Here is a 72,089-nt window from a genome sequence, read left to right as displayed (position 1 = left end):
AAACAGAGGACTGAGGCTCTCCATTGCAGTTGTATTTGATGAAGCATTATCCAAAGTTACTGCAAATATCTTGTCGGTCAGACCAAATTCTGACACAACATTAAGTACAGCTTGAGCTATGTTTTCACCAGTATGTGCTTCGTCAATTAATTCGAATCCTATAATTCTTTTCTGTAGTTCCCATTTTTTGTTAACATAATGAGCGACCACATTAATGTAGTCTTGCTTTGCCCGACCACTCCAGATATCAGATGTTAAAGAGACTGAAAAAGTGCATGTAGTAAAATCATCTTTTATTGTCTGAAGACTAGTTTTGCATAATTTTTTCATATCCCTAGATGTAGTTTGTCTAGAAACTGATTTGAAACTAGGAGTATGCACAGTTTGAATGTATTCGACAAAACCTTCAGACTCACCGAAACCTAATGGTAAATCATTAGAAGCAATTAAACGACAAATTCCTTCTCTATGAAGAGCAGGATCATAGGTGAAATTGCGTACCGTACCGTCGGGGTTGAACTTGAGCGTGGCCTGTGTCCCCGCAGACTGCTTGTCCGCGTTCTGGTGCATGAGGTTGTGCCTGAGGAGGTGGCCAGTTCCTCCTTCCCCCCCCCCCCCCCCCCCCCGAGGAAAGCAAGTGGCCGCACCTCTTGCACCGAGCTTTCAGCACGTTGACACTGTCCTCCACGACTATTTCTTCAACGAAATACTCCCAGCACGACGAGGTTTTGCGTCGAACCCTCTTTGTGCCGATGGAGGTGGAGGTACTGGACTGGGAAGTGGAATGGCTGCCGGTATACTCATCGGAAGAAGGATATGTGTGGGTTGTGGCTGTGGGATCGATCCACTCGGGGATGTCAACATCTAAGTCACTAGTATTGAAGTTGAACCGGTTGGGATCACTACCCATGGGATCATCCATGTGTTGAGTGTGAGAAATAAGAGGAAGAGGAGGTTTGAGTGTGAGGAATGAGAGGGGTGGGCAGCCCTTTTTATAGCAAAAAGCTGACATTTTTTAGACCAAATTTGCCCTTCAATGTTCAAATATTCAAATTTGCAACAAAATATACCTAAACAGCCCCAAATATGGCCAAACCCCACCCAAACCCCCCCCTAAATCCCACTAAACCTCCTAAACCCCCGCTCCCCCCAGCCCCCCCCCCCCCCCCCCCCCCGCTCCCTCGATCGAAGCGTCCAACGGACATATGCCAACGGATCCCTCGCTCGCTCACGTACTCCCATGCCGTGCCATGCGCATCGTGCTCCCGTGCCGTGCCGGGCTGGGTCGTGCCCGTGCCGGGCTGGCACGCGTGCCAGGCATAGCAGCCCAGGCACGGCCCAAGCAGGGCCGCGTGCCAGGCACGGCCCACATAGCCTCGTGCCATGCCGGCCCGTGACGGGCCAGGCACACGGGCTATCGTGCCGGCCCGCTAGAACCGGCCCGTTTGGCCAGGTATGCTCGCAGCCAAGTGGTCTACGCAGATTGGGCCGAGATTGACGTGGCCTGCGCAGATCCGACTGCCTCGATTTATCGGGCCTTGAAAAGCCTCTGTGGAAGGATCTGCTGCTGCGAGCCTGGCCGTTGTGGGCCTGGTCGGGCCGAGATCTGACCTTATTAGTACCCCAAAAAAAAATTAAAATCCCAACAAGGGGCATACATATGTGACGGGTACTGCTAAAAGTAAATGTATGCTTACCCGCAGAAATCCCTCCGTGGTTGCCTGGTCTCCATGGATTGCTGGGCATGCATACATAGAGATGAATAAGCACCATGGATCCGAAGTGCAGAACCATGAATGAATTCACAAATTTACCAGCCAGATTCTTCTATCTTCTATTAAAAAAAAGGAACTTTGCTTACCACTTGTAAGTCTGTAGAGGATTCTACTCAAATTCTCCAATGTGCTTATTTCGCTGCATGTTGTGCCTCCATTAGTCCATTTACTTCTTTCATGCATGAATATCATGAGAGTACTCATTTTTTCTTGTCTCTTGTATATTTGTTTAAGAATCTCGCGCAAGCCCGAAAATCTGCTTCTGTGCTCGGGCTCAGCTGATCCCGCAATCCACACCGATCGGTTTGCATTAGGATTCGTGCGTCTCTCTGTATTTTCTGTCGTATGTCTCTTTCTCTGGAGTGGAGCACAGTAAGCATTTATTGCGACGGAGCGTTTCGCTGCCTTTGCGGGACAGAGAGAGGCTGGATGGCTCGTTTCTTATCTGTGCTAACGTCGTCCTGGGACAGCTATACCATTGATGGCTCGCCACTTTATCTGAGCCACCCTGAGCCGTATGGGCTAACTCCTCCCATGGACGGCGTCAACACGACTGCAAACATAAAATGCATCCCCATGCTCACAGACCATCTGCCCATCGCTCTCATTAACTTCCCCATCTCCCTCCAACATCTCTTTTGCTCTCCCATATCCTCCTCCGTCCTCGTCTCCGGCGACATGTCCGCTTCATCTTCATCATCTCTTCCCGTCCCGGCGGACTAGCTGCTATCCCTGATGGCATGTCCACTCTGCGGCCACGAGTTAGTGACAGCCGTCGCAAGGAGTGGGAACAACGTTGGGCATCGATTCTACAAGTGCATCCGCTACGATGTAAGTACTTTTTGATCCGATCTTGCCAGATTTTCCTTATTGAATCAACTCTTCGCACACATTTCGACCCTTTCACGTTCTCATGCGAACTTGTCGTCCCTTCCATGTTCTTTCAGTCAAGGCAGTGTCGTTTCTTCGAGTTCCAGCGTGCGTACAGCATGAGGATGACTCATGAGCAGATCCTGGCTGTGCAGCACCAAGCCGGATGGCACCCACCCGGGTTTGGATTCGCGCCCCAGCAGGGCAATGGTCCTTCTCAGATGGTTCCTGCTGCCATCCAGCCCCAGATGCAGGCGCAGTTGCAGCCGCAGATGCAGCCGCAGACGCAGCCTCAGATCCAGGCTCCGATGCAGCAGCTTCCCCCGGCGGGCAACAACATGATAGCTGACGCTGGAAGGCCTGCTGCCGGAGTCGGAGCAGCTTATGGAGCACAAGGCCTAGCTGCAGTCGCCGTTCTTATGGCTGCAGTGAACATCATGCTAACTGTTCTGTTGTTGATGGTTGTGTTAGCTAAGTAATTTCCGTAGGTATTCTAGGGCACTCCTTTGTTAATAGCGCTATGCAAGTTCTAACTATTTTAGTGTAACCAATGGTGGCTCCCTTTACCGCTAAGCCTATTTGAGACGACGACCCAGGTTTAGAGCTGTTGTGCTATTCGACAACCAACTATGTAATGCTTTATCAGACCTTAATTAAGCTCCCGTTTTTTTTTTGCTGGGTTCAGATTGTATGAATTTTTACATCTCCCCCTATGCAACGGGGTTAGTTGAGCTAGCACTCTCAGAAACACATCATGTGTGCGAATCAACAGCTCAACGAAGCTGCCATGTTTTCTCATCACAAACCATTAATCTCTAGCGTGCACGCCCATCCACCCCAGTATAAATCCTGAACCATGTTTGACATATCAACGTCTAGGAGAGGTTCACCGTTTCGTTATGCCACACGTCCCAGTACACGCGTCTCCCCTCGCCGCACCGTTTCCTTTATTTTTTTGGATTCGCGAGGGCAGAACCGTCATCACGCATTATATCCCTATCCCACGGTTCCACCCACACCACCACTCATATCCTGCCCATTTCTTCCCCACACGCCGCCGGAGAGCAGTACCAGCTATTCTACCGGTCGATCCCGGCGCAAATTCAGCTCTTGCATGATTCAGGCCCCTCATCGGTCATACCACCATGGTAAGCTGCAGATTTTACCTTTTTTTTTCTACAGCTCTTTTGTATCTAGTTTGATAGATTGTATGCCTGGATCTGAATCCTGTCCGGGTCTTCCTTTTTTTCTTCCTCGCAGGATGATAGTAGTTCGCAGTCCGGCAGATGCGGAGCAGCGGACGCTCGTTATGTTAAGGACGTCGCTCACGCAGCTGCGCCTTGCCCTCTTCTTCACCCAGAGGGCTCATCTTCAAGTGCTAAGTCGGCAGATCCACCTGCACCAACATCACGCATCTCCATCAAGCATGCAGCTTGTGTCATTCAGAAGTTTGACGACTACAAGAAAATGTTAGTAGAGCAGATTGGTTTTGGTGGTATGCTGAAGCTCCCAGCCGTGCAGAAGCTGAGTTTGAAGTGCAGCGCTTGGATAATGAGTAGAGTCAGCGTTAGCCGTAGGGAGATTAAACTTAGGGATAACAAGGTACTCAGGTTTTTCACCGAGGATGTGCACAAGGTTTTTGGGATCCCATGCGGTCACCGCAGTCTGAAAGGCAGGGATGCAATCATCAATCCTGAAGCTGTTCATTTCATAAAGACAACACTTTAAATGGATAAAACCGGCGTGCACAGCTTGCGGGCTGCCGAAAATTTTCTGTTGCGCGATATCAATGAGAATTCAAGCAAGTTGGAGAAGGATTGTTTCCAGATTGCATTTGTCATCTTTGTTATGGGCCATGTACTAGCACCAACTACTAAGCACAACTATGCCACCATCGACTACTGGGGGGCGATTGCAAATACGGAGGCCATAGTTCAGTTCAATTGGTGTGAGTATGTTCTGTTACAACTTCTGGATGCAGTCAAGAAGTTGGCACTAAATAAACGAGATCGAGATACAATGTTCATGCTCAAAGCTGGCACTAAATAACAATTATTGAGGTTCAAAACTAATCCCGTGGGTAGATGCAGAGGTAACGTGCCGACGGCGATCACATCGACCTTGAAAACCATTCCCGACGCGCATCGTCACCTCGTCCTTCGCCAGTCTCCGTTTATTCCGTAGTTCCTGTTTTGAGTTACAAATATGAGCAACCGCACCGGTATCAAATACCCAGGAGCTACTACGAGTACTGGTAAGGTACACATCAATTACATGTATATCACATATACCTTTGGTGTTACCGGCCTTCTTGTCCGCTAAGTATTTGGGGCAGTTCCGCTTCTAGTGACCACTTCCCTTGCAATAAAAGCACTCAGTTTCAGGCTTGGGTCCATTCTTCGAATTCTTCCAAGTAACTGGCTTACCGGGCGCGGCAACTCCCTTGCCGTCCTTCTTGAAGTTCTTCTTACCCTTGCCCTTCTTGAACTTAGTGGTTTTATTCACCATCAACACTTGATGTTCTTTTCTGATCTCCACCTCCGCTGATTTCAGCATTGAATATACCTCAGGAATGGTCTTTTCCATCCCCTGCATATTGTAGTTCATCACAAAGCTCTTGAAGCTTGGTGGAAGCGACTGAAGGATTCTGTCAATGACCGCGTCATCCGGGAGATTAACTCCCAGCTGAGTCAAGCGGTTGTGCAACCCAGACATTCTGAGTATGTGCTCACTTACAGAACTATTTTCCTCCATTTTACAGCTGAAGAACTTGTCGGAGACTTCATATCTCTCGACCCGGGCATGAGCTTGGAAAACCAATTTCAGCTCCTCGAACATCTCATATGCTCCATGTTTCTCAAAACGCTTTTGGAGACCCGGTTCTAAGCTGTAAAGCATGCCGCACTGAACGAGGGAGTAATCATCAGCACGCTGCTGCAAAGCGTTCATAACGTCTTGGTTCTCAGGGATTGGTGCTTCACCTAGCGGTGCTTCTAAGACATAATCTTTCTTGGCTACTATGAGGATGATCCTCAGGTTCCGGACCCAGTCCGTATAGTTGCTGCCATCATCTTTCAGCTTGGTTTTCTCTAGGAACGCGTTGAAATTGAGGATAACGTTGGCCATTTGATCTACAAGACATAGTGCAAAGATTTTAGACTAAGTTCATGATAATTAAGTTCATCTAATCAAATTATTTAATGAACTCCCACTCAGATAGACATCCCTCTAGTCATCTAAGTGATACATGATCCGAATTTAACTAGGTCGTGTCCGATCATCACGTGAGACGGACTAGTCAAGATCGGTGAACATCTCCATGTTGATCGTATCTTCTATACGACTCATGCTCGACCTTTCGGTCCTCCGTGTTCCGAGGCCATGTCTGTACATGCTAGGCTCGTCAAGTCAACCTAAGTGTATTGCGTGTGTTCCGAGGCCATGTCTGTACATGCTAGGCTCGTCAACACCCGTTGTATTCGAACGTTAGAATCTATCACACCCGATCATCACGTGGTGCTTCGAAACAACGAACCTTCGCAACGGTGCACAGTTAGGGTGAACACTTTCTTGAAATTATTATAAGGGATCATCTTACTTACTACTGTCGTTCTAAGCAAATAAGATGCAAAAACATGATAAACATCACATGCAATCAAATAGTGACATGATATGGCCAATATCATTATGCTCCTTTGATCTCCATCTTCGGGGCACCATGATCATCTTCGTCACCGGCATGACACCATGATCTCCATCATTGTGTCTTCATGAAGTCGTCACGCCAACGATTACTTCTACTTCTATGGCTAACGCGTTTAGCAACAAAGTAAAGTAATTTACATGGCGTTATTCAATGACACGCAGGTCATGCGAACTAATAAAGACAACTCCCATGGCTCCTGCCGGTTGTCATACTCATCGACATGCAAGTCGTGATTCCTATTACAAGAATATGATCAATCTCATACATCACATATATCATTCATCACATCTTCTGGCCATATCACATCACATAGCACTTGCTGCAAAAACAAGTTAGACGTCCTCTAATTGTTGTTGCAAGTTTTTTACGTGGTTTGTAGGTTTCTAGCAAGAACGTTTCTTCATAAGGACCCTTTTCATCGAATCCGTTCCGACTAAAGTAGGAGAGACAGACACCCGCTAGCACCTTATGCAACCAGTGCATGTCAGTCGGTGGAACCTGTCTCACGTAAGCGTACGTGTAAGGTCGGTCCAGGCCGCTTCATCCTACAATGCCGCCGAAACAAGAAACGACTAGTAGCGGCAAGAAGAATTGGCAACATCAACGCCCACAACTGCTTTGTGTTCTACTCGTGCATAGTAACTACGCATAGGCCTGGCTCATGATGCCACTGTTGGGAATCGTAGCATAATTTTAAAATTTTCCTACGCTCACCAAGATGCATCTATGGAGTATACTAGCAACGAGGGGAAAGGAGTGCATCTACATACCCTTGTAGATCACGAGCGGAAGCGTTCCAATGAACGTGGATGACGGAGTCGTACTCGCCGTGATCCAAATCACCGATGACCGAGTGCCGAACGGACGACACCTCCGCGTTCAACACACGTATGGTGCAGCGACGTCTCCTCCTTCTTGATCCAGCAAGGGGGAAGGAGAGGTTGATGGAGATCCAGCAGCACGACGGTGTGGTGGTGGATGTAACGGGATGCCGGCAGGGCTTCGCCGAGCTTCTATGAGAGAGAGAGGTGTAGCAAGGGAGGAGGGAGGCGCCCAAGGCTGTAGTATTGCTGCCCTCCCTCCCCCCTTTTATATAGGCCCCCCTAGGAGGGGGGGCCGCCGGCCAAGATCCATCTGGAGGGGGGGGGGCGGCAGCCAAGGGGGGTGCCTTGCCCCCCAAGGCAAGTGGGGCGCCCCCCCACCCTAGGGTTTCCAACCCTAGGCGCAGGGGGGAGGCCCATGGGGGGCGCCCAGCCCACTAGGGGTTGGTTCCCTTCCCACTTCAGCCCACGGGGCCCTCCGGGATAGGTGGCCTGTGACGCCCCCGATTTGACCGTACACTAATTATGCACGCAAATGTGTACGATCAAGATCAGGGACTCACGGGAAGATATCACAACACAACTCTAAAACATAAATAAGTCATACAAGCATCATAATACAAGCCAGGGGCCTCGAGGGCTCGAATACAAGTGCTCGATCATAGACGAGTCAGCGGAAGCAACAATATCTGAGTACAGACATAAGTTAAACAAGTTTGCCTTAAGAAGGCTAGCACAAACTGGGATACAGATCGAACGAGGCGCAGGCCTCCTGCCTGGGATCCTCCTAACTACTCCTGGTTGTCGTTAGCGGGCTGCACGTAGTAGTAGGCACCTCCAGTGTCGTAGGAGTCGTCGTCGACGGTGGCGTCTGGCTCCTGGACTCCAACATCTGGTTGCGACAACCAGAAAGAAAGGAAAGGGGGGAAAAGAGGGAGAGAAGCAACCGTGAGTATGTTGGGAATCGTAGCATAATTTTAAAATTTTCCTACGCTCACCAAGATGCATCTATGGAGTATACTAGCAACGAGGGGAAAGGAGTGCATCTACATACCCTTGTAGATCACGAGCGGAAGCGTTCCAATGAACGTGGATGACGGAGTCGTACTCGCCGTGATCCAAATCACCGATGACCGAGTGCCGAACGGACGGCACCTCCGCGTTCAACACACGTACGGTGCAGCGACGTCTCCTCCTTCTTGATCCAGCAAGGGGAAGGAGAGGTTGATGGAGATCCAGCAGCACGACGGCGTGGTGGTGGATGTAGCGGGTCTCGGCAGGGCTTCGCCGAGCTTCTGCGAGACGGAGAGGTGTAGCAGGGGAGGAGGGAGGCGCCCAAGGCTGTGTGTTGCTGCCCTCCCTCCCCCCTTTATATAGGCCCCCTGGGAGGGGGGGCGCCAAAGGGGGGGAAGGGGTGCCTTGCCCCCCAAGGCAAGTGGGAAGCCCCCGCACCCTAGGGTTCCCAACCCTAGGCGCATGGGGAAGGCCCATGGGGGGGCGCCCAGCCCACCAGGGGCTGGTTCCCTTCCCACTTCAGCCCACGGGGCCCTCCGGGATAGGTGGCCCCACCCGGTGGACCCCCGGGACCCTTCCGGTGGTCCCGGTACAATACCGGTAACCCCCGAATCTTTCCCGGTGGCCGAAACTTGACTTCCTATATATAATTCTTCACCTCCGGACCATTCCGAAACCTCTCTTGACGTTCGGGATCTCATCCGGGACTCCGAACAACTTTCGGGTTTCCGCATACACATATCTCTACAACCCTAGCGTTACCGAACCTTAAGTGTGTAGACCCTACGGGTTCGGGAGACATGCAGACATGACCGAGACGCCTCTCCGGTCAATAACCAACAGCGGGATCTGGATACCCATGTTGGCTCCCACATGTTCCACGATGATCTCATCGGATGAACCACGGTGTCGAGGATTCAATCAATCCCGTATACAATTCCCTTTGTCAATCGGTATGTTACTTGCCCGAGATTCGATCGTCGGTATCCCTATACCTTGTTCAATCTCGTTACCGGCAAGTCTCTTTACTCGTACCGCAATGCATGATCCCGTGACTAACGCCTTAGTCACATAGAGCTCATTATGATGATGCATTACCGAGTGGGCCCAGAGATACCTCTCCGTCACACGGAGTGACAAATCCCAGTCTTGATCCGTGCCAACCCAACAGACACTTTTGGAGATACCCGTAGTGCACCTTTATAGTCACCCAGTTACGTTGTGACGTTTGGCACACCCAAAGCACTCCTACGATATCCGGGAGTTGCACGATCTCATGGTCTAAGGAAAAGATACTTGACATTGGAAAAGCTCTAGCAAACGAAACTACACGATCTTTTATGCTATGCTTAGGATTGGGTCCTGTCCATCACATCATTCTCCTAATGATGTGATCCCGTTATCAATGACATCCAATGTCCATAGTCAGGGAACCATGACTATCTGTTGATCAACGAGCTAGTCAACTAGAGGCTTACTAGGGACACGTTGTGGTCTATGTATTCACACATGTATTACGATTTCCGGACAATACAATTATAGCATGAACAATAGACGATTATCATGAACAAAGAAATATAATAATAACCATTTATTATTGCCTCTAGGGCATATTTCCAACAGTCTCCCACTTGCACTAGAGTCAATAATCTAGTTACATTGTGATGAATCGAACACCCATTGCGTCCTGGTGTTGATCATGTTTTGCCCTAGGGAGAGGTTTAGTCAACGGATCTGCTACATTCAGGTCCGTATGTACTTTACAAATATCTATGTCTCCATTTTGAACACTTTCACGAATGGAGTTGAAGCAACGCTTGATATGCCTGGTCTTCCTGTGAAACCTGGGCTCCTTCGCAAGGGCAATAGCTCCAGTGTTGTCACAGAAAAGAGTCATCGGGCCCGACGCATTGGGAATCACCCCTAGGTCGGTAATGAACTCCTTCATCCAGACTGCTTCCTGTGCTGCCTCCGAGGCTGCCATGTACTCCGCTTCACATGTAGATCCCGCCACGATGCTTTGCTTGCAACTGCACCAGCTTACTGCTCCTCCATTCAAAATATACACGTATCCGGTTTGTGACTTCGAGTCATCCAGATCTGTGTCGAAGCTAGCGTCGACGTAACCCTTTACGACGAGCTCTTCGTCACCTCCATAAACGAGAAACATATCCTTAGTCCTCTTCAGGTACTTTAGGATATTCTTGACCGCTGTCCAGTGTTCCATGCCGGGATTACTTTGGTACCTTCCTACCAAACTTACGGCAAGGTTTACATCAGGTCTGGTACACAGCATGGCATACATAATAGACCCTATGGCCGAGGCATAGGGGATGACACTCATCTTTTCTCTATCTTCTGCCGTGGTCGGGCATTGAGCCGTGCTCAACTGCACACCTTGCAATACAGGCAAGAACCCCTTCTTGGACTGATCCATATTGAACTTCTTCAATATCTTGTCAAGGTATGTACTTTGCGAAAGACCAATGAGGCGTCTCGATCTATCTCTATAGATCTTGATGCCTATTATATAAGCAGCTTCTCCAAGGTCCTTCATTGAAAAACACTTATTCAAATAGGCCTTTATACTTTCCAAGAATTCTATATCATTTCCCATCAATAGTATGTCATCCACATATAATATGAGAAATGCTACAGAGCTCCCACTCACTTTCTTGTAAACGCAGGCTTCTCCATAAGTCTGTGTAAACCCAAACGCTTTGATCATCTCATCAAAGCGAATGTTCCAACTCCGAGATGCTTGCACTAGCCCATAGATTGAGCGCTGGAGCTTGCATACTTTGTTAGCATTCTTAGGATCGACAAAACCTTCCGGCTGCATCATATACAACTCTTCCTTAAGGAAGCCGTTAAGGAATGCCGTTTTGACGTCCATCTGCCATATCTCATAATCATAGTATGCGGCAATTGCTAACATGATTCAGACGGACTTCAGCTTCGCTACGGGTGAGAAAGTCTCATCGTAGTCAACCCCTTGAACTTGTCGATAACCCTTAGCGACAAGTCGAGCTTTGTAGATGGTCATATTACCATCCGCGTCCGTCTTCTTCTTAAAGATCCATTTGTTTTCTATGGCTCGCCGCTCATCGGGCAAGTCAGTCAAAGTCCATACTTTGTTTTCATACATGGATTCTATCTCGGATTTCATGGCTTCTAGCCATTTGTCGGAATCCGGGCCCGCCATCGCTTCTTCATAGTTCGAAGGTTCACCGTTGTCTAACAACATGATTTCCAGGACAGGGTTGCCGTACCACTCTGGTGCGGAACGTGTCCTTGTGGACCTACGAAGTTCAGTAACTTGATCTGAAGCTTCATGATCATCATCATTAACTTCCTCCCCAGTCGGTGTAGGCACCACAGGAACATTTTCCCGCGCTGCGCTACTTTCCGGTTCGGAAGGGGTGACTATCACCTCATCAAGTTCCACTTTCCTCCCACTCAATTCTTTCGAGAGAAACTCCCTCTCCAGAAAGGACCCGTTCTTAGCAACGAAGATCTTGCCTTCGGATCTGAGGTAGAAGGTATACCCAATAGTTTCCTTAGGGTATCCTATGAAGATGCATTTTTCCGACTTGGGTTCGAGCTTTTCAGGTTGAAGTTTCTTGACATAAGCATCGCATCCCCAAACTTTTAGAAACGACAGCTTAGGTTTCTTCCCAAACCACAATTCATACGGTGTCGTCTCAACGGATTTCGACGGAGCCCTATTTAAAGTGAATGCGGCAGTCTCTAAAGCATAACCCCAAAATGAGAGCGGTAAATCGGTAAGAGACATCATAGATCGCACCATATCCAATAGAGTGCGATTACGACGTTCGGACACACCATTTCTTTGAGGTGTTCCAGGCGGCGTGAGTTGTGAAACTATTCCACATTTCCTTAAGTGTGCACCAAACTCGTGACTTAAATATTCTCCACCACGATCTGATCGTAAGAATTTTATTCTCCTGTCACGTTGATTTTCAACCTCACTCTGAAATTCCTTGAACTTTTCAAAGGTTTCAGACTTGTGTTTCATTAGGTAGACATACCCATATCTACTTAAATCATAAGTGAGAGTGAGAACATAACGATATCCTCCGTGAGCCTCAACACTCATTGGACCGCACACATCGGTATGTATGATTTCCAATAAGTTGGTTGCTCGCTCCATTGTTCTGGAGAACGGAGTCTTGGTCATCTTACCCATGAGGCATGGTTCGCATGTGTCAAATGATTCGTAATCAAGAGACTCCAAAAGTCCATCTGCATGGAGCTTCTTCATGCGCTTGACACCAATGTGACCAAGGCGGCAGTGCCACAGATATGTGGGACTATCGTTATCAACTTTACATCTTTTGGTATTCACATTATGAACATGTGTAACATCACGTTCGAGATTCATCAAGAATAAACCATTGACCAGCGGGGCATGACCATAAAACACATCTCTCAAATAAATAGAACAACCATTATTCTCGGATTTAAATGAGTAGCCATCTCGAATTAAACGAGATCCAGATACAATGTTCATGCTCAAAGCTGGCACTAAATAACAATTATTGAGGTTTAAAACTAATCCCGTGGGTAGATGCAGAGGTAGCGTGCCGACAGCGATCACATCGACCTTGGGACCATTCCCGACGCGCATCGTCACCTCGTCCTTCGCCAGTCTCCGTTTATTCCGTAGTTCCTGTTTTGAGTTACAAATATGAGCAACCGCACCGGTATCAAATACCCAGGAGCTAGTATGAGTACTGGTAAGGTACACATCAATTATATGTATATCACATATACCTTTGGTGTTGCCGGCCTTCTTCTTGTCCGCTAAGTATTTGGGGCAGTTCCGCTTCCAGTGACCACTTCCCTTGCAATAAAAGCACTCAGTTTCAGGCTTGGGTCCATTCTTCGACTTCTTCCCGGCAACTGGCTTACCGGGCGCGGCAACTCCCTTGCCGTCCTTCTTGAAGTTCTTCTTACCCTTGCCCTTCTTGAACTTAGTGGTTTTATTCACCATCAACACTTGATGTTCTTTTCTGATCTCTACCTCAGCTGATTTCAGCATTGAATATACCTCAGGAATGGTCTTTTCCATCCCCTGCATATTGAAGTTCATCACAAAGCTCTTGTAGCTTGGTGGAATCGACTGGAGGATTCTGTCAATGACCGCGTCATCCGGGAGATTGACTCCCAGCTGAGACAAGCGGTTATGCAACCCAGACATTCTGAGTATGTGCTCACTAACAGAACTGTTCTCCTCCATTTTACAGCTGAAGAACTTGTCGGAGACATCATATCTCTCGACCCGGGCATGAGCTTGGAAAACCAATTTCAGCTCCTCGAACATCTCATATGCTCCATGTTTCTCAAAACGCTTTTGGAGACCCGGTTCTAAGCTGTAAAGCATGCCGCACTGAACGAGGGAGTAATCATCAGCACGCTGCTGCCAAGCGTTCATAACGTCTTGGTTCTCAGGGATTGGTGCATCACCTAGCGGTGCTTCTAAGACATAATCTTTCTTGGCTACTATGAGGATGATCCTCAGGTTTCGGACCCAGTCCGTATAGTTGCTGCCATCATCTTTCAGCTTGGTTTTCTCTAGGAACGCGTTGAAATTGAGGACAACGTTGGCCATTTGATCTACAAGACATAGTGCAAAGATTTTAGACTAAGTTCATGATAATTAAGTTCATCTAATCAAATTATTTAATGAACTCCCACTCAGATAGACATCCCTCTAGTCATCTAAGTGATACATGATCCGAATTTAACCAGGCCGTGTCCGATCATCACGTGAGACGGACTAGTCAAGATCGGTGAACATCTCCATGTTGATCGTATCTTCTATACGACTCATGCTCGACCTTTCGGTCCTCCGTGTTCCGAGGCCATGTCTGTACATGCTAGGCTCGTCAAGTCAACCTAAGTGTATTGCGTGTGTTTCGAGTCCATGTCTGTACATGCTAGGCTCGTCAACACCCGTTGTATTCGAACGTTAGAATCTATCACACCCGATCATCACGTGGTGCTTCGAAACAACGAACCTTCGCAACGGTGCACAGTTAGGGTGAACACTTTCTTGAAATTATTATAAGGGATCATCTTACTTACTACCGTCGTTCTAAGCAAATAAGATGCAAAAACATGATAAACATCACATGCAATCAAATAGTGACATGATATGGCCAATATCATTATGCTCCTTTGATCTCCATCTTCGGAGCACCATGATCATCTTCGTCACCGGCATGACACCATGATCTCCATCATCATGATCTCCATCATTGTGTCTTCATGAAGTCGTCACGCCAACGATTACTTCTACTTCTATGGCTAACGCGTTTAGCAACAAAGTAAAGTAATTTACATGGCGTTATTCAATGACACGCAGGTCATGCAAAATAATAAAGACAACTCCTATGGCTCCTGCCGGTTGTCATACTCATCGACATGCAAGTCGTGATTCCTATTACAAGAATATGATCAATCTCATACATCACATATATCATTCATCACATCTTCTAGCCATATCATATCACATATATCACTTGCTGCAAAAACAAGTTAGACGTCCTCTAATTGTTGTTGCAAGTTTTTACGTGGTTTGTAGGTTTCTAGCAAGAACGTTTCTTACCTACGTATGACCACAACGTGATTTGCCAATTTCTATTTACCCTTCATAAGGACCCTTTTCATCAAATCCGTTCCGACTAAAGTAGGAGAGACAGACACCCGCTAGCCACCTTATGCAACTAGTGCATGTCAGTCGGTGGAACCTGTCTCACGTAAGCGTACGTGTAAGGTCGGTCCGGGCCGCTTCATCCTACAATGCCGCCGAAACAAGAAACGACTAGTAGCGGCAAGAGGAATTGGCAACATCAACGCCCACAACTTCTTTGTGTTCTACTCGTGCATAGTAACTACGCATAGGCCTGGCTCATGATGCCACTGTTGGGAATCGTAGCATAATTTTAAAATTTTCCTACGCTCACCAAGATGCATCTATGGAAACGACTAGTAGCGGCAAGAGGAATTGGCAACATCAACGCCCACAACTTCTTTGTGTTCTACTCGTGCATAGTAACTACGCATAGGCCTGGCTCATGATGCCACTGTTGGGAATCGTAGCATAATTTTAAAATTTTCCTACGCTCACCAAGATGCATCTATGGAGTATACTAGCAACAAGGGGAAAGGAGTGCATCTACATACCCTTGTAGATCGCGAGCGGAAGCGTTCCAATGAACGTGGATGACGGAGTCGTACTCGCCGTGATCCAAATCACCGATGACCGAGTGCCGAACGGACGGCACCTCCGCGTTCAACACACGTACGGTGCAGCGACGTCTCCTCCTTCTTGATCCAGCAAGTGGAAGGAGAGGTTGATGGAGATCCAGCAGCACGACGGCGTGGTGGTGGATGTAGCGGGTCTCGGCAGGGCTTCGCCGAGCTTCTGCGAGACAGAGAGGTGTAGCAGGGGAGGAGGGAGGCGCCGAAGGCTGTGTGTTGCTGCCCTCCCTCCCCCCTTTATATAGGCCCCCTGGGAGGGGGGGGGGGGGCGCCGGCCAGATCCCATCCAGGGTGGGGGGCGGCGGCCAAAGGGGGGGAAGGGGGTGCCTTGCCCCCCAAGGCAAGTGGGAAGCCCCCCCACCCTAGGGTTCCCAACCCTAGGCGCATGGGGAAGGCCCATGGGGGGGCGCCCAGCCCACCAGGGGCTGGTTCCCTTCCCACTTCAGCCCACGAGGCCCTCCGGGATAGGTGGCTCCACCCAATGGACCCCCGGGACCCTTCCGGTGGTCCTGGTACAATACCGGTAACCCTCAAAACTTTCCCGGTGGCCGAAACTTGACTTCCTATATATAATTCTTCACCTCCGGACCATTCCGGAACCTCTCGTGATGTCTGGGATCTCATCCGGGACTCCGAACAACTTTCGGGTTTCCGCATACACATATCTCTACAACCCTAGCGTTACCGAACCTTAAGTGTGTAGACCCTACGGGTTCGGGAGACATGCAGACATGACCGAGACGCCTCTCCGGTCAATAACCAACAGCGGGATCTGGATACCCATGTTGGCTCCCACATGTTCCACGATGATCTCATCGGATGAACCACGGTGTCGAGGATTCAATCAATCCCGTATACAATTCCCTTTGTCAATCGGTATGTTACTTGCCCGAGATTCGATCGTCGGTATCCCTATACCTTGTTCAATCTCGTTACCGGCAAGTCTCTTTACTCGTACCGCAATGCATGATCCCGTGACTAACGCCTTAGTCACATAGAGCTCATTATGATGATGCATTACCGAGTGGGCCCAGAGATACCTCTCCGTCACACGGAGTGACAAATCCCAGTCTTGATCCGTGCCAACCCAACAGACACTTTCGGAGATACCCGTAGTGCACCTTTATAGTCACCCAGTTACGTTGTGACGTTTGGCACACCCAAAGCACTCCTACGGTATCCGGGAGTTGCACGATCTCATGGTCTAAGGAAAAGATACTTGACATTGGAAAAGCTCTAGCAAACGAAACTACACGATCTTTTATGCTATGCTTAGGATTGGGTCCTGTCCATCACATCATTCTCCTAATGATGTGATCCCGTTATCAATGACATCCAATGTCCATAGTCAGGAAACCATGACTATCTGTTGATCAACGAGCTAGTCAACTAGAGGCTTACTAGGCACACGTTGTGGTCTATGTATTCACACATGTATTACGATTTCCGGACAATACAATTATAGCATGAACAATAGACGATTATCATGAACAAAGAAATATAATAATAACCATTTATTATTGCCTCTAGGGCATATTTCCAACAGAGTACTCATCCAAAGTACTCGCAAGCAAGGAGCTACACTACATATGCATGGGTATATGTGTAAAGGGGTATATCAGTGGACTGAACTGCAGAATGCCAGAATAAGAGGGGGATAGCTAGTCCTGTCTAAGACTACGCTTCTGGTCATCTCCATCTTGCAGCATGTAGAAGAGAGTAGATTGAAGTCCTCCAAGTAGCATCTCATAGCATAATCCTACCCGGCGATCCCCTCCTCGTCGCCCTGTTAGAGAGCGATCACCGGGTTGTATCTGGCACTTGGAAGGGTGTATTTTATTCAGTATCCGGTTCTAGTTGTCATAAGGTCAAGGTACAACTCCGGGTCGTCCATTTACCGAGGGACACGGCTATTCGAATAGATAAACTTCCCTGCAGAGGTGCACCACATAACCCAACGCGCTCGATCCCATTTGGCCGGACACACTTTCCTGGGTCATGCCCGGCCTCGTAAGATCAACACGTCACAGCCCCACCTAAGCACAACAGAGAGGTCAGCACGTCGGTCTAACCCTATGCGCGCAGGGGTCTGGGCCCATCGCCCTATGCACACCTGCACGTTGCGTACGCTGCCGGAAGAAGACCTAGCCTAGTGGCGTTCCAGTCCAATCCGGCGCGCGCCACTCAGTCGCTGACGTCACGAAGGCTTCGGCTGATACCACGACGCCGGGATACCCATAACTACTCCCGCGTAGATGGTTAGTGCGTATAGACCAAATGGCCAGACTCAGATCAAATACCAAGAACTCGTTATACGTGTTATGTCAAAGTAACCGCGGACGCCGCCCAGGGCCTGGCCCACCTCTCGCCTAGGTGGTCTCAACCTGCCCTGTCGCTCCGCCACAAAGATCCACTTGCGGGTACTCCTACGAGCCGACCCGACTTTATTTACCACATGTGTCATGTATAGAGTATATAAGTATATACCCGTGATCACCGCCCAGGTGATCACGGCCCGATAGTATAGCACAACAGACGGACAAGAATGTAGGGCCACTGATGGAAAACTAGCATCCTATACTAAGCATGTAGGATTGTAGGTAAAGGTAGCAACAGTAGTAGCAAGGGCAGGCTATGCATCAGTATAGGATTAACGGAAAGCAGTAACATGCTACACTACTCTAATGCAAGCAGTATAGAGAAGAATAGGTGATATCTGGTGATCAAGGGGGGGCTTGCCTGGTTGCTCTGGCAAGTAGGAGGGGTCGTCAACTCCGTAGTCGAACTGGGCAGCAGCAGTGTCGGTCTCGTAATCTACCGGAGAGAAGAGGGGGAAGAAACAGTAAATACAATGCAAACATAAACATGACGATGCGTGACATGACAATGAGCAGTGCTAGGTGTGTCCTAACGCGACAGTAGGTGGTACCGGCGAAGGGGGGGAACATCCGGGAAAGTATTCCCGCTGTTTCGCATTTCGGACGGACGGACCGGAGGGGGAAAGTTGCGAGTTCGATAGGTTAGGGAGGTGTGGTGGACGAACGGACTGCGTATCCGGATTCGTCTCGTCGTTCTGAGCAACTTTCATGTTGAAAATATTTTAATCCGAGTTACGGATTAAAAGATATGATTTTCTAAAGATTTTATTAATTTCTGGAATTTAATTAATTATTTAACTTAATTCGAAAATGGATTTATGACATCAGCATGATGTCATGCTGACGTCAGCAGTCAACAGGGGTTGACTGGGTCAAACTGACGCGTGGGTCCAGTGGGACCCACGTGTCATACTCTGTTAGGTTAATTAGGGTTTAGTTAAACTAATTCTGTTTAATTAAACTAACAGGTTAATTAGATTAATTAATTAGGATTAATTAACTTAATTAATTTAGTTAATTAATTAATTCTATTATTATTTATTTATTTATTATATATATTTATTCATTTATTATTATTATTATTATTATCATTATTATCCCCTTTTTTTTGTAAACGTTCTGTGTGGGGGGGGGGGGGGCGGGCCCCGTTTGGCAGTGGCCCAGGGCCATAGCGGGTCGGGCGTCGGGCATAACCCGAATGGGCGCTGCGGGCGTGGCCGGCAGGGGCGCACCCGACTGGGCGCCGGCGGCCACAGCAGGGCGCCGGAGCAAGGGGAGGGGGGGTGCCAGTGGCGGCCGGAGTCAGGCGCGGCGAAGGCCAGCGGGCGCGGGACGCGGCCGGTGCGGCGCATCCGCGGCGGCGCGGGCGGCACCGGAGCGGCGCACGGGGAGCGGCGGCCGGTTGCGGCCAACAGCGGGCGGGCCCGGCGCAGGGAGCTCGCACGGGAGCGGCCTGGGGGCGAGGGTGGCCACAGGCAGGCGCGACAGTGCGCGCGCGTGCGGGCGGGAGAGACGGGGCGCGGGGGCGTGGCCATGGGCGCGTTCAGGGGCGCCGGGGCGCGGGTGAGGACGGCGTCGTGGCGTCCGCGAGCGGCGGGCGGTCGCCACGGCGGGCGGCAAGTGCGTGCGACTACGGCACGGCGCGGGAGCAGAGAGGGAGGAGGGGAGGCGGCGGCTCACAGGGGCCGTAGGGGATGGGCAGCGGGGGTTGAGGGGGTCGACAGGGACGACGCACGCAGGGGAGGAGGGGGAAGCAGGCCGGGCGGGGAGTGCTCCGGCGACGGCGAGCTCCGGGCGGCGGCGGAGAGGTCCAGGGGCGGCGGGGTCGAACGCCTCCTCCTCGATCCAGATCGGGGGAGGCAGAGGAGGGGAGGATATTTCGGGGGGAGTGGGGGGGCTGTCGGTGGGGAGTGGGGGGGGGAGGAGTGGATAAGGGAGAGGAGTGGGGGCCGGCCTGGGCCGGCCTGGTTGGCCCGATGGCCAGCTGGGCCGCGGTCCAGCAGGGGGGGGGCTTCTTCCTCCTTTTGTTTTTTTGTTCTGTTTTCTCTTTTGTATTTTCTTTTCTTTTCTTTTTATTTATTTTCTTTTCTGTTTTACATCATTTTTAAATAGTTAGGCATTTTCTAAAAAAATGTTTTCTCCACAATAATTATCAGTGCAATATCTAGCACCCACCGAACATTTTTGTTTAAATTTTTGAATTTTTTTTATTATTGACATTAATTTGAATTTAAATTTTGAAACGGTTTCGAATCATCGCGAGGTTAACAACAGTAACCGTGGTGACGTGGCATCATTAGCGTGGGATTACTGTAGCTTAATTATCCGGGCGTTACAAATCTCCTCCACTACAAGAAATCTCGTCCCGAGATTTAGGAGGTAGAAGGAAACAGTGCGGGGTATTCTTCGCGCAGACGATCCTCTCGTTCCCAAGTGGCCTCATCTTCAGAATGGTGCGACCACTGGACTTTGAGAAACTTGATCGCCTTCTGACGTGTGCGGCGTTCAGCTTGGTCGAGAATGCGGACCGGATGCTCCTTATAGGAGAGGTCTTGCTGCAATTCGAGCACTTCATGATCCACTGCTCGGATTGGGTCCTTGAAGCAACGGCGGAGCTGTGACACATGGAACACATCGTGAACCTGAGAAAGGTTCGGCGGAAGCTCCAGTTGGTATGCCACTTTTCCACGCCTTTCGAGAATAGTGAATGGGCCAATATATCGAGGAGCTAGTTTGCCCTTGATCGCGAAGCGGTGAGCACCCTTCATAGGTGTGACTCGAAGATAAGCCTTTTCGCCAGGTTGATAGACCATGTCTTTATGATGACGGTCATATTGACTCTTCTGACGTGACTGAGCAGTCTTGAGATTCTCACGGATAATGCGGACTTGTTCTTCGGCATCTTGGATAATATCCGGACCGAAGAGTGGACGTTCCCCAGTTTCTGACCAGTTCAGAGGGGTTCGGCACTTTCGTCCATATAACACTTCGAAGGGGGCCATCTTCAGACTAGCTTGATAGCTATTATTATAAGAGAACTCAGCATACAGGAGAGATTCCTCCCATTTCTTGCCGAAGGAAATAACACAAGCTCGAAGCATGTCTTCGAGAACTTGGTTGACGCGTTCAACTTGCCCTTGCGATTGAGGATGAAACGCAGTACTGAATGACAGATGAGTTCCCATGGCTTCTTGGAAACTTTCCCAGAATCTTGAAGTGAATAAGCTACCACAGTCTGAGCTGATAACCAATGGAATACCGTGGAGTGAAACAATCCTGGACATATAGAGCGTTGCCAACTGACTAGCAGTGATCGTTTCTTTGACCGCCAGAAAATGTGCAACTTTGGAAAGCCGGTCAATGACGACAAGAATAGCATCATTACCTTTCTGTGATTTGGGAAATCCAGTGACGAAGTCCATCTCAACATGGTCCCATTTCCATTCAGGAATAGAGATAGGTTGCAGAGTTCCAGCAGGTCTTTGATGTACTGCTTTGATACGACGGCAAACGTCACACTCAGCAACATAACGAGCAATGTCTTGTTTCATATTAGACCACCAGAATCTCTGACGGATGTCTTGGTACATCTTTGTACTACCAGGATGGATACACAGGGGGGGTATCATGAGCTTCTTTCATAACTTCCTGTGTCATATCCAGGTTTTTCTCTGCACATGGCACCACTAGGCGGCCCTTGAAGTATAAGGTGCCATCTTCAGCAATAGTGAAGAATGAGGGCTTTCCTTCTGCGAGGTAGCGCTTAATCTTGTGGGATTCAGAGTCATACTTCTGTAGGCTTTTGATGCTATCCACGAGATCTGGTTTAGCGACTAGGGTATTGAGGGAACCCTGGGTAACAACGTGGAGGTTCACCTTGCCAAACTCCTTAGGAGGGGGAGCGAGTGCACCCGGAGGAACAATATGGAGGTTCAGCTTCCTGAATTCTTCAACAAGCGAGGGCTGAACTTTGTGAACCTGGAGGTGGTTGCAGTAAGACTTGCGGCTCAAGGCATCAGCCATTACATTAGCCTTGCCCGGCGTATAGGAAATACCCAAGTCAAAGTCTGCAACAAGCTCCATCCATCTCTGCTGACGGAGGTTCAGATCTGGCTGAGTAAACAGATACTTCAGACTTTGGTGGTCAGTGAAGATCTTGCAACGATTACCAAGAAGGTAATGTCGCCACTGCTTCAGCGCATGAATGACAGCAGCAAGTTCGAGGTCGTGAACTGGGTAGTTCTCTTCATGAGGGCGCAATTGCCGAGAGGCATAAGCAATCACTTTGTGGTCTTGCATTAGGACACAGCCTAATCCTTGACGGGAAGCATCGCAGTAAATGACGAAGTCCTTCTTAGTATCAGGTGGAGCTAGAACTGGAGCAGAAGTCAACTTGTCTTTTAGTGCCTGGAAACTTTCCTGACATTTGTCTGTCCATTGGAACTTGACGCCCTTATGCAACAGATTAGTCAGAGGCCTGGTGATCTTGGAGAAGTTCTCGACGAATCGACGGCAATAGCTGGCGAGACCGAGAAAACTTCTGACTTGCTTAACGTTCTTGGGAGGGGTCCAATCAAGGATAGCCTGGACTCGTTCAGGGTTGACGGCAATACCATCCTTAGAGATGACATGCCCAAGATAGGTTACTTCGGGTAGCCAGAATTCACATTTGGAGAACTTGGCATATAGTTGATGCTCTCGTAGCTTTTCCAGCACAAGTCGAAGATGTTCAGCATGTTCTCCTTCATTCTTGGAAAATACCAGGATATCATCCAGATAAACCACGACGAACTTGTCGAGGTAATCCATGAATATATAGTTCATCAGACGAGAGAAGGTGGCTGGAGCATTGGTTAAACCGAAAGACATGACGGTGTACTCGTATGAACCATAGCGAGTCACGAAGGCGGTCTTTGGGATATCCTCTTCGCGAACACGGATCTGGTGGTAACCCAACCTCAAGTCGAGCTTAGAGAACACTGGCGAACCCGCCAATTGATCATACAGATCATTGATCCGAGGAAGAGGGTATTTATTCTGAATGGTAGCTTGGTTTATAGGACGGTAGTCTTGAACTAACCGGTTTGTCCCATCCTTCTTCTTGACAAAGAGAGAAGGTGCTCCCCAAGGAGAGCAACTTGGGCGAATGAATCCTTTGCGAAGAGATTTGTCGATTTCCTCCTTAAGCTCAAGGATTTCATGCGGCGGCATTTTGTAGGGTCGCTTGGCTATAGGAGTGGTGCCTGGTTTCAAGTCGATGATGAATTCGACAGCTCTAGCAGGGGGAATCCCTGGAAGTTCTTCAGGGAAGACGTCGAGGAATTCACGCACGACGGGAATGTTTTCAATGCCCTCGAGTGGTGCAGCGTTCAATGCATTCAATGCATAGAGCCTGGCCTCGGCATTTTGCACCAGATGAGCTTGGTAAGCAACTATTTCATCTGAAGGGTGTAGCAGATGGACGGTCTTAGTGGCGCAAACTATAGAAGCAGTATGCGCTTTCAACCAATCCATACCCAAAATGAGGTCGATGTTAGACGTCTTTAGGATAATGGGAGAGGCATAGAATTCCAGCCCTTTGATTTCCACGGGGACATCGATGCCAACCAAGGAGGTTTGACACTGTCCCACGGGGGTTTTGACCAGTACCGAGGTGTTCATCTCCTCACATTTAACGTCGTGCTTGTATGCAAAATCTTCTGACATGAATGAATGCGATGCACCTGTATCAAATAAAACGGATGCTGGTACTGAATTTATGAGGAGTGTACCCATCACAGTAGCAGGCTGGTCTTGAGCTTCGTTGAGATCAACGTGGTTGGCATGAGCACGACCATAAGACTTAGCATTGTTGTTGCGGGGCTGGTTGTTACCATGGCCAGTTGCTGGAAGGGCCAGTTGATTCTGGTTCTGGTTGCATTCTCTAGCACGGTGTCCTGGTTGACCGCACCTGAAGCACAAGCCATTATTGGGAGTGGGAACAGGGGCTTGGGACAATGGAGCTGGAAGTCTTGACTGCCTAGATGGTGGTGGAGGCAGACGAGGTGCAGCATAGGTCTGCCTTGGGGCAGATGCATTTGGACGGTACATGCTGTTCGGGATCCATATCTTACGCTTCTGTGAGGGCGAGCCCGAAGATGAGCCCGTGTCACGGTTGCGCCTGTGAGAGCTCTGGTATTCCTGCAGACGAGTTTCGACATTGATGGCCTTGTTCACCAAGGTGGCGAAATCAGCAAAGTCATGCACTAGAAGTGCGAGCTTGATGTCAGCTTGGAGGCCATCACGGAATTTCTCCTGTCTGCGTGCATCAGTTGCAATGTCCTCCTCAGCATAGTGAGACAAGTCCAGAAACTCCTGCTGATAAGCTTCAACAGTTTTGTTGCCTTGGGTAAGGTTGCGGAACTCACGCTTCTTCCGGTCCATGACTCCTTGAGGAATGAAGCGGGCACGGAAAGCAGCTTGGAAGTCTGGCCAGGTGATGATTGTTCCAGCTAGCAGAGTACGCCTGTGGCTGTCCCACCATTGAGCTGCGGGTCCCTTCAGAAAGAAGGAAGCAAAGTTGACATAGCTGGCAGGGGCTACATCGGCAGACTCCATCTCATAGGTGATGTCACGGAGCCAGTCATCAGCATCCAGAGGCTGAGTTGAGCTGCGGTACACAGTTGGATTGAGGCGCATGAAATCCTGCAGAGTTACTGGGGTTGGTTGCTGGTCCATATTGGGGCGAGGAAACTGAGCCATCATATTTTCCATGAATTGGCGGTTCAGTTCGAACTGTTGGATCATACCAGCCATGTACTCAGGTGGTGGTGGGGCATTGCCACCACTACCACGACCACCTGGTCTAACCATCCTGCTAATATATAACAGGGGTTCAACATTGAGGAATTTGCAAAGACAAGGATCATTCATGATGAAACAAGCATAATGAAAGGAGCACGATAGCTACTACATAGTAGTCGGCATAACTTACAAAAGGGGTCATGCATAGAGTTCAGTACACAGAGTTCAGTACATAGACTAAAACATCATAGGCGGCACACAGGCTCGCGGCGAATGCATCTAACACTACAAGCAAGCCTACATCAGTCCCAAGAGGTACTGTGGAGGTAATCGTAGCCCGACAGCTGGTAGTGAGGCAACGGATAGCCCTCCACGTCAGCAGACTGGGGGCCACGGATACTCAGGTGTAGAGCCCGACGCTCAGGTGGCAGAAGAGGACCAAGTGCGGGAGAGTAGCCTCCCACCTCTGGCCAACCGACATCGTGGGGCATCACGGTCCTGGCTGGGTAGATCGCAGTACGCGGTAGCTGTCCAGATCGGACAAAGGAGTGCAGCAGCGTCAGAGCACGGTAAAGGTGCTGACGGGTGGTGTACATCTCGTGGCGAAGAGCTCGGTTAGCTCGATCCAGCCCATCAGCATGCAGAACCAGGTTCTGATGGTAGAAGGGCTCTCGGGTGACAGTGGAGTAGGCAGCAGTATAGTATCCCTCCGCACCAACATCAGATGCGATAGCAATGTGCCTGAAAGGGGAGGTGTCCAACTCCCGATACTCTCCACGAAGACGTGTCAGAGCAGCATAGGCAGCATCGTGGACAGCCATATCGATGGTCACACCAACACCATGTGCGGTGTGCAGCACAGTAGTGGAGTCATACTCCCGCGAGTAGAGGTGGACGATGGCACGGTACTGCTCCTGGTTAAAGTCCTGGTACTCCTCGTAGACGGTGTACTCAGGGTGCCAGCGATAACCCAGATAGGTCATCATCTCAGCTAGCACCGCAGGTGATCCCGAGGCACCAATGGCCGTCGTGTGGCGCACGACCCGCCTCGTGGGTTCCATCTGAAAGCAAAGACGTTTCAAAGGAGTCAAATGACAGTGTGTGAATTGTTCAAAATACTATTCTAAGAAACAACTATGGCTTATCCAACTTTGGGGTGAATGCGGTCACGGGATCCTAGTGTTAGAGTTAGTAAATTCGTTTAACCCGAGTAGAAGAGAGTTCAGAGTCCCAGAGTAAAGGTCGAGTAGTAAAAGATCCTAGTACCACCCAATGGCGACGTGGGCCCGTAAGACACACAGCCATGTTAGTAAAAGTTTTGTAATGTCTAGACTCGACTTCGGCCAAGGAGTGTGGAAAGGGGGATCCCTACAAGCAGTCGGCTCTGATACCAACTTGTGACGCCCCTGATTTGACCGTACACTAATCATGCACGCAAATATGTACGATCAAGATCAGGGACTCACGGGAAGATATCACAACACAACTCTAAAACATAAATAAGTCATACAAGCATCATAATACAAGCCAGGGGCCTCGAGGGCTCGAATACAAGTGCTCGATCATAGACGAGTCAGCGGAAGCAACAATATCTGAGTACAGACATAAGTTAAACAAGTTTGCCTTAAGAAGGCTAGCACAAACTGGGATACAGATCGAACGAGGCGTAGGCCTCCTGCCTGGGATCCTCCTAACTACTCCTGGTCGTCGTCAGCGGGCTGCACGTAGTAGTAGGCACCTCCAGTGTCGTAGGAGTCATCGTCGACGGTGGCGTCTGGCTCCTGGACTCCAACATCTGGTTGCGACAACCAGAAAGAAAGGAAAGGGGGAAAAAGAGGGAGAGAAGCAACCGTGAGTACTCATCCAAAGTACTCGCAAGCAAGGAGCTACACTACATATGCATGGGTATATGTGTAATGGGGTATATCAGTGGACTGAACTGCAGAATGCCAGAATAAGAGGGGGATAGCTAGTCCTGTCGAAGACTACGCTTCTGGTCATCTCCATCTTGCAGCATGTAGAAGAGAGTAGATTGAAGTCCTCCAAGTAGCATCGCATAGCATAATCCTACCCGGCGATCCCCTCCTCGTCGCCCTGTTAGAGAGCGATCACCGGGTTGTATCTGGCACTTGGAAGGGTGTATTTTATTCAGTATCCGGTTCTAGTTGTCATAAGGTCAAGGTACAACTCCGGGTCGTCCTTTTACCGAGGGACACGACTATTCGAATAGATAAACTTCCCTGTAGGGGTGCACCACATAACCCAACACGCTCGATCCCATTTGGCCGGACACACTTTCCTGGGTCATGCCCAGCCTCGTAAGATCAACACGTCACAGCCCCACCTAAGCACAACAGAGAGGTCATCACGCTGGTCTAACCCTATGCGCGCAGGGGTCTGGGCCCATCGCCCTATGCACACCTGCACGTTGCGTACGCGGCCGGAAGCAGACCTAGCCTAGTGGCGTTCCAGTCCAATCCGGCGCGCGCCACTCAGTCGCTGACGTCACGAAGGCTTCGGCTGATACCACGACGCCGGGATACCCATAACTACTCCCGCGTAGATGGTTAGTGTGTATAGACCAAATGGCCAGACTCAGATCAAATACCAAGAACTCGTTATGCGTGTTATGTCGAAGTAACCGCGGACGCCGCCCAGGGCCAGGCCCACCTCTCGCCTAGGTGGTCTCAACCTGCCCTGTCGCTCCGCCACAAAGATCCACTTGCGGGTACTCCTACGAGCCGACCCGACTTTATTTACCACATGTGTCATGTATAGAGTATATAAATATATACCTGTGATCACCGCCCAGGTGATCACGGCCCGATAGTATAGCACAGCAGACGGACAAGAATGTAGGGCCACTGATGGAAAACTAGCATCCTATACTAAGCATGTAGGATTGCAGGTAAAGGTAGCAACAGTAGTAGCAAGGGCAGGCTATGCATCAGTATAGGATTAACGGAAAGCAGTAACATGCTACACTACTCTAATGCAAGCAGTATAGAGAAGAATAGGCGATATCTGGTGATCAAGGGGGGGGGGCTTGCCTGGTTGCTCTGGCAAGTAGGAGGGGTCGTCAACTCCGTAGTCGAACTGGGCAGCAGCAGTGTCGGTCTCGTAGTCTACCGGAGAGAAGAGGGGGAAGAAACAGTAAATACAATGCAAACATAAACATGATGATGCGTGACATGACAATGAGCAGTGCTAGGTGTGTCCTAACGCGACAGTAGGTGGTACCGGCGAAGGGGGGGAACATCCGGGAAAGTATTCCCGCTGTTTCGCGTTTCGGACGGACGGACCAGAGGGGGAAAGTGGCGAGTTCGATAGGTTAGGGAGGTGTGGTGGACGAACGGACTGCGTATCCGGATTCGTCTCGTCGTTCTGAGCAACTTTCATGTTGAAAATATTTTAATCCGAGTTATGGATTAAAAGATATGATTTTCTAAAGATTTTATTAATTTCTAGAATTTAATTAATTATTTAACTTAATTCGAAAATGGATTTACGACATCAGCATGATGTCATGCTGACGTCAGCAGTCAACAGGGGTTGACTGGGTCAAACTGACGCGTGGGTCCAGTGGGACCCACGTGTCATACTCTGTTAGGTTAATTAGGGTTTAGTTAAGCTAATTTTGTTTAATTAAACTAATAGGTTAATTAGATTAATTAATTAGGATTAATTAACTTAAATAATTTAGTTAATTAATCAATTAATTAATTCTATTATTAATTATTTATTTATTATATATATTTATTCATTTATTATTATTATTATTATTATTATCCCTTTTTTTGTAAACGTTCTGTGTGTGTGGGGGGGGGGGGGCGGGCCCCATTTGGCAGTGGCCCAGGGCCATAGCGGGTCGGGCGTCGGGCATAACCCGAATGGGCGCTGCGGGCGTGGCCGGCAGGAGCGCACCCAACTGGGCGCCGGAGCAAGGGGAGGGGGGTGCCAGTGGCCAGGGGCGGCCGGAGTCAGGCGCGGCGAAGGCCAGCGGGCGCGGGACGCGGCCGGTGCGGCGCATCCGCGGCGGCGCGGGCGGCACCGGAGCGGGGCACGGGGAGCGGCGGCCGGTGGCGGCCAACGGCGGGCGGGCCCGGCGCAGAGAGCTCGCACGGGAGCGGCCTGGGGGCGAGGGTGGCCACAGGCAGGCGTGGCAGTGCGCGCGCGTGCGGGCGGGAGAGACGGGGCGCGGGGGCGCGGCCATGTGCGCGTTCAGGGGCGCCGGGGCGCGGGTGAGGACGGCGTCGTGGCGTCCGCGAGCGGCGTGCGGTCGCCACGGCGGGCGGCAAGTGCGTGCGACTACGGCGCGGCGCGGGAGCAGAGAGGGAGGTGGGGAGGCGGCGGCTCACAGGGGCCGTAGGGGATGGGCAGCGGGGGTTGAGGGGGTCGACGGGGACGACGCACGCAGGGGAGGAGGGGGAAGCAGACCGGCGGGGGAGTGCTCCGGCGACGGCGAGCTCCGGGCTGCGGCGGAGAGGTCCAGGGGCGGCGGGGTCGAACGCCTCCTCCTCGATCCAGATCAGGGGAGGCAGAGGAGGGGAGGATATTTCGGGGGGAGTGGGGGGGCTGTCGGTGGGGAGTGGGGGGGGGAGGAGTGGATAAGGGAGAGGAGTGGGGGCCGGCCTGGTTGGCCCGATGGCCAGCTGGGCCGCGGTCCAGCAGGGGGGGGGGGCTTCTTCCTCCTTTTGTTTTTTTGTTCTGTTTTCTCTTTTGTATTTTCTTTTCTTTTTATTTATTTTCTTTTCTGTTTTACATCATTTTAAAATAGTTAGGCATTTTCTAAAAAAATGTTTTCTCCACAATAATTATCAGTGCAGTATCTAGCACCCACCGAACATTTTTGTTTAAATTTTTGAAAACTTTTATTATTGACATTAATTTGAATTTAAATTTTGAAACGGTTTCGAATCATCGCGAGGTTAACAACAGTAACCGTGGTGACGTGGAATCATTAGCGTGGGATTACTGTAGCTTAATTATCCGGGCGTTACATGGCCCCACCCGGTGGACCCCCGGGACCCTTCCGGTGGTCCCGGTACAATACCGGTAACCCCCGAAACTTTCCCGGTGGCCGAAACTTGACTTCCTATATATAATTCTTCACCTCCGGACCATTCCGGAACTCCTCGTGACGTCCGGGATCTCATCCGGGACTCCGAACAACTTTCGGGTTTCCGCATACACATATCTCTACAACCCTAGCATCACCGAACCTTAAGTGTGTAGACCCTACGGGTTCGGGAGACATGCAGACATGACCGAGACGCCTCTCCGGTCAATAACCAACAGCGGGATCTGGATACCCATGTTGGTTCCCACATGTTCCACGATGATCTCATCGGATGAACCACGATGTCGAGGATTCAATCAATCACGTATACAATTCCCTTTGTCAATCGGTATGTTAGTTGCCCGAGATTCGATCGTCGGTATCCCAATACCTTGTTCAATCTCGTTACCGGCAAGTCTCTTTACTCGTACCGCAATGCATGATCCCGTGACTAACGCCTTAGTCACATTGAGCTCATTATGATGATGCATTACCGAGTGGGCCCAGAGATACCTCTCTGTCACACGGAGTGACAAATCCCAGTCTCGATCGCCAACCCAACAAACACTTTCGGAGATACCCTTAGTGCACCTTTATAGTCACCCAGTTACGTTGTGACGTTTGGCACACCCAAAGCATTCCTACGGTATCCGGGAGTTGCACGATCTCATGGTCTAAGGAAAAATACTTGACATTGGAAAAGCTCTAGCAAACGAAACTACACGATCTTTTATGCTATGCTTAGGATTGGGTCTTTGTCCATCACATCATTCTCCTAATGATGTGATCCCGTTATCAACGACATCCAATGTCCATAGTCAGGAAACCATGACTATCTATTGATCAACGAGCTAGTCAACTAGAGGCTTACTAGGGACACGTTGTGGTCTATGTATTCACACATGTATTACGATTTCCTGACAATACAATTATAGCATGAACAATAGACAATTATCATGAACAAAGAAATATAATAATAACCATTTATTATTGCCTCTAGGGCATATTTCAACAAATATTGCACAAAAATCCAAAAAATGGTAACATGCCTCATTGTCACGCACCCATATGAGAGCAAAACAGGTCTTCTAAATAACATATTAGCTACCAAATTATTCAGAAACCGATAAATTCTTATCTATGCTCAAGGACACAAATATCCATCTCTACAAACATTGACAGTACATCTCACACTAAATAACATTTTCTTCGCACAACATTACTTCTTTTTTCTGCTTGCAACATGAAAGCAAGATCAGGAAAATAAGACATACGACTCATGAAAAACTAGAATACATAGTCATCGAACGTTAATTGCACCGCTCAGCTCTCGGCAAACCCAAGAGGCCTCTTGCATGTGTTCCGCCGATGTCCCTCTATTCCGCAGTTCTTGCATTTGCCTGGTTTCCGTGGCTTCTTCGGAGCATCCCCTCGATCTGGACATGTCGTCCTCTTGTGTCCCTCGCGGCGGCAAATGCTGCAGAACCTGGTTCTCTTACTCAGCCCTTCGTATGGTGCCTTCTCCCTGCTGCTCGTCGGCCTGCCAGCACCTCTACGCTTTTCTGGTGCTGAGAGGCAACGAAGTTCATTCATGCCCACTGAATTCACAGCACTATTGCATTGCTCATCCTCCTGATCTGCATTAGCAATCTGGCCGTTGCACGCTGCACTAGCATTCCCATTGTCAAGGAGACGATCCTCGAATGCCAATCCATCCCGCACGACCGCCAGAGGCGCTCCACCCCGCAGCAGGGAGTCCAGTCCAGAATTCATATAGTCATAGCATGCAGCACTTGCGTCCCCCATCCGAACAACTTCCATGGCTTTAAAATATAATGTTGAATGCCTGTAAGTGAATGACAAATTATGCGATTTGTCTTTCTGGTACTGAATCAGGTGCTCCGGGAGTACATCCCTAGCATCTCTTGTCCACCTTTTCAGGATATGGTACTTAGGGATTTCATCCAGATGCAGAATCTCCATCACCTACAATTTTCCACAGGCCACAAATGTTGCTGAGTCATTGCCTGTTTTTTGGGTGCCAAAAATAAATTCTTCACATCAGTAAATTCATGCAGCTTACCCTCAAAGCATGGCAACAAAGCATGCCTGTATGCTCAAACTGTCCACATTCGCACGTGAATATTGATTTGTCTTCGTTAACTGTCACCTCGTACTCCACCCTGCTCCACTTCTCTCTTTTGGCTGCATTATTGTGAGTTGTTATATATTTTCTCATATTTTCTTTTTCAGTAACATTGTATGCAGCTCCTTCTATTAGTAGGCGGCCAAATTCCTCAAACATATTCCTAGTATATAATTTGCTTGCATGCCGCTCTATTGCAAGGTTAGTCCACCGCACAGCGCCGCCCTGCAACAACGAAAGCAATCAAATGAACGAGATCAGTTCATTGTTCAGATATCATGAAAAACTTAAAACAATCTACTAGGATGGGAGCAACTTATTTACAATCATTGTTCTCTTCTCCTCGTAGCTTTCATCACGCTCACGGTCGAATTGAAGCCTCATGTATTGACGGACGAAAACATGCATCGGGCTTGCGGGGAGCATGTAAGACTTCAGCATGTGGTTTGCGCTCTCACTCCTTTGTGTACTTGTCATCTTTGCACAAAACACTCCTCTGAAGTATGGTTTTGCCCATTTATGTCTTGTCTCATATATTTGGGTCATATAGTTATGCGCCCTCAAGTTGTACTTATCAAGCAGCCCCGCCCAGGCTGTTTCAAATTCTTCCTCAGTTAACATGTGATTAACAACTTTGTGAAATTCAGCCTGGAAATCACTTTTCTTCGTGTAAAGCGGCCCAAGTGTTTCCTTCGCCTTCTTGAGAACATGCCACTTACACCAATGGTGGACAGTGTTTGGATAATTTTTCTTGATTGCAACCTCCATAGCCCTGCATTGGTCTGCTCATTGAAAAAACATTCTGAATCAGAACTAAAACATTGAATAAACGGGGGACACTGTGTCCGTATCATTTTTTCATGTCATAAATCATTTTTTCTTCCACTCCATCTTGGGTGGAGATAGAAACAACTTATCTACAAGCAAGTTACATTTAGTGCTAAATCATTCACCTGTGAGTATTGTTTTTGGAGCAGGTCCGCCCATCATGCGAATGAATTCTGTAAACACCCATTCGAAGCTTTCTTCTTGCTCGTCACGCATCAAAACTCCTGCCAGGATGATACTCTGATAGTGATTGTTAACTCCAACGAAAAGACCGAATGGCATGTCATACAGATTTGTCCTGTACGTGGTGTCGAATGTCACCACGTCACCAAAGAACCTGTACTGCATCCTGCTGCTCCCATTTGCCCACATGAGATTCTTCACCTTGCTGTCCTTCTCAGCCAGAACCACATACGAGAAGTCAGGGTCATTCGACCGGATGTCAGCGAACACCTGGAGTGTCTTCCGTACATCATCTTCGGCTTGCTCGCGACTTATCTTCCCACACATGTTCCTTAGTGTCCTTTTAGTGAAAGGAACATTCTCAACCGATCCAAAGAAGCTCCCAATTATGCTGTAAACCTTGCCTAGGTTCACGTTGTTCTGCCTCAACTGCCTTATTAAGTCTTTGGTGTAGACGTCTATGTGTTTATGAGATGGCCAGTGCACTTTCTCTCCCATTGTAAGCGACATAGAATGATTGTGGCTTGCTCGGTGCTCCGTTATGTACCAACTGTTGTCTGATGAACGAAGCAGTCTGATTAGAGCCGGGCACTCGCACCTGCAGGACCTGCTGTTTTCGGCGTCTGGTTTTCCCTGCAGACAATCCAAGAAAGCTAGTCAAATATCTTCCCAGCAGTTTCATATATGCAACCAAGCTCGCATTGTAATCTACTTTTCACAGTAGCTGGATCTGATAGCCCACTTACCGAACATCCACATACTATCTCCTGCATTGTTTTCGTCCTCTCGGCATTTAGCCTGCTTTTTCCATATCTTATTCCGAAATCAATTTCCCAGGAGTACAAGTTGTAGAAATCATAAACCTCGCCCAGTGAATCAAAACTAAGACCTAGCTCAGGTCGCACCACACTCTTGTCTGGTTCCTCTGCGTATTTACGCATTGATAGCTCCAGGGCGCTCATCCTGGATGGACAAGGCACACGGTCTGGTGGCGCACTCCCCAGACGAAGCCTGAATCAAGTTGCAAACCCAAAATCTTAAATTGTTGAATTCTTTGTAACACTATAAAACCACACAATAGACAGTTCCCCCACTACATTCGTCAACATCCCAGCTTATCAACTTTTTTCTCGAACCATAATTTTTTCTTATTTCCAAATTAAAATCATAGTTCATCAACTAACAAGTTTACAAGACCCAACTCTTACAGACAATACCCGTACCCTGATGGTTTACTAGGCTTTTATTCATTGATCTTTTTCAGAAGTTTTTGTTGCCACAAATAATTCCCCCCGCCCGACAACACCCACACTCAAGGTTTGCATCATATCAATGTCAATCCGAAAATCTAACTGACGTCTACTTGCAACGGCAGTAACACTAGATTCAGGAGAGTCACCTTTTAGTCCAGTCGGGGGCCTGTGGATTTACTCTGCCAGTCGATTGGGCAGACCTCGTCGGCGATTCTTCGCGTCTACGCTGCCCACTCAGCTGACCCTCGGTGAGCAAACCATCTCCCACCATCTCAGCTGCCGCAGAATCAACATCCGCGTGGTCAACATCCTGATTAGCAGTAACCTTATCCAGTAGGTACATCAGCGGGACTGGATCTGGGTGTTCAAGATTGTCGGCAAACTCCTCCCGCACCGGGAACCTGCATACACAACGGCGATTCAGTCTGACATAAATTTCGTATCGATCACACGATAATAGGCTGCTTGAAGGAAAACATAACAGATCTGCGCGGAAACGAACCTGTCGACCGCATCTAGTAGGAATTCCATTCCCTCGCTCTCCCCCTGCATCCAACTTTACGGTCAACCACCGTTGACGGGCGGCGGCCCCGCAAACCCGCTACAACAGCCTCGGCGAACTCTGTCCTTTGTTCTTCTTCCACGGCGGCGAGGGATGTCTAGAACGGATGACGGGAAGGGAATCATATATCTAACATTTTTTAATAACATGCGCACGGGGGTGCCCCGCCGGCCGACAAGCGGCTCAGACAGCGTACTCTATCATGGACTCCTTATCTGATCCAGGCTCAGACAAAAAGTCTAACGTCCTGGTCCACGGACTATTATAGAATGAACGTTCCTAGCCCACGGCCCATTCAGAGAAGCCGCGACGTCCGTCCCACTCCACTGGCCAGCCCCACTCGCGGTGCACTGTTTGCTACCGTATTGCCAGGTTATCTACATTTACAAACTTTCGCACAGGACAGGCCAGCTGGCTTTCTCCAGATCCCCAGACTGCAGCGAACGACCCAGATTATGCGTGCAGCTGAGCTCGAGCACCAAATCGACGCACTCGCGCAAGCCTCACATTTGTGTGCTATTATGCTTACTTTGAACATAGGCCCTTGGATGAATCATGTTTGGATGGTACTTGTATTGGGCAAACTTAAAAGTGCACTTCAAGTATGAAAACGCATCAAATTAAAAAAAAACAACTACAAGAAGTATATGTGGATTGCACTTGCCCTTTCCATCAGTTCGGACTTTTGATAAGGGCTAGTCCAATCCACATATACTGTAACATCCCCTCTCACGTGTGATGGGGAAGACAAGTCAACACGTGCAACAAGAAGAGAGTGACGGCGCGCGAAACTCACGTATGACTCAAGAGGCCTATACATGGACACAAAGGGGAGCTACCAGCAATTTTTGGATAAATTGCGGAAGTCCGAACTGATGGAAAGGTCCGGATTTTTGGTTGCGTTGGCTAGTGCATGAAGCTTAACAATATACATTATAGTCAAACTATTCTTGACAGTGGGAGAGCAAACTCCTAGGGGCACAAATTACACTTCCTTTATTGCTCTATTACCTCGTTGGTATGCTTGTAAGGCTGGGGATTGTTCTAGGCTTGTAGGCTTTTCGGCCTTATGTATTTCTAAGGTGATCATCTTTAATCTTTAGGAGCAAACAAATCAGCACATTATGTTAGCATATTATATTAAAATTAAGCGCATGGCTAACCTTCATCTTATTATATTTGTAGATTACTAACCTCAAATTTTCTTTCATTCTTGCATATTCAGTTGCAGCTGTTAAATGTATAGATGATCTCTAACCAATTAAATTTGTAAATGATGCCAAATTTCAACTTTTGTTGTTGAAATTCCTGCTTCCTTTCAATTTTGTAGCTAGCAAGAGAACTAGAGGTGATTATGCAGAAACAGACTGCTGAGCCAGCTGGAAGCTGCATTTCTAATGATGGCGTATCATTTCTTGACCAAGTCATTTATCCTCTATATGAAATCGTTGCAGCTGTAAGTGGTGCTGCTTGATCAGCTAGTCTAACTTTTTTTTCAAGGGTTATCAGCTAGTCTAACTCGATATGTTCTGTCCTATATAAATGTCTGAATGGTGGTTCTACTGCAGGAAGCAGGCAACAATGACAATGGGCGGGCAGCACATTCTGCATGGAGAAACTACGATGATTTCAATGAGTTCTTCTGGTAGGTGGATCAATTGAGCTCTCGGATTTTGTTATTCTGTTGCTATTTTCAAATACTGTTGCTTCTCTCTTTTAGGTCTGAGAAATGTTTTCAGCTGGGTTGGCCGTGGAAACTGAGTAACCCATTCTTCTCAAAGCCTAATAGGAAAGAGCAGGTTTGTTTGTATTAACTGTATATAAGATTTTTGGATCTTGCAGTAGATGGAACTAAACTAATAAATGTGTGTTACGGGATCCTTTTTTTTTCTCGTTTGATGATTATTTGTTAGTATGACTATCAGTCACAAGGATAATGTTTATCTTCTTTTCTGACTTAAGTTGCACTATTATCTATCCACGTAAGCCACTGTCACTCTTTTTGAGGGTCTTGGTAGCTCATCACTTGTTCCCGACGTCCCAGCCACTCTCTTTACCTTACTTGACATGGTCAGCTAAGACCGTCATAGTGGCTTCTCTGGTGTGTTGCTCCCTAGCTCCTGCTTTCCTAATGAGGGCTGCCACTGTGGCGCAGTTACCCGCCAGCTCTCAAAGTGTCTGACGAGGTTCACTGTTGAGCAGAATCGTTGGAACTCAGAGATCTGCTGTGCTTGACAGTAGTGTTGTCTTTTGTTCACTTGTGTATTGCTGTTTTGGGGAGGATTGTTATGGTATCGGGAGGTGAGTATTGGGTAGCGATTTGGATTGTGTGCAACGAAGAGGGATCTGGAATTTTGATTGTTAGGTTATGAAATATATTCCCATTTTATGCTTTATCAGTGCCATAACATCTTTTAGCAATTACCAACACAAACCCAACATTCTCGCCAAACAGGCCCTAATCCTAGAATCGACGAATTTTGTTCTTGAATGCTGTACACATCATTAGGTATGTTGAATACTTTGATATTTTTTCTTTGTTTATATATTTTATGAATTGTTTGGTAGTTTTCATAAAAATTGTGTTGATGCAATTTCTTTTACAGGGCTTGATAAGTAGGAATCATCATTACGGAAAGACATCTTTCGTGGAGCACAGAACTTTTCTGCATCTTTACCATAGCTTTCACCGCCTCTGGATGTTCCTACTATTGATGTTTCAGGTACATGAATTATCCTACAACGGTCTCAGTATTCTGCTTTGGGTTCACCTTAAATGTCCACCCTTTCTGTTGTAACTTTTGTGGTCTGTGTCTTAGGTTTGTTCTGTTCATGAGTTGGGAGGTGCCAGAGGCACAGTACTCTGGTTAAAGGCTTGTGTCTTGGGGATTTGTATTTTGAAGGGGAATAATAAGGGATATTTTAAACTAATGTGTGTCTTTTAGAGGCACAGTTCATGAGTGTGTGTGTCTAGGATAGTGTCACTTTAGTGTCTGTTGGAAGTATCAAACTGTGCTTTGCTGCTGGTCTGTTGAATGATATTTACAGAAAATATTCCCATGAATTTTTTGAACTGTGTATTTGTCTTTCATGAAATACTACATGATTTGATAGAAACTTCCACCCTTCCTCTAAAGCTGCCCATTCTTGTAAACCCCTCTAGCAATTTATGATCCTATTATTAGTATTTATTATTAACATCAATATAACGACAATATTTTAAAGGTGATGTGGCTTAAAGGCAATGCTGAATCAGGAGCTAGCTTTTCAGAGTGAAGAATGATTGAGCCTTACAGAGACATTGCAGAAGCTTACTTTTGTGCATACTCCCTCCGTCCCCAATAAGTGTCGTGGTTTTAGTTCATTTTAGTTCAAATTTGAACTAAAACCACGACACTTATTTTGGGACGGAGGGAGTATAACCTAATAATAGTTGGACTTCTCTTTATATGCTTCATTGCCATGCATTACACTGGCAGTATGATACTGCTTTGCTGACCACCGTGTATTCTTTTCACATGCGAGTTCATCGTCATACAAATTCATGGATTTACAGTTAAGATCTAAAAAAATTATGTTCAGTAGGAGAGATGCACAACTTTTCGTGTTTCTTTATTGCTGTTTCGGATGGTATTTCCTTGCCTTGAAAATTCTTTTGTGCTTTCTTGTCATTTTTAAATTCTTTTATCGTGCCTGTTGTGTCACCTAACAGTGCGGTTCTGTTTATGTGCATGCAGGGACTTACTATCATTGCTTTTAACAATGGCAGTTTTGACACAAATACTGTATTGGAACTTCTTAGCCTTGGCCCAACTTATATCATAATGGAATTTATTGAGAGTTTGTACCAAAAAACCTTTCTGTTACCATAGCAGTGTGATCTTTTGCATAAATTCTCTTGTAGGCGACTAATTGCTTCTGTTCTTTGTTTTGTTTGCGGAAGGTGTATTGGACATTCTAATGATGTATGGCGCCTATTCAACATCTCGTGGTTCTGCAATTACTAGAGTGATCTGGCGATTCTGTTGGTTTACTGCGTCTTCACTGGTCATCTGTTACCTATATATGTAAGTTTCGATGCCTGCCCAGAGTGAATTGCCAATAATTCACTATGTAACTGGATAATTTGTTTGAATCGTTCCATTAAGGATCTTATCATCTAGCTCAGGATGAATACTGAAATTCTGGGAACATATCTGTCCCGGGATTCAATCAGTAAGCGTTTGATCCTGGACTGTTGAAAAACAGATAATAATATTTTGTAACATCTCTGAAACTTAGTATGCCAAAAATTGACCTGGTGCCCTCAATGTTCCCTGGCACTCTTAATTGGTAGGTTGAATATGATCTGTTCTTAAGGCCCAAGCATAAGGACTAATGGCTAACATTTAGTTAGCCTTACCATTTTTATAAAGAAAGGATTAATGGTTCTCTGTTAGTCATTTGAAATATCTATGATCTTAGTTGTGTTGAATATAAGGACATGATGGCCAACAGTAGAAAGATCGAATTTGTACCTAATTGTGATGTCTGGCCCACCTTGACTTGGTTTGTATGTCCTTTGAAGCTTGTCATTATGCAAACCACCCTCCATTAGTTTCTGGCATTCTGCATCTCTTTTGACGGTTTTGGTTAAGTGTAACATCTTAATTCTGAGAATAAGATGGATAGAACAAGGCTTTACGTGGTTTTCTTGAAAAAGTGAATAGCAGGTTGGCCCAAGAACATCTCTTCTGTTTTTCTGAAATAAAAATACTAAAACTGGCCTGTGGACCAGGGCATCAGTTCAGTTTTATTGATGAAACTATCACATTAGCCATCCAAACGTTTTTGTATGTATTTTGACAATTCTACTTATCGAGGAGCAAAGTATTGAGATCCTTTGATGTCAACTCTAATGCTTATGCTAGTTTACTTGGATGAAAAACTTAGTTGTTTCGTACCTACTCGCCTTTGCATCCATGACCACAATATTTAGCAAAACTTTCTGCCCAAGCTTATTAATAGATTTCCTTGTGGAGGAACGTCGTGCCCATCCTGGGCGACGGTTGCGTGTTTATATAGCCAGGTCGCGACCTCCTGGTATAGCGTACAGAGTTGGTTCAGATTATAACTTGGAGAAGAAGAGATAAAAGAGGTTACAAAGATAAACGCATATGAGCTAGGATCCTAGTCTATCTTCGGTTGGAATCCTCCTGGCGATAGTTATCTCCAACAACTCTGAACCTGTCACGTAGGATGCTGGCGTGACCGATGTTACGTTCAACACCCTCCCTTAATCACAACTTGGTCAAGTTGAGATTACGCTTGAACTCTTCAAAATTTCGTGTGGGCAAAGCTTTGGTGAATCCATCTGCAACCTGATCACGAGAATGAATGAACCGAATTTCCAACTGCTTGTTTGCAACTCGTTCTCTAACAAAGGGGAAATCAATCTCAATGTGTTTTGTCCTTGCATGAAAGACAGGGTTAGCAGACAGATAAGTAGCACCAAGATTATCACACCATAAACATGGAGCTTGAGTAGTCTTCACACTAAGCTCTCGTAGCATGGACTGGACCCAAATAATTTCAGCTGTGGCATTTGCCAAAGCCTTGTACTCAGCTTCAGTACTGGACCTTGATACAGTGGCTTGTTTCTTTGCACACCATGATATTAAGTTTGGACCAAAGAATACTGCAAAACCACCAGTAGATCGTCTATCATCTAAACATCCTGCCCAGTCAGAATCAGAAAATGCACTAACAAGTGTAGATGAAGACTTGTTGAAAGTGAGGCCAAGATTAACTGTATCTTTCACATATCTCACTATACGTTTAGCAGCTGTCCAATGAGTTGTAGTGGGTGCATGAAGAAACTGACAAACCTTGTTTACTGCAAATGAAAGATCAGGTCTTGTCAAGGTTAGATACTGAAGTGCACCTACCAAGCTTCTGTACCTTGTACTGTCATCTTGACCCAAGGGCTTTCCTTTTGTAAGTGACAATTTTTCTATGCTGGACAGTGGAGTTGGTGAAGATTTACATCCCTGTAACCCAACTCTTCTTACCAGATCAGTGGCATACTTTTCCTGAGAGAGATGAAGACTGTTGCCTTGTTTCTTGACTTCAATCCCTATGAAGAAATGCAAGTCACCTAGATCCTTGAGAGCAAACTCAGCATTTAAATCCTTCAACAGTCCTAATATAGCCTCATTAGATGAGCTTGTGACAATAATATCATCAACATATATAAGATCGAATATGGATGTTTTCAACTTGTTGTAAATAAACAAGGATGTGTCAGACTTAGAAGGAACAAAGCCAAGAGTTTGCAATTTGTGACTTAGTCTGGAGTACCACTCCCTGGGAGCTTGTTTGAGTCCATATAATGCTTTATCAAGCTTGCACACATGAAAGGGTTTGTTCTTGTTTTCAAAACCAGGAGGTTGTTTCATATACACTTCCTCTTCTAGAACGCCATGCAGGAACGCATTCTGTACATCTAGCTGTCGAAGGCTCCATCCCCTGGAAACAGCAATAGTGAGCACAAGACGAATGGTTGTAGCTTTAACAACTGGACTAAAGGTGTCCTCATAGTCAATGTCGTACCGTTGTTTAAAGCCCTTTGCAACAAGTCTGGCTTTGTAGCAATCAATGGTTCCATCAGCCTTCTTTTTGATTCTAAAAACCCACTTGCAATCAATTAAATTTTTACCTTGCCGTGGGGGAACCAGATGCCATGTTTTATTTTTCAGGAGTGCCATGTGTTCTTCTTCCATGGCTGTCTTCCACTTCTTGTCACTGAGCGCCTCTCCAAGAGTACTAGGTTCATCTGTAGAGCAAACTAGACTGAACTTTGTTAACTGTTTATAATTTACTGGTTTGGTTACCCCTTTTTGAAGACATGTTCGTGGAGCAGCAGACAGAGAGGTTGGTGCAGAAGATCTTGCTGCTGCTGTAGCGACAGGACTTGCACATCCCGAGGCTGATCCCGTGGCGTCCCCCGCGTCGCTACCGGCCGAGCCGGACGGATCGTCTGTGCCGGCACGGGGCGGAGGCATTGGAGAGGCAGCTGGATCAGGCGCAGAAGATCCTGGGCCGCGGGACACGTCCGGCGCAGGCCCATCATGGCTCAATGATGAGGCGGACCCAGGTGGAATCGCACCGGATAGCGTGCCAACTGACTGGGCCGAATCCACCCTGGGAGCCGCGCCTGTCTCCTGGCGGCGGACGTAGTGGCGGGGCCCATCAGCAGGCCAGCGAGCCTCGGTGCGCCGCGTGGGGGCGTCCGAGTGGAGCGGGCTGGACGGGTCGCCCGCGCCCGTGGTGACACGCCGTGTGGCAGGCGCGGGGCCGCTGCTGGGTCGGCTGGCAGGCGACGCGGAGACCCGCGCGCTGCCCCCAGGCGGCAGCTCGGATCCCGAAGGAGATCCGCTGGCAGGCTGCGATGGAACTGATCCCGAGGTGGATCTGTCCCCCATCCCTGGACACATAAAATGTTGCATATTTGGCAGATTTTCTTCACTGTTTTGGATGTTTGCTGCACCATTTTCTCCGTAGTTCTCATCTGCATCATCATAAAACTCATGCAAAGGGTTATGATCATTAGTCAGCAGTGAATCATTGCAATCATTATCCCCATGAGAGATGCCCGTAAGACTGGATGGTAGAAGGAGAATTTCTTTCCGAAGGAGTGCACCGGCATTAGGATGAAGTTCAGAGAAGGGCAATTTTGTCTCATCAAATACGACGTCGCGAGAAATATAAACGCGACCAGTGGAGATGTCAAGACACTTGACACCCTTGTGTTGAGCGCTATAGCCAAGGAACGCGCATTGCTTAGAGCGAAACATGAGCTTGCGATTGTTGTATGGTCGGAGATTTGGCCAACAAGCGCAACCAAACACACGAAGGGTTGTATAGTCGGGTTTGGTGTGAAGAAGACGCTTAATGGGAGTTTCATAGTTGATGAAACGGCTAGGGAGCATATTTATAATATGTACCGCAGCAAGAAAGGCCTCGTCCCAAAACTTTAGAGGCATAGAGGCGCCGGCCAAAAGAGCTAGACCGACTTCAACGATGTGTATGTGTTTGCGTTCAGCAGACCCATTCTGTTGATAAGTGTGAGGATATGACACGTGATGAGATATGCCAATTTTCTGGAAAAACGAGTTTAGCTTCTCGTACTCCCCTCCCCAATCAGATTGGAGAGCAAGGATTTTGCAATCAAACTGGCGCTCAACAAGAGCTTGGAAGTTTAGAAACACTTGAAACACATCGGACCTTTACTTAAGGAGATAGATCCATGAGAACTTGCTATAATCATCTATGAAACTCACATAATATGTGTGCCTACCAACAGAGGAGGGGGCAGGCCCCCACACATCAGAAAACACAAGTTGTAAAGGCTTGGTGGAAATGCTGGTAGAAACTGGATAAGGTAATTGATGGCTTTTAGCCTTTTGACAAGAATCACAAACTGTTTCAACATCACGCTCTCCAACATACGGGAGCTTATTTTTCCTAAGCAATCGCTCAACTAAAGAAAAAGATGCATGTCCTAAACGATCGTGCCATCGTGTTGAAGACACTTTGGTGGCACTGAAAACTTGTTTATTGAATCTTCTAATCTACGGAATCAAGGGGTAAAGCCCACGAACGCATCTACCTCGATATAGCACCTTCTTCGTTGCCTGATCCTTGATCAAAAAGAAGTAAGGGTGAAACTCAAGGAAGACATGGTTGTCAATGGCAATGCGATGAACGGAAAGAAGACTTTTTGAAGCACTAGGGACATGCAAAATTTTCCTAATGTGAATTTTTCGATGAGGGGCTTTAATGATTGAGTGACCAACGTGACTAATTTTCATACCTTCTCCACTTGCTATGTGGATGTGATCTTTGCCACGGTACTTGTCGCGCATGGTCACCTTTTCCAGCTCACCGGTGATGTGGTTCGTGGCGCCGCTGTCGACATACCAGTTGGTGTCGACGCCGTAGGAGCCATCAGCGACTCCGGCCACCTTCTCGTCCTGGGAGGAGTCATCTTCATCCTCCTCAAAACGATACCAGCAATCCTTCGCCGAGTGTCCCGGCTTGCCACAGATTTGGCACCTGATTGCATCAGGGCGCGATCTGTTGTTGGAGGAGTTGTTGCGCCGGCCTCGGTTGTTGGTGGAGGAAGGCCGGCCACCGCGTGTGTTGTTGGCGCCGCTGCTGTTGCCGTTACCAGCTCCCCTGCCCTTGCCGTTTCGAGGCGGCCCGCGGTAGCGAGAGCCTCCGCCCCGGCCACGAGTGGCGACGTTGGCCAAGGACTTGAAGCCACCTCCCGCGCCAGCTCCCTGGAAGAGAGCCACCCGCTGGTCGAAGTTGCTCATTTGCCCGAACAGCTCGTCGAGGGTGAGCGGGGTAGTGCGAGCGTCGAGGGCAGACACCAATGGCTGGTACTCCATGTCAAGCGCGTTGAGGATGTGCGAGATTAACTCATCGTCCTTCAACGGCTTGCCAGCCGCGGCGAGCTCATCAGCGAGTCCCCGCATGTGTGCGAAGAAGGTGGCCACCCATTGCGTTCCTTTTTGCGCATTGGTGAGGGCGCCGCGGATGTTGTTGATGCGGGACAGCGACGTCGACGAGAACATGCTCGCCAGCGCCATCCAGAGCTCGCGTGCATGCGCGATGGAGGTGACCTGCACTAGCACCTCTTTGGACAGGTTATTCAGAAGATAACCGAGTACCTGCTGATCCTCTCGGAACCAGACGGCGTGGAGTGGATTTGGGATGGTTTCCTTTCCATCCTTGTCCTTGCTGATGACGTACCCGAAGACTCCAGCTCCTCTCAGCTGCGGCGTGATCTGAGTGCGCCATAGGACATAGTTGGTGCAGGTGAGGCGCTCGGTGATTTGGCCGGAGAGGGGAGAGGAGGCGGCGGCGGATGAGGCCATGGCAAGAAGCTACGGTGGAGAGGAGGAAAGCTAGATGGGAAGAGTTAGGCTCTGTATACCATGTGGAGGAACGTCGTGCCCATCCGGGGTGACGGTTGCGTGTTTATATAGCCAGGTCGCGACCTCCTGGTATAGCGTACAGAGTTGGTTCAGATTATAACTTGGAGAAGAAGAGATAAAAGAGGTTACAAAGATAAACGCATATGAGCTAGGATCCTAGTCTATCTTCGGTTGGAATCCTCCTGGCGATAGTTATCTCCAACAACTCTGAACCCGTCACGTAGGATGCTGGCGTGACCGATGTTACGTTCAACATTCCTTACCTGGTATCTAAGTGTGGGGAAAATCCCTTTGTGGTGTTTACACAATTTCAGTAAAAGTATTAATAACTTGTCGTTTTTGCAGCAAGGCACTTCAAGATGGGGTGCAATCTGCACCTTTTAAGATTTATGTTGTTGTAATCAGCGCGTATGCGGGTTTCCAGATAATCATCAGCCTACTCATGAGTGTTCCCTGCTGCCGTGGTTTTACCAATGCTTGCTACAGCTGGTCTTTTGTACGCCTTGCCAAGTGGACGCATCAGGTCTTGTCCCTTTTCACGCGTTCTGACTATCTAAAAGCTGCCTTTCTGTAGAAACATTTGTAATGAAAGTCCTCTAGATTATGTTTTTGATGTCTGACTTTTTTTTATATACTGAAGGAACACAATTATGTTGGAAGAGGCTTGCATGAAAGGCCTCTAGATTATATCAAGTAATCTGGTCTAACCCTGAAGCATAGTTCTGTGATTGTGCTGGCATGTTTGAAGCACATCATCACTAACTTGATTTACTGTGCAGATATGCCGCTTTCTGGCTTGTTATTTTTGCTGCGAAATTTTCATTCACCTATTTCCTCCAGGAAAGTATAGTTTATCTGTTTTAACTCTGCTCTCTGCTTATACCGGCATCAATTTGTATTTGAAAGTTGGCTTTATTATGCAGATCAAACCTCTTGTAAAACCAACAAGACTGATAATCAGTTTCAGAAGCTTACAGTATCAATGGCATGACTTTGTCTCAAAGAGTAAGTATACACACACTTTATCCCATCATAACACTGTCATTTTTAGCATCAATTGATCATAGTAATAGTTCACTTTCTTGGTTGAGAGGGGCGATTTGGCTCCTGAGCTCATCTACACCCGCCATGAACAGTAAAATCAAATAAAATACTTGAAATGTTCAAAATATTCTGATTTTTTTCGCATGATAGATGTTCCAGTGTGAGAGGTCTGTGCCAGGTTTCAGCTCATTTGGACATCTGAGTAGCGCTCAGCAAAAAAGACAAATTTGAGATCTGTGAAAGTGTACTGTTCATGTACTGTTCGGACCGATTTTGTTTTTTTGCCGAGAGCTACTCAGATGTCCAAACGAACTGAAATTTTGCACGGACCTCACGCACTGAAACATCTTCCATACAATTTTTTTGAGTATTTATTTGATTTTACTGTTCATAGAGTGCAGATGAGCCCGGGCTCAGAAATGGATATTCAACTTTCTTTCTTGTTTCTTCTTTGAGAAAACACATGAGCATATTTCGTTTGGTTATATTGATAGAACAAAAATCTTGCTATTTGCAGGCCTAAGAGTAGTGCCTCTAAATCTCTTTGCAAATATTCGTGCCTTCTGGGTTCTGTTGTATATCTGGAAATATTTTTTCTTGAAAAATGTATCTCTCCCCAAACATTAGTGCCCTTAATCTCTTAAGCCTGTTATGTTGCAACTTGCCACCATGTTTTTCCATTGCTATCCCAGTGTGATGCTCTAAGCTGTGCCCTTTGATGTGCAAAACTTGTATGCAATTTCTATCATTCTGAAGTGAGCTTGTAGGCCCAGATTTTAATTTTTGTATTGGTTCTTGGAATGCTTGCAGATAACCATAATGCGATTACAATCCTTGCTTTATGGGCTCCAGTGGCCTCAGTAAGTAACCTTTTTTCCTTATAGCTTTGGTTGACATTATGTACCATTATAGTATTATTTCACATGCATCCCCTCCGACTTATTGAACTGTAGGTATGATATATGATCCATGGCACTACACAATCATTAACAATGGTATTTCAAAATGACAATGTAATAAGGTTCCTTTAGAAGAATTAATTTGACTATCATTTCAGTGTAACTTTGGGTCTTGTTGAAACATTGCACAACTTACTGGAGACACAACTCCAGCTCGCAGGACTCCAAAGAATGACAATAATTTGGTATCAGTTCTAGTGTGTCACGCTTAATAAGCTCAATAGTCTGGTAGAAATGCACATGTACACTTCTTTAGTGACATGATACCACTCGGATAAACTATGTCCTTACTATCCAACAAGAGAAAATACTTGTACAGAGCTTCTATGGATGACAAAGGAGTAAGTAGGCTATATGTAGCAGATGTGCAGAAGGTATTTCCAAGGCATTGGAATTTGTAACACTAAAAGAACACCTAACTAATTATCAGTCAGTTTACTCTCATGGACACATTGTGTACATCGAGCCCATACACTTCCATTCTTCTTGAGTGGCTGACTATGGGCGCTTCCTCAGTGTTTATGTGCAACTCACACACAACTAGGATTAAACCATGTGGGCCTAAACCCAACATTACCAGGTCAAACATGGGTGCTCTTGTGCTGATGTGCTCACTGCATATTGGTTAGCTGATGATATCAGTTGTGGTCATTGCTTTACTTGATCCTGGTCTGTAGAGCATAAAAAAAGGGCAGCCTGGTGCATGTAGCCCCCGCTTGCGTATGCGATGAATTTTGAATTCTGTGCTGTAGACTGAAAGTTCTCTAAAGTCAATAGTTGAACTACCACATAGATGTCAGCTGATGCGCGGTGTAAACATAGCGTCAGACCTGAACAAAAATATGGTTTCCTTGCCAGCAGCCATAGGATAAGTAACATTACAACATATTTCGCCTATCTTTTTTGATGGTAAATTATCTTCTTATATCATTATTTTGGCATGCTGGTTATTAGTACATGGATAGATAACAAACTGATAAATATTGTTTCTGTGGCAAATTATATTATTTGGCTGAATCACCATGCAACCTTGATAATTAAGATCAGACTCATGGGAGGCTAAACGTGCCCTATGCCTATTCCATCAGCTTGCTTGTTCCTTTTATTTCTGTTGGGCTGATTGTGCAGGTAGCTGCTTCTTATGTGCAGTGAATATATGAAATGCATATTTATAAGACGAATATTATTGTGCAGATTTATCTTTTGGACATCCATGTTTTTTACACTATCATGTCTGCTATTGTTGGATTCCTCCTTGGTGCACGTGATCGCCTAGGAGAGGTTAGTCCTTAAACTTTAGTTTTATGCTAATTCTCATGCTGTTATTTTCTCATAAGTTGCTTCTGGAAGATCTATTACTCTTGTTGTTTACAAGGGAAATTTTGTTATTTTTTGTAAGATGATTTTATTGGACTATCACTGTGTAATTAGTAAAAAAGGTAAGATGTGGGAGGAAGACTTCCACCGACTTCTGTTAATATAGAGGATGAGGGGTCGAATCGAAACTGTTGGCTATCCCACCAACTGTGGCGCTAGACAACTGAGCTAAGGAGGCAGCTTATTATGTGTAGTTAGTCAGGGTAAAGTGCACTTCTGTAAGGAAATGCAATCATAAATAGCACATGAACCATTCACATGCAAAATATATTTATATTTTGGTTGGATATGTGTTAACTTTTGGTTGCCCCGCCAGCGTATAGTTCATACTTTGATGTTCTCTTTCCTAGCTCTTCATATATTTATGGCTGATAAAGCGCGGTTTGTTTAATCATCTGTTGATTTATCCTGCCTGGTGGTCCTATTTTTACAGATTAGATCTGTTGAAGCAGTTCACAGGTTCTTTGAGAAGTTCCCTGAAGTATTCATGGATAAACTTCATGTTGCTGTTCCAAAAAGGTTTTAAATGTTTATACAGTTAATTTACACTTCATTTCAATACACTAAAGCTGGTTTTGATGGATCATACAGGAAACAACTGCTATCATCTGGTCAGGTGTGTTTCTTTTTCGCACCAGCATTTCACAACTTGTTCCTTCACAGTTTAGCTTTCTGTATGTGGGTCCCTGATCGCATGTTTAAAAAAAAATATTCTCCAAATTCAATATTTATTTCCTTCTCAAGTTAAGAAGCTTTGTTTTGTAAAGAGCTCATGGTTCAACTTGATATTTACTCTCATATGTTACTAGAAACATGCAGAAATGTACCATTGAAGTACCTTTTACGACAAATACAGTCTAATTTTCTCGTGAAAACTTAATCTATGCACATATTTGTGGTCAAAATTACCAAAAGTGTGTCTGTTAATGGACATGAAAGTGATAAATTTTGGACCAGCGGTATCTTGTTTTGTCGGTTATACTATTAATTTTCTTTTAGCAACTGGCTCCTTAGCTTAAAGCATGAACTTCAGACTTGAAATATTTTCGTTCCTACAAAGTGAATATATTTGTTATGTGTACCTGTGCAAAATAGCCAATTCTCCACAGAAAGTTAAATAGGTAGGCATTCCTCCTCCTGCTGTCTGAATATTTGCTCAGTCCTAATTCTCCTCCATTACACGAGCATCTCTGCTACCTATGCCTTACACCTGTGATGCCCTCTCTGTAGCGTTTTCTAGATATCGTAATTTTTATTTCGCCTTTGGCTTGTCCTGTATGCCTTGCACTGGACTCGTAAATTCCTCATGGTTGTTTAAGCTTTTGTTAGTTATGACAGTTATGGCTAAGTGTTTTGCGTCTGTATTGCTATTGCTCGCTTAAACAAGTACAGTAATACAAACTGTCTTTTTGTGTGCAAATTATAAATAAATATACCATGTTTTCTCTCAGTTATTTGTTTTTAGTTTAAATATGTTGACACTGGAAATCCAAATTTACCAGCAAGCAGAGCTAAACAAGCTTGATGCATCTAGATTCGCTCCTTTCTGGAATGAAATTGTGAAGAATTTGCGGGAAGAGGACTACATTAGTAACACGTAAGCAAATTTCTTTTAAATTTGTGCTATTGTTTTGTTGAAAGCCATAGCTTGATGTTTTGACCCTTTTGCAGTGAACTGGATTTACTCTTGATGCCCAAGAATATAGGCGGTCTTCCAATTGTGCAGTGGCCACTTTTTTTGCTTGCCAGCAAGGTCAAAAGTCAACCAAATTTAACTTCTAATAATATTCCCTTGCATATTTTCCACGTGCCGTCTCTGATTAGTGTCTCTTTAGTGATTAGTTGCCCTTTCATTGCAGGTTTTCTTGGCCAAAGATATTGCAGTTGATTGCACCGACTCACAAGATGAACTCTGGCTAAGGATCTCAAAGGACGAATATATGCAATATGCTGTCGAGGAGTGCTTTCATAGCATCAAGTATATCCTGTCATCTATTCTAGATAAAGAAGGCCATCTCTGGTAATGGTTTTTTAGAACATTATTTATTTGCATCCTGTGTTCTTCAGCAGATTTTTTATGCTGCAAAGTATTTTAATTTTTTAGGGTGCAAAGGATTTTTGATGGTATTCATTTCAGCAAATTGCCTAATGTCATTGCCAAGCTTGTTGCTGTAGCGGGAATACTGGTAAATATTATGATTTAGTTTGAATACATCAATATTGTGGTGTGCTTTTTGGGTGCCTTTTCAGTTACATGTGTGTATCGGTCATATTTACGGCAAGATCACGTTATTCCACTGGAGTCCGAACTTTTCCATTTGCTAGAACTAGATTCTCTTTGGATATATGATTTAGCTTGCTCACTGTCTACTGAGGTAGATATCCCTGGTACTGCGAAAGCTCTGTTGAAACCTCCTAGCATTCCCTTTTCAGTTACATGGCTTATATAGGCCATATTTGCCGGAAGATCACCTTATTCATGGCTGAAATCCAATCTGTACCATTTGCTAGAACTAGATTCTCTTTAGAAATCCTGTATTTTATAGCAAGAGTGCATCTACTCAAGCCAGATGTCGCTGGTACTGTAAAAGCTTTGCTGAAACCTCCTACATTCCCTACACCATTTTGATCTGCCCCTGTGGCTGCCAGTGTTGGATGTATTTTCTTATTATATAAAATATGGTGTCCACGTCCTTTAATTGGCAGTGACAACTCTTATCAACATTTCCAGTTTTGCACTTCCTTGTATAGCCATGACTTAGAACACTAGCATGTCCATTTGGGCCACTTCTGACATGTTGGCTTTGGAGTGAAATGTGATCGAAGTCCCTTATTCAAGCATATGCAGTAAAAACATTCTTTATGTATGCATGAAGAGGCTATTTTCGCATTTGACTCGACGAATGTGAAGGGTAAGGAAGCTAGCCGATCCTAGGAGGATCCGCTTAGGTAGCTGGAATGTAGGGTCCCTGACACGTAAGCTTCGGGAGCTAGTTGATACAACGGTGAGGAGAGGTGTTGATATCCTTTGTGTCAAAGAAACCAAATGGAGGGGGCAGAAGGCGAAGGAGGTGGAGGATACCGGCTTCAAGCTGTGGTACACGGGGATGGCTGCAAACAGTAATGGAGTAGGCATCTTGATCAACAAGAGCCTCAAGCATGGAGTGGCAGACGTCAAGAGGCGCGGGGACCGGATTATCCTCGTCAAGCTGGTAGTTGGGGATTTAGTTCTCAATGTTATCAACGCATAAGTTGGCTACAATGAGAACACCAAGAGTGAGTTCTGGGAAGGCCTGGAGGACATGGTTAGGAGTGTATCTATTGGCGAGAAGCTCTTCATAGGAGGAGACCTCAATGGCCACATTGGTACATCTAACACATGTTTTGAAGGGGTGCATGGGGGCTTTGGCTATGACATCAGGAATCAAGGAGAAGATGTCTTAAGCTTTGCTCTAGTCTACGACATGATCGTAGCTAACACCCTCTTTAAAAAGAGAGAATCACATGTAGTGACTTTTAGTAGTGGTTAACGCTCTAGCCAGATTGATTTCATCCTCTCGTGAAGAGAAGATAGGTGTGCTTGCCTAGGTCGTAAGGTGATACATGGAGAGTGTTGTCCCTCAGCATCTTGTGGTGGCCGACTTTTGCTTTTAGATTCGTGTCCAGTGGGATAAGCGTGCCAAAGTAGCTAGAACGAAGTGGTAGAACCTCAAGGGGGAGGTAGCTCAGGCATTCAAGGAGAGGGTCATTAAGGAGGGCCCTTGGGAGGAAGGAGGTGATGCCGAAAATATGTGGATGAGGATGGTGACTTGCATTCGTAAGGTGGCCTCAAGGGAGTTTGGAATGTCCAGGGGAAGTAGAAGCGAAGCTAAAGATACATGGTGGTGGAGGTGGAACGATGATGCCCGAAAGGCTTATGATGGAGATGAATATTGTTTCAGACGCCTTTACCTGGATAGGAGTGTAGACAACACAAAAGTACAAGGTGGCAAAGAAGGCCTGAAAGCGAGCTATGAGTAAAGCAAGGGATCGGGCATACGAGGACCTCCACCAACGTTTAGACACGAAGGAAGGTGAAAGGGACATCTATAAGATGGCCAAGATCTGAGAGAGGAAGACGAGCAATGTCGACCAAGTCAAATGCATCAAGGACGGAGTAGACCAGCTCCTGGTGAAGGATGAGGAGATTAAGCATAGATGGCGGGAGTACTTCGACAAGTTGTTCAATGGGGAAAATGAGAGCTCTACCATTGAACTGGACGACCCGTTCGATGAGAGGCGTTTTGTGCGGCGAATCCAGGAGTCTGTGGTCAAGGAGGCTTTAAAAAGGATGAAAGGAGGCAAGGCGATGGACCGTGATTGTATCCGCATTGAGGTGTGTATCCCCATTGTATGGCTAACTAAGCTTTTCAACCTCATTTTTCAGGCAAACAAGGTGCCGGAAGAATGGAGACGGAGTATATTAGTATCAATCTTCAAAAACAAGGGGATGTTCAGAGGTGTACTAATTACCGTGGAATTAAGGTGATGAGCCATACAATGAAGCTATGGAAGAGTCATTGAGCACCGCTTAAGAATGACAAGAGTGACCAAAAATCAGTTTGGTTCATGTCTGGGAGGTCGACCATGGAAGCCATTTTCTTGGTACAACAACTTATGGAGATATACAGGGAGCAAAAGAAGGAGATGCATATGGTGTTCATTGACTTGAAGAAGGCCTACGATAAGATACCGTGGAATGTCCTGTGGTGGGCCTTGGAGAAACACAAAGTCCCAACAAATTACATTACCCTCATCAAGGACATGTACGATAATGTTGTGACAAGTGTTCGAACAAGTGATGGCGACACTGATGACTTTCTGATTAAAATAGGACTGCACCAGGGGTTAGCTTCGAGCCCTTCTCTTTTTTGCTTTACGATTAAAATAGGACTGCACCAGGGGTCCGCTATGAACGAGTGGTGTATGCTCTTTGCGGATGATGTGGTGCTAGTTGATTATTGTTGGACGGGGATTAATATGAAGTTAGAGCTATGGAGACAAACCTTGGAAAAGTTTTTAGGCTTAGTAGAACTAAAACAGAGTATATGAGGTGTGGTTTCAGTACTGTTAGCACGGGGAGGAGGTGGTTAACTTTGATGGGCAGGTGGTGCCTCATAAGGACACCTTTCGATGGGGTCAATGCTGCAGAAGGATGGGATATTGGTGAAGATGTGAACCATCGAATCAAAGCCGGATGGATGAACTGGTGCCAAGCTTCTGGTGTTCTCTGTGACAAGAGATTACCAGAAAAGCTAAAAGGAAGGTTCTGTAGGACGGCAATTTGACCCGCAATGTTGAATGATGCTGAGTGTTAGCCGACTAAAAGGTGACATGTTCAACAGTTAGTAACGGAGATGCGCATGTTGAGATGGATGTGTGGCCACACAAGGAAGGACCGGTTTCGGAATGATGATATACGGGATAGAGTTGGGGTAGCACCGATTGAAGAGAAGCTTGTCCAACATTGCCTGAGATGGTTTGGGCATATTCAACGCAGGACTCCAGAAGCTCCAGTACATAGCGGATGGCTAAAGCGTGTTGATAATGTCAAGAGAGGTCAAAGTAGACCGAACTTGAATGGGAGTTCATAGAGAGAGATCTGAAGGACTGGAGTATTACCAAAGAACTAGCAATAGACAGGGCTGCGTGGAAGCTTACTATCCATGTGCCAGAACCATGAGTTGGTTGCGAGATCTTGTGGGTTTCAGCTCTAGCCTACCCTAACTTGTTTGGGACTAAAGGCTTTGTTGCATAAAGAGGCTAGTTATCTACCACCTGTAAGATAAACTGGAGTGTGCTGTCTATTTTCGTTTACACAAGTCCATTACAGTGCTGTTACTATCTAGGACTACACCAACGATGTGAGTTTTTTGGTAGTGTTATCTTATTAGCATTTGGAAGACAACTTTTCTTACACATCTTCTGTGATACAAACATAAGGATCGAGTTACTTGGTAACTGATTCATGAAAAAGAACACATAATGCAGTAATTTTGAGTCTTTGGTTTGTGAGAAAGGCTGTTTGGTTCCAAGAAATAGGTGAAATCATATGTTATAAATCATGGAGCAATGCTGGCCTTTTCTAACCCAAAAAGCCCTAGTTCTTAATCGTTGCCATGCATTAATTATTTATATAAATTTGCTAATGATCTAACTCTTCTCAGCAAGAAACATTACACATCAGTAGTAACTGAAGTGTAATCACTGTAGTTTCTGACCACCACCAATACTTGGCATCGTATCAATCAGCCTGCCCAACTGTACTTCACTTAGTTCACCTCCGCTGGAGGCTTCCCCAACTCGCCTCCTTGTCAGCCTTGATTAGCAACCCAGCTTCATCCATGTTCTTTACCTCGCACCAGGCTGTCCCATTCGCAGATGAGTTTATCTTTGTCTGTCATCGCTGCTGAGTTCCACCACTATCTTAGACAACATGATTATGGCTTTGGATGGAGACTGGAGATGGACTTGCAGCAGCAAAGGAGAGAACACGAGGAGCTTCCAAAAAATGTTTTTGCTGCTGCATCTGCGGTAGTTTGGTTCGGCATGTCATAACACTACCTACTTATTCACTCAAGTTTTAGAAGTTAAAGTGTATTATCTGGTTTTGTTCAAGGGTGTTCAGGACTTCGGAGAAAATAGTCAATTCCGATACAAATCTTTTCCCAAACCGGATCAAACATTTTAACCCCCGCTCCTAAAATACTCTTTGTAGTCTGGTGTTTAGAACAGTTTACTAGTTTATACAACTGTTGAAAATTGAAATGATGTTTTGCAGAAAGAAACGGAATCTGCTGATATGAAGAAGGGGGCAGTTAATGCGATTCAAGATCTATATGAAGTTGTTCATCACGAAGTGCTTTTTGTTGATTTGAGGTCTGCTATCTTGTCTATAATGCTGCTGTGCCATTCATTTCTAATCCCCTTTGCTTATGAATGTTAGTGGTAACATTGACGATTGGAGTCAGATAAATAGACCGAAGGCCGCCTCTTCAGTAATCTCAAGTGGCCAAATGAACCTGGATTGGTATTGTCGTATGATCTTGTTGAGTTGATATTTTCCTGTTAGCTTTGATCTCTTTATAGATATTATTTAAATATATCTTGATATAATGGAATGCAGAAGGACATGATCAAACGATTGCATTCACTTCTGACCATCAAGGAATCAGCTGCAAACGTTCCTAAAAACCTGGAAGCCAGCCGGAGACTGCAGTTCTTCACGAACTCCCTGTTCATGCAAATGCCTCTTGCAAGGCCTGTTTCAGAAATGCTTTCCTTTAGGTGAGGCTTCTTTTGTTCTTTTCTGCTTGTTCCATTGACTGTGGAGCATTTAATATTCTCTCGTAAGCAGTACTGCCACCGCACTTGATTCCACTCTCTGCAGGTTCTAATAACAGTAACAGCTGCAAACTGCTTTTTCCACCTTTTAAACTTCAATATAATTAATTCTGCAAGTTAAGGTTGCCCCATAACATAGCAAGAACGAGCTGATTGTCACTAGAAACTGGTTAAAACCAACTGCCCTTTGATTTTCAGTATTTCCTAATAATATTGTCCGGTAGGATGTTTAGTTGAAAACAAGCCAAGAATAATGATACACTGAGATACTATGTGTTGCACATGTTGCTACAAAGCTTACAGTGGGGAGAAAGTGCTGCCATGGCCCATTCTCCCATAAGTAATTTAACAAGAATCTAGAATTAGCTGATGTTAATCAGACGCTGACCAAAACTGTCCTTTGTTTTGGAAAACTGAGAGCACATGCAGTGGTTATCAGTTTTCTACTGCTCCTATTCATGTGTAAAGCAACAGGTAAGCCGACCCTAGCTTTGGGTAGAGCTCCAACTGATAAATATAAGTATCCTGTTATGAGATTAGGTTTTATGTGCGTGTTGTGAGTTTGTTTTTCGTTTGCCCCACGTCCTCAAGCTCTTGTATACAGAACTTGCCTTTGTACTAAATAAGAAGATGCCTTTTTTTGCGCAAAAAAAGAATTAAGATAAGATACTATTATAAGTGATATATGCTTGAGGTCTATATAATGTACTGGCACATACTATTTGGAATTAAGCAAAAGCAACCAATAAAGTCATTCTCATCTGTAATCTCCTGTTTTCTTGTCCAAGTCATTCTTATCTGTAGCACCTTGTCCTTTTCTCCCCTAAAGTTACCGCCACACAGCTGTCCTCTACAGCCCCCTCCGCAAATACGGTGCACTTATTTCAAAAGTTTGACAAAAAATGTATCTACCATGCCACTAAATTTGAAAGGTATTCTTTATAAGAAACTAAAAGAGAAACAAATTCTGACTGCAAGGAAATAAAGAAAAAACTAAAGTGAGATTTTGTTTCCTTTTCTGTTTTTCCTAATGTTTGCCATATTACAGATCATTTTTTTCGGATGCTTGATTGTTTGTTTTCAAATCTTTCATGACCATCTGCACCTTATTTTGGCATGAAAGCACCTGAGGGGCAGGAGGAGTATATGTTCTAGGTCGTTTTATTAGTATATCCACTAATGTGTACAAGGATAAGCAAAGTATTATCTCAGTTAGTGGATATTAAGTTCATACTGGTTTGACTTTGGCATATCAGATGTCATACTGGATGACATATCAGAAATATGTAGTTTTGTTAAAAAAACACCAGTGTATGATTCCACATTCTTGTTCATATCATGCCTTTGTAGTACAAATAGTATATAGAATTAACAATACTGTGTATAACAAGTGTATGATTCCATATTCTTGGTGGTTTGAATAAGTAATACATAATGTATAACTCATTAGATCTTTACTGTAGCATAACAAAGTACATTATATATGCTTTTTACCCAAATTATGTATTACTTTATTATATTTGTTAAGTTGTACATGTCTAATTTCCTTGTAAACATTAAATAAATCCTAGTGGTTGATAGAGCTAATGTGTTAACAACTATCCATCCAAAAGTTTCTGCCGAGGTTTCTTTTAGAATCTATTGATGAGTGATGACCATAGTTTTAAATGGTGGGCTATAGCGTTTTTAGCAGGGTCCTGCTAAACAGCATCTTATGTACAATTTAGTGGTTTTGGTACACATCCGAATATCCTACAGTTACTGCGATACTCGGCCGTAGAAAGGCTCTTGTTACATATTTGTCCATGTATTGGTATAATACCCAGTCTGCAACTCTGTAACATGAACATATTCCTTGATGTGTAGTAGGCAGCGTATTTGACAGTACTAGAACTAAATCATTTGTATTTTTGTATTTGAAACTATACCATTCGAGTATATAATTCTCAACTTTAGTTTGCTGAAACTACGAGTTGAGAATTATATGCTCGAGTGGTATAGTTTCCAGACCAAGTGAGGGTACGAACTTCAGTTCTCCTTTCCCCCCCCATTCAGTTGCACTTGCTGCTCTGACATTGCCATCTTCTTTTGTAGCGTATTTACTCCATATTACTCTGAGACTGTGCTTTATAGCATCGCCGAACTCCAAAAGAAAAATGAAGATGGTATATCTACACTGTTTTATCTTCAGAAGATTTATCCAGGTTTGTTCTTTCTTTCCCTCGTGAAATTTGGTGACACTTATGTAAAAGGTGGTTTCCTCGCTCAAACCATGTTCCTTCTAAGAGATCTGTTTCTATATTCGAGTAGATCGGATGCCCCACTTGTTTTTACCAATCGGTTTACAGCTTGAATATTGATAAACACCTATGGACCATAGCCTCCTGTTTGAGGAGTGTTAATATCTAAACATGGACAACTCGACCTAGCGTATACTGTCATCAATACCAATGCTATACAACTGAGCTTATTTCATTCCCGTCTTAATTGTTGAGAATGCATTTTTCTTTGTTACCATGGGAATTCCTTGTCCAAACCTTATGCGGTTAACTTCTGTATACAGATGAATGGAAGAACTTCCTTACTCGCATCAACAGGGATGAAAATGCAGCAGACACTGAACTTTTTAGCAGTGCGAATGACATATTAGAACTTCGGCTATGGGCATCTTACCGTGGGCAAACATTAGCGCGAACAGGTTTGCTATCTTTTGGATTTACATGTTGATTCTTCCCCGTGTGCATTCCTTTTCTAAATACTCTTCCTATGCATGGATCTATATTCTGTAACTATGTTTTCTCTGTAGTTCGTGGGATGATGTACTACAGGAAGGTCCTTTGCAAAGTTATTTGGAGAGAATGCATTCTGAAGGTATGTCTGCTAGCTTCCTTTTCAGACATAAATTCTTTACTTAACTGAATGCATGTAACATCCTTTTCTGATGTTTTTCTTGTCCAGACCTCGAATCTGCATTTGATATGGCTGGTCTGGCTGACACACATTTTGAGTACTCCCCTGAAGCACGCGCACAGGCTGATTTAAAATTTACGTATGTGGTTACCTGCCAAATATATGGAGTGCAGAAAGGAGAAGGGAAACCAGAAGCTGCAGATATAGCCCTTCTGATGCAAAGGTGCTCTTTATATTTCATGCTAAATAAGCGATGCTTCTCCTTTTTGAATCAGTGAAGGAGCTGATTAGCTCTTTCTTTTTGTGCGTATTATATTGTGCTACACCAGTACACCATCTCTGATTTTTCTTTGTTTTTCAGAAATGAAGCTCTCAGAATTGCTTACATCGATGTTTTTGAGAGCGTTAAGAATGGAAAGCCTAGCACTGAGTATTACTCAAAGCTTGTTAAAGCTGACATCCATGGAAAGGACAAGGTAGTTTAGTTTTGGATGTCTTTCCTCCTGGCTAAAGGTTGATTGCTCTTACCGATTTTCTTAAGGGGCTGTTCAATAGCAGTTGGCTTGGGTTTCAGCCGTTGTTTTCCCTGCTCACGCCTTTAATTTCTACGATGTTAGTTCTTTTAAATTGTTTTGGTACATTAAGTAAAATCTTTGTGCATAAAACTGTGGGGTAGACCGTGACAGTAAGTACATTGATTCTTCATACTGATACTATTATCGCAGTTCTCATATCCTTACTTGATGACCATACACCTGTTTATACAAGCAGCACTAAATCTTCAACTGTAAACTTCAATATTGTGTTTTGTTATATATATGAGCAATGTGTTCACTCTACCAAACTAAACTTCCCGTTGCAGGAAATTTATTCGGTTAAATTGCCCGGCAATCCAAAGCTTGGGGAGGGTAAACCCGAAAATCAAAACCATGCTGTAAATATTCACTCGCGGAAATGCCGTACAAACCATTGATATGAATCAGGTATCCAGCTATCTTCACGCTCCTTGAGTTATTCACTGTCATTTTTTTTAGGGAAATACTTCATGGCTACTGGCTAGCTTTATTTCGAATCAAATAGAGATACATCATCCATTTCGGAGCCAAAGCAGAAAAAAGGGATGAATCCTGGCTAAGCTTGCCAAACTCCCGACTAATGTCGAAGCAATCATCAATGATCGACACTGCCACAGAGGGGGGATTCAAGCTCACTTGTGCGATCAGTGAGGTCCGAACAATCTGAATGCACCAGCAGATGTTCAATGCCCATTACGTGAGCTAGTGACAGTATGCGTTTCAGTGTCATTGCCTCTGCGGTATGCGCATCCGCTATGGGCCCTGTGAAGAAATTCTCCGCCACAACAAAATCGCCAGCATCATCTTGTATCATCGGACCACAAGAACCTGTACTATCATCATATGACAGCAAGGCATCGACATTTAGCTTGAACAATTAAAAGAGTTGTTTTGTCGGAATTGCTGACAGTGCTTCCGGCCTGACAGTAATTCAGAGGCAATGTCTGAATCGAGAGCGCCGATCATTCAGGCAATTATACCGCTTCATTATTAACCTGCTGCCTTCTCTCTCACAACTTATACCAGCATCCCACAGCGATAAGGACGGCCATAGAAACATGCTCCATATACATACCGTTAACATCAACGCCACTAATAAGTTAATCCAAAATAGCAGACCCCACCCTATCAATAATCATTGCCTTTTTGATCCTGTCTTTGGGACCCCACCTCCAAATATTCCTCACCCGGCGTCTCCCAGACAGAGCATGCTGAATATCTTCTCTTCCTCCTTGCAAATCAGGAAGATAGGAGAGGTTACTGTTCAAGACCGCCTATCAATACGCATTGCCTTCATGATCCTGTCTTAATTAGTGTCATTTTAATCCAAATTCTGCACATTTAAATATTCTAGGACATTCAGTTTCTTGTTTTGCAAGGGAATAGTAAGTTTTCTATCAACTCATATAGGGTTTTACAGTAATAGAGGCAGCTATCTAGTACTTTCTGTTAAAAAATGTATTTATTTGCTGCACCTTCTTCACTTTTTCCCATGTACATTTTTTCTTGTGTGTTCATTTCTTATACATTTGGTAGTTCTGTATTCTGTGAATAGTTTCTATTCACTCTGCTATGTATATTGTCTCTGTTCGAGGATTTGACTAATGATCCATTGCAAGACTGTATCAACTGTTTTGTTTATCATTGCTGAGTTGTTTTTTCAATTGAAGGATAACTATTTCGAGGAGGCACTCAAAATGAGAAATCTGCTTGAGGAATTCTCTCAAAATCATGGCAAGTTCAGGCCTTCAATTCTTGGTGTTAGAGAACATGTCTTCACCGGAAGGTGATATTTCAGTATACTTTGGTTGTTTATTTTCTTTCTGGTTTGCTCCATTGGTAAACCCAGTCAAAATAACATTTTCTCTTTTGTAGTGTTTCCTCCCTCGCTTCGTTTATGTCAAATCAAGAAACTAGTTTTGTGACATTAGGACAGCGTGTTCTTTCTAATCCACTGAAGTAAGTGCATTTACATAATAATTTTCTAATCGACTGAAGTATCTTAGAATTACATCTTGTTAACATCTTTTTCTTTTTGCAGAGTGAGAATGCATTATGGTCACCCAGACGTGTTTGATAGAATATTTCATATTACGAGGGGTGGCATAAGTAAGGCGTCCCGTATCATCAATATCAGCGAGGATATATTTGCAGGAGATCAAATACCCTTTTTTTGCTTTGTCTCTTGGTGTTTGTGTATCATTCTTTACTTTTCTAGTATTAATTTGTTCTGTGGTTGCCTATTATTTTCTGAGTTAAGAACATGATGGTACACAGCTCACCATCTTTATATAGTTCATTGGAAACTATATCTGTTTCTCATCTCAGAAGCTGAGCAGTATATATTAGGTTATGTTTGAAGTGAGTCTTTGCATTATCTTGCCCTTCCTTTCTGTTACTCGTGCTAGCTAATAATATTTTAAATCTTGTTGTGATTTGTCTTTAGATCCCAACTGGTTACCATTCTGTGTTGCTCTTTATAAGGGAAAGAAATTCTTCACTTCGGAGTCAACTATACACATTTTTTTTATGTTTTACTCATTTTGATATTATATACTGTTTGCTGATCTGTAAAAGTGGAAAGCATACGAAATATCTCACAATTTTCATGTTTGTTTAACAAAACACTAACAGTATTTTTGCTGTTATTCATGGAAAGGAATTTTGATGAAATTAACAAGTTAATAATGATATGTTGCAATGCCATTTTGTAATCTAGATATTATATGCAACCGTATTCTCAAGAAACAAGTAGATGCCTCGCACACATCTGTGAACACCATATTTTAGTCTTGTGTTTTTTCTCATGTTTTAGCTGGACGGTATCTCTTCCATATACAATCAGTATGTCAATTGTTTATGGTATCTGATTCCATATATGCGTGAAAGTTATCTTTGTTTCTGCTATAGCATTTATCATTACGCTAGTTAGCTGATAATATATTACACTCGTGGAGTTGTATCTTCTTACTGGTGCACCATCTTTCAATTGCAGGGTTTAACTCTACTCTGCGTCAAGGGAACATAACTCACCATGAGTATATCCAGGTCTTGTTTTCCTTCAATTTGTAATTGTTTTACTGTACCTGCTGATCAGGTGTTTCAGTCAACGGAAACCTTAAGCTTTCTTTGTTTGTTGACTATGAATCTTTCTAAACAAGTAATATTTTATTAGTTCACTCCTCGCATCTATACTCCTTTATGGGACAAAACTGTACTACAGAACTCAGCAAGGATAGACTTAATAACACCCCGCAATTTTTTTTGATAGACTTAATAACAGAACTGAATGTCTGAATCTACTGCATGTCTTGTACAAAACTTTAGAGGGAGGCTATGTGACTACATTGCAGTTTCTGCTAAATTAGAGCATATATGAACTCTTGATCGAAGTCATTCAGTCGTCTGAGGTGGATTACTTCCATTTGGTCATTACTAGCTAACTTTCCGGTGTGTTAAGGGGAAGTAAGCAACACAAGTGTTCCATTATTTTGAATTTCTGATGGATGCCATTTTTTCTTCATCTTAATATTCTAAATATGTTTGGCCTTGAGTGATTCCACTTTTGAGCTGCCAGCTTTAAACCTTGCTTACTTTATGTTACTCAGAGAGCAATATAGTTTGCCTCTACCACTTAATTATACTTACCAGCAAATTTATAGTTAAATGAATGAAATGCTTAAAAAAAATACTGATGCCCTCAGTGTGATTCTCTCTTCCCACACATTGATCTCCACTCTTATCCGACTGTAGCATATAACTTTGGGCTCTACTACTGCCTTGTGAACATTGTATGGATGTTTGACATATTCTGTAGGTTGGTAAAGGAAGAGATGTTGGGCTTAATCAGATCGCACTATTTGAAGGAAAAGTTGCGGGAGGAAACGGCGAACAAGTTCTTAGCAGCAATATATACAGACTTGGGCAGCTTTTTGATTTTTTCAGGATGTTATCCTTCTATGTGACTACTGTTGGGTTTTACTTCTGTACTATGGTAATTCTATATCTGATACGATATGTTATGTTTTTTCTGGCAGCTGTGTTTTCTACTATCCTGTTCGTAAATATAAAATGTCCTAGAATGCGTGCAGTCAAACATTTCTAACCTCGACTCATAAATATGAAAAAGTAGTTTGGTCATGTGAAACTCATACTATTTAGATTTTTGAAGATAAGTGTTGTCATAATATTGCAGTTCTATCAAGTCTCACTAGAATATTCGTATGAAAACTGATGATCAAAGTTGCATGTTGGTGACTGTGAAGGCCCAAAAGGTCATCTATTTATGAACAGAGTATATTGCATGGATCTTTTTTTCCTGAGAAAACGCAAAGACTTTGCGTTTCTTTTCATTGAAAAGGGGTGGAAAAGGTTGTATGGAAAACGCAAAGACTTTCTATGGCAATTACTATTGTTCTGTTAACCGTTTTGTGTTCTCTGTTTCCAAATGCTCACTATGATCCCATAATATTTTTGTTACTTTCTGTGAATCTACTATGTATTATCATTCGAACGAATCTTTTTATGTTCAAATATTATTCTTAGTTTAAATTCCCAACTAATACATTTTCTTGTGCAAGCTCATGTTTTGTGCATTTACCTGTATCTGTGGGATTTGTATTATTGCAAGTCACATTGATAAAACTAATTATACAAATTGAAGATGCTGCCTGTTGACCTTGAGAATTCCGCTGTTGTATCCCTTTTCTTTTGTCCTTAAGAGTTACTGATATTTAATTGTTTATTTATTTTTGCAGCTAACTGTACTGACAGTGTACATATTTCTCTATGGTAAAACTTATCTGGTAAGATTCAATATCCATTGTTCTCCTTCTTTGCAGTAAGATCTCTGCGAGAATCTCAGACAGGTGGTTTTTTATCATGTCAATCTACTTGCATGTAAATGTCAAACCTACTTGTTTCCTGCGCCTTTGTCATGCTTATCTATGCCTCTAGTTACTGCTGTTCCAGTCATATAGGCCGCACATATTGCTTGAATTATGTCTCGGCTATTCTTTCTCTCCACTACTTTTCATGCAACATAGTTGGGTGACAGCATAAGCACTTTTTGTTGGCTCATGCGGCTGCCAGTACATGTTACTTTTGGGACAAAGTTCACACAAAGTTATAGTGAATGCAAACTTTCTCAAGCTTTGCATGGCATTTAAATACTACCTGTTTTCAAAAGAAACTTCTTCATTTGTTATTATAATGGTATGTAACAGTTTATGTGTCAAAAATACCTTTGCATCTGTAGATTCTTCAGTTTTTTCTTTGTCACATTTTGGATTTTTTTCTGACGCATTTTTTGTTGTATTGTAGGCTTTATCTGGTGTTGGAGAATCAATTCAAAATAGGGCGGATATACAGGGAAATGAAGCATTGAGCGTGGCTCTGAACACCCAGTTTCTTTTCCAGATTGGTGTGTTCACTGCAATTCCTATGATTCTAGGTTTCATCCTGGAAGGTGTCCTGACGGTATTTCTCTTCCCTTGCAGACTTCTGGGTTTATTATCATATCTCTATTTATGGTTGGTTTATTACTGTCTCTACTCTGAAAAGAATATTGAGTTTAAATTAAGTTATGTTCCTTCTTATTCCAATATAGTTCTAATTTATTCGTTTTTTAGATGAGCTTATCTTTCTGGTGTGTTATGTGGAACCTTGGCCCTATTTATTAGCTTGGTTCATGAATGGCCACTACTTTGTAAATATTTCCCTAGAGAACAGCCGGTTATGAATCCTTACATGTGAATGTGTGGATGCAGGCTTTTGTTAGCTTCATTACTATGCAGTTCCAACTATGTTCTGTATTTTTCACGTTCTCTCTTGGAACAAGGACTCACTATTTTGGTCGCACAATACTGCATGGAGGTGCAAAGGTAGGGCTTTCTGGAAGTCATGCTCGTCTTCTTAATCTCACACACTACATTTTTCTGTTGTTGAGAATTTCGCACTATACTGATCTTGTTTTTCTTATTTATTACCAGTATAGAGCAACTGGTAGGGGTTTTGTGGTACGGCATATTAAGTTTGCTGAGAATTACCGTCTTTATTCCCGAAGCCATTTTGTGAAAGGGTATGTTGTCATGTGATGTTACTTTCATGATTGTATGTGCAATTTCAGTAATATCCAAGCCAACAACTCTCGTTCCATTTTGTAGGCTGGAGGTTGCACTTCTGTTGGTTATCTTTCTAGCTTATGGTTTTAACAACAGTCACTAGTAGAAAAATGGGCTTTTACCCCGGTTGGTAAGGGCCTTTTGTCCCGGTTTTTGAACCGAGACTAAAGGGTCGTTACTAAAGCCCTAACCCTTTAGTCCCGGTTCTTACACGAACCGGGACAGAAGGTCCTCCACGTGGCCGCTGCTGCCAGCCCAGGCAGGGGGGCCTTTGGTCCCGGTTGGTGACACCAACCGGGACCAATAGGCATCCACGCGTCAGCATTTCAGGGGCTGGGGTTTTTGTTTTTTTGAAGGGGGGGGGGGGGGGGGTTGGGGGGTTTTGGGGGGTTAATTTAGGTGTTTCATATATTGTGTTAGCTAGCTAATTAATAGAGAGAAGTGTCCTCTCTTATCTCTGTGCTTGGTCGATGCTACGTACTATATACGTATGGAGAGGACTAGACACGCTAGCTAGTAAGCAAATGAAGGAAACAGAAGATCGTCATGAACATATGCATACAGAGAGAAGTGATATCGACCACCTCTCCTTCTCCGAGAGATTGGTCGAACAACAAGTTCTTGTATATCTATCTGACACTACCGGCTACATATATACAATAATTATCTCTTACAATATAATCTCCTAATTAAATTGTAAGAACACAGGGTCCACGTAGTATTCTCCGTTTTCAGCGATCACGTGGTCAAGGAAAAATGCCGCCAATTCCTCTTGAATTGCTCGCATACGATCTGGTGCTAGGAGTTCATCACGCATCCGAAAGATCTAATTTGAAGAAGGGGGTCAATACATACATATATATATATATATATATATATATATATATATATATATATATATATATATATATATATATATATATATATATATATATATGAATAAATGAAACTCGACACAAATGATGGTAATAAAATAAAATTGTGAATATTATTGCTTGAGCCACTACTTTAATCAGGACTTCTTTCCCTCCCGCCGATAAAAGCTTCTCCATCTAGCCCTTCACCTTTTCCCAAACTCTATCTCTAAGATATTTGAACGTGCTGATCTTGGACTGTCCCACATCCGTGGGCATGCCCAACTAGCGCTCATTCAGTGAGTCATTATGAACACTTAAAATATTTTTGGAATGAAGGATCACCCTGCTCGCCTTCAGTAGCAGCGGTTTAGGGTTCAAATGGCTCTCGCGTGCGCTGGCTCTGGCGACGCCCTGCTCGCCTCGGCGGCGCCGCGCCGCCGCCGCTGCCGCCCTCGCCCCTGGCCTCGCCCGCGGCCGGCCCGCCGGCACCCCCCTCGCCCGTTTCCCCGCCGTCGCCTCCGGCTGTCCCTCCGCGCGAGTCTTGGGCTGACCTCGCCGAGGCGGCCGATGTTGCTGCGGGCCGCCCCATCGCCTACCGCAACCGCATCCCGCCCCGTGCCCCGGTCCGGCCACCTCCATCCGTCCCAGCCGGCGGCCCGACTCCCAGGGGTGGGAGTTCGGCCTCCCGCGGGACCGGTCGGCGCCACCGGCGGCCATCGGGCGCGGTGCCGTCTCCTGGGTCGAAAAAAGGGGACGCCTTGGGGTCTCGGGCCTCTCCCCGGCGGCGTCGTGCTGGCGACTGGGGCGTCGCCGGCCGCGCTGACCGTGGTGCAGCGCTCGCCTCCTGGCGGTACCCCGCGCTGGCGGCGTCCGCCTCTGCTCCGGCCGGCCCGTCGCCGGCGGCGGCGCTCGCGCTCTCGGGCATCCTTGTCCGGCGAGCTCCCTTCCGTCCGTTCATCTCCGCCTTCGGTGCCGCTCCCTCCCAATCTCCGGCCGGCCGGTGTGCCGTGCCCTGGCCGCGCCGTCCCCTTCCTGCCCCGGCGGCGACCTCCGCGGCGGCGCCTAGGGAAACCCTCGTGCCCCGGTTGGTTGCCCCGGGCAGGTCGTTTCGGGCCGCTCTGCTTATGGGCCTCCCTGGGGCCCATCCTGTTGGACCTACCCTCGGGCTGTCGGCCGATGGGCCCCCAGGCGGGAGGTGGGCCGCTGACCGACGCGTGGGCCGGCCGCCCAGCCCCGCCGCGCGTGGTGTGGCCCAGCTGCGCCCCCTGGCGCGGTCTGGCCCGTCCCGGTGCTTGATTTGGCCCCCTGTAGGGTTTCCCCGAGCCTCCCGTGCCCCGACCCTCGCTTCCCATCCTGCTGCCTCGCAGGCCGCCTCCCTCGTCCCCTCCGGCCGCCGCGCCCCCTCGCCCCCGCCTCCGCCGCCGGCCATGACCCGGGAGTGGGGCGACGCCGAATCCCGCCCGAAGCGGCGCGCGGATGACCGCCGCGACCCTCCGCGCTCCTCCCCCGACGGCCTCCGGCGGGAGGCTGACCTCCGGAGCCAGCTCACCTCCCGCCCGGCTCGCCGATCCCCTGCCCGCGACTCCCGTGACCCCCGCCGCTCCCCTCCCCGCCAATCCCGCCGCTCCCCGACGCGGGATGACCGCCGCTCCCACTCGCCTGCCCGCCGGGATCCGCCTCGGGAGGACTCTCGGGACCGGGGCAACTCGCCTGCGCGGCGTTCCCCTGCCCGAGGCCGGTCTCTGACCCGGCGCTCGCCGGCCCGCGATGGCCGTGGCTACCGCCGGCCCTCTCCTCTGCGTCAAGCTCCTTCCGCTTCCGAGTCCACCGCCCCTGAGAACCGGCGTTACCAGCCCCCGCGCGCCCAAGCCGCTTTTCCGCCCTCTAACGACGGCAACGGGAACCGTGGGCGCCCGGGCGCTAAGAAGAAGAAGAAGGGGCCGCCTCGCCCTCCTCCTGCCCCCTCCTCCGCCGCCGTGGTGACTCCGGCCTCGGGTGCCGTCGCCACCTCCGTGGGTCCGCCGTGCTTCAACTGCGGCTTGTCAGGCCACTTCCAGGTGGCTTGCCCCAACCCACCGACCTGCTACCTCTGCAAGGAGGCCGGGCACCCCGCGGTTCTCTGTCCGGAGCGCCCGGTCACGGAGGAGATCATGATGTACGGCCACGGCATCGAGGACATGGGCTTCTTCCATATTGAGGTGCCGGAGCTCCCGCCTCCCTCCCCCTCGCTCCTGGCCCTTGTGACGGTCGTGGGGGAGGGCGTCGCCACTCCGGAGCTGATCGAGACCGAGCTCAACCACCTCTGTCGGTGCAAGCGGGATTGGCAGGTGACCTCCACCGCGCCCAACGCCTTCTCGGTGATCTTCCCCGACGCCATGAGCATGGGCTTCTGCACCCGCAGCGACAACATCACCTTGGCCCTCAACGGGATTGTGGTGAATATCTCCGAGCCGAGGTGGGATCCCAAGGCCGTGGCAGTCCTGGACACGGCCTGGCTCCTCATCGCCGGCCTCCCAGACGTGGCCCGGTCAGAGCGGGTCATTCGCAGTATGTCCAAGATCCTGGGCAAGGTGGTGGTGGTCGACGAGCTCTCTCTACGCAAGGAGGAGGAGGTCCGGGTCAAGGTGAAATGCCTGGACGCCTCCAAGCTCCATACCATGCTTCGGGTCTTCTTCAACGACGACGGTCACGACCTCACCATCTGCCCCGAGCCGCCGAACCACATCGGCCGCCCCCGCCTCTCCGCTGACAGCCTCCAGGGGGGCGGGCCCGCGGATGCCGATGGGTCCCACCACCGGCGCCCCCGCCACTCCCGCTTCGACGACAACAAGGAGGACGACAACATCTCTGAGCGCTCCCGCTCCCCGTCTCGTGAGCCCGCCAACCCCCCCTCGGGCCGCGGCGGCTCCGGGCAAGGCCGCACCCGAGTGTCCGCCACGGACCTCGCGATGGCCCTCCAGCTGGCCGCACCCCCAGTGGCGCCCTCTCCCCTGCCTCGGAGTCGGTCAGTGACATCTCGAGTGTTGGTCTGCTCGTCGTGCCCCCCTCGTCGCCCCGCTCTCCTTCTGCCGACTCCGCTCGCCGCTCCTCTCCATCGGGCCCGGAACCACCGTCCCCCCGGCCCCGACCTCCCCGGCCCTCACGGGTGGTGACGGTGGTACCCCACCCCTCGGAGAGCCCTCTCCGGTGCCCCCGCCCGCGGGGGATGCATCTGGCGACACCCTGGAGCTCGTCGCCCCGCTCCCCCCGCTGGTGGTCCCCGACGCCCACCCCACCTCCCCTGCCTCCCCGGCTTTGGCGGTGGCCGTGGTCGTCACCACTCCGGTCTCCACGATCCCTCCCCCGACGGTGGCGTACACCAGGCGGCCCCGCTCCTCCTCGACGCCGGTGACTGCGTCTCGCCGCAGCGCCCGCCTCGATGCGGCTCGCCCGGTCGATGCCTCGGTTCCGTCCATCGCCGAGCGTGCTGAGATCCGGGCGGCTGCCCGGAACCTCGAGTCAGGTGTGTATTCCGCCCTTCCCAGTTCTTCCTGTTGTCCCTTTTCCACGCTTGAGGCCGTTCCTCTTAGACACCTTGCCAAGGTGGCCACGGACTCGGCCATCATTTTCAGGGGGGAAGTGGGTCCCCCCTTAGAGCAGATCGCGGCCATTAGGGCTCGCGAGATTCTTGATGGCAAGCTGGCTGAGACCCGGGCTCGCCTGCGTAGGACCCCTGAGGAGCAGATTGCCCGTACCGCTGATCATGCCCCTACGGTGGGCGACGAGGCCATTCGTGGGCACACTCGGTCCCGCACTGCTGCTCTCCGCGCCCAAAGCGCATCTCGTGTTCTGGGGTCAAGCAGCCCCCCGATGGGGGCTTAGATGCGGGCCCTTTTTTGGAACATCCGCGGCTTCGGCCATGATGGCCGACGCCGCCAACTCGTCGATTACGTGCGTGACGAACACATTGACATCATCGCCATTCAGGAAACCTTGCGCACGGATTTTTCTCTTCCGGAGCTGGAGCGTCTTAGCCCCCACCTATTCGCCTGGCATTGGCTCCCTTCTAGTGGGACCACGGGGCACTCGGGAGGCATCCTTTTAGGTGTGAAGGATGCCACCTTTGAGGTTGGCGGGATGGACCGGGGCGAGTTCTTCGTTAGCATGGAGCTCTTCGAGAGGGCGCTCAACTTCAAATGGGAGGTTGTCATTGTCTATGGGCCGGCGGACCACCGCCGCTCCCCGACCTTCCTTGATGAGCTCCAACGGAAGGTCTCCGCCTCCACCTTCCCGGTGGTTGTTGGAGGGGACTTCAACCTCATCCGCTCTCCCGATGATAATAAGAATAATGACCGAATCAACCTCCCCAGGATGCAGATGTTCAACGACTGCATCGCGGATCTCGGCCTCCGCGAGCTTGAGCGGACGGGTGCCAGGTTTACCTGGACTAACCGCCAAGCCGACCCGACGCGGTCCGTCTTGGACCGCGTCCTAGTCTCCCCGGAATGGGAACTTAGATGCCCCTTGGCCTCGCTTCGTGCGATTACCCGGATTGGGTCGGACCACGTCCCTCTCCTTCTCTCCACCGCCGATGAACGTCCTCCCACCCCGCCTCGCTTCAGGTTCGAGCTCTTCTGGCTCAACCAAGCGGGCTTCAGGGAGGCGGTCGCGGCCAAGTGGACCTCTGCGCGCTCCTCTCCCCACCGATCCATGTCGGCGGTGGACTCCTGGCAGTTCTGTGCCAAGCTCGGCCGCCAATTCATGAAAGGGTGGGGAGCTAACCTTGGCAGGGACCTCCGCGAACGAAAAAAGTCCTCCTTGAAGCCATCCAGGCCTTGGATTACCGCGCGGACACCTCCGGGATCTCCCGGATGAGTGGATGGTGCGATATGATCTCGAGGATCAGCTCGCTACCATCTACATGGATGAAGAAGCTTACTGGAGGCTCCGCGGTACCCAGCGTTGGGTGCTGCGGGGCGATGCTAATACGGCATATATCCAGGCGATCGCGAATGGGCGACGACGTCGGAACTCCATCCACTGTTTGTGGGATGGTGACTCCCAGCTCGTCCGCCCCTCGGACATCCGGACACATGTAGATGGCTTCTATAAAGCCCTATTCTCCCCCACCCCTCGAGGTTGGATCGCTCTGGCACCCGACACCTGGTCAGGCGCCCAGCTTGTGTCTGTTGCGGACAATGCCGCCTTAGTTGCCCCGTTCTCCGAGGAGGAAGTCCTCGCGGCGATTAAGGGCATGAACGCCTCCTCGGCGCCGGGGCCGGATGGACTGCCAGTCTCCTTTTTTAAAGCATTCTGGCAGACCATCAAACCTGAGATCATGGCTCTCTTTGACGAGTTTTTCTTAGGGACCATGGATCTTGGGCGCCTGAACTATGGGGTAGTCACTCTTATCCCCAAAGTTCCGGGTGGGACGGACATCCGCCAATTCCGACCCATCACTGTGATCAATGTGATTTTTCGGATCCTGGCCAAAGGGTACGCCAATAGGGTGACCCGGCTCGCTGACTCGATCACCCACCCCAATCAGTCGGCTTTCATTTAGGGCCGGTTTATCCTGGATGGGGTGTTGGTCTTCCACGAGGTCCTTCACGAAGTCCGCTCCAAGCACCAACGGGCGGTATTCCTGAAGCTTGATTTCCATAAAGCCTATGACACTGTGCACTGGCCCTTCCTTCGGGAAGTTTTACTCCGTAAGGGCTTTGATGACCGTTGGGTGACCAGAGTTATGCAGCTTGTCTCCTGCGGTCGGACCGCTATTAATATTAACGGTGAGATCGGCCCCTTCTTCCCCACACTCTGTGGGGTCCGCCAAGGCGACCCTTTCTCGCCGTTCCTGTTTAACATGGTGGCCAATGCCCTCGCGGCCATTCTTGACAAAGCCAAATCGGCCGGCCACATTCACAGCGTGGTCCCACACCTTGTAGGAGGGGGGGTCCCCCTCCTACAATATGCCGATGACACCATAATAATGGTTGAGGGCTCCGAGTCCGATATTGCCAACCTGAAGTTCCTCCTCCTCTGCTTCCAACGGATGTCCGGTCTGACCATCAACTTTGATAAGAGCGAGGTGATGGTGCTGGGATACCCACCGGTGGAGGCCCAGGGCATTGCGGACCGGCTTAACTGCCGCCTGGGTTCTTTCCCCACGACCTATCTGGGGATCCCCATTAGTGACTCTCGCCTCACCGTAGCGGACCTCCGCCCTTCCATG

General features: G+C 46.9%; 1 protein-coding gene and 1 pseudogene across 1 annotated transcript; one reads left to right on the top strand and one right to left on the bottom strand.

The window, feature by feature from the left end:
* Positions 1-30,737: 30,737 nt before the first annotated feature.
* On the bottom strand, positions 30,738-34,886 carry LOC109741843 (protein FAR1-RELATED SEQUENCE 5). Its single transcript, XM_020300923.3, has 7 exons — positions 34,609-34,886; positions 34,253-34,507; positions 33,600-33,864; positions 32,796-33,486; positions 32,167-32,624; positions 31,780-32,067; positions 30,738-31,682 (listed from the first exon to the last, which is right to left on the bottom strand). The coding sequence occupies exons 1-7, from the start codon at positions 34,656-34,658 to the stop codon at positions 31,020-31,022; spliced, it is 2,670 nt and encodes an 889-aa protein (XP_020156512.1). The 5' UTR covers positions 34,659-34,886; the 3' UTR covers positions 30,738-31,019.
* A 600-nt stretch (positions 34,887-35,486) lies between these two features.
* LOC109741980 (callose synthase 9-like) lies at positions 35,487-70,732 on the top strand (annotated as a pseudogene).
* The last annotated feature ends 1,357 nt before the right edge of the window (positions 70,733-72,089 follow it).

The sequence above is a fragment of the Aegilops tauschii genome, chromosome 4, assembly GCF_002575655.3.
Source record: "Aegilops tauschii subsp. strangulata cultivar AL8/78 chromosome 4, Aet v6.0, whole genome shotgun sequence".
Classification (NCBI taxonomy): Eukaryota; Viridiplantae; Streptophyta; class Magnoliopsida; order Poales; family Poaceae; genus Aegilops; species Aegilops tauschii.
Note: the sequence above shows the minus strand (reverse complement) of the source record. Positions and strands in the feature narration are given on the sequence as shown.

Excerpts from the sequence above, each read along its gene's own strand:
- LOC109741843 (XM_020300923.3), bottom strand. The coding sequence starts at position 34,658 with ATGCAGGGGGAGAGCGAGGGAATGGAATTCCTACTAGATGCGGTCGAC. Across the intron at positions 33,865-34,252 it reads GCCCCCGACTGGACTAAAAG|GCTTCGTCTGGGGAGTGCGC; the intron begins GTGACTCTCCTG and ends AACTTGATTCAG. Across the intron at positions 32,625-32,795 it reads TCCAAAAACAATACTCACAG|ACCAATGCAGGGCTATGGAG; the intron begins GTGAATGATTTA and ends TTCAATGAGCAG.